This window comes from Pinus tabuliformis, chromosome 9 (assembly GCF_031772625.1).
Source record: "Pinus tabuliformis cultivar Carrire ecotype Pingquan chromosome 9, CPIR1, whole genome shotgun sequence".
Classification (NCBI taxonomy): Eukaryota; Viridiplantae; Streptophyta; class Pinopsida; order Pinales; family Pinaceae; genus Pinus; species Pinus tabuliformis.
This window is the reverse complement of record NC_142307.1, coordinates 1,391,632,508-1,391,704,596: the sequence shown is the minus strand read 5'-3', so window position 1 is coordinate 1,391,704,596 and position 72,089 is coordinate 1,391,632,508. Positions and strand designations below refer to the sequence as shown.

General features: G+C 39.2%; 2 pseudogenes; both read left to right on the top strand.

Annotated features, from left to right (window-relative positions):
• The first annotated feature begins 44,820 nt into the window (after positions 1–44,820).
• Positions 44,821–46,888, top strand: LOC149153716 (SUMO-activating enzyme subunit 1B-1 pseudogene; annotated as a pseudogene).
• A 3,077-nt stretch (positions 46,889–49,965) lies between these two features.
• LOC149153715 (SUMO-activating enzyme subunit 1B-1-like) lies at positions 49,966–53,008 on the top strand (annotated as a pseudogene).
• The last annotated feature ends 19,081 nt before the right edge of the window (positions 53,009–72,089 follow it).

Below are 72,089 nucleotides of genomic sequence, written 5' to 3'. Positions count from 1 at the left end.
AACAAGAGTTCAATAATTGCACTATACTAAGTGATATTATTGGTTGTTCGACCAAGACAAGCACCTTGTAAGTTAATCAACTCACCATTAAGGTCATAGAGTACCCATGTTGCGGAAGAGAGGTTCTATGTGCTACGGCAAGCACCATTAGAAAAAACCAATGTAATGACTTGATGACATCTGCAAACTGAGTGGAACACAGGGTAAGAAGAAAAAAATATGTCTACAAAACAAACAAACACACCAAAAATCAAAACACACACTAATGTACAAAATTTATCGTACGAATTTCACACATAATACTTTTTGAGATACAACCCATTATGGGGTTGTGACAATGCATTTCCCTCATAATCACATAGCTCATAGGCACCTTTCTGTAACACACGTTTGACAATGTAGGGCCCATGCCACATAGGTTTGAACTTTCCTGCCCCCAACTTATCATTGGCTTGATCATAAATAAGGACCAAGTCACTTTCAGCGAAAGTGTGAGGAGAAATGGTTTGGTCAAAATGAGCTTTGACTCATTTCTTTTGAGCTTCGATAATCATCACAGTGATGCGATGAGTTTCGTCGAGTCTCTCAAGATATAGTAGCAGCTCCTCTTCAGGTGAGGTATTCAGAAGAAGTTTGATAGCTATCTTAAGCGAAGGGATTTCGCATTTGATTGGAAGAGTTGACTCTAAACTATACACCAGTTGGAACAGAGTGAATCCAGTGGTTGTCTTAGCAGAGGTTCGGTAAACCCAAAGAGCTAAGAAAAGAATTAAATGTCAATATTTTTTGTGCTTCCCAACAGTACGCTGAAGCATAGTAATCAAAACCTTATTGACTGCTTCAACTTGGCCATTGGCATGTGGATAATATGGAGTTGAGCTATCATGTCGAAGGCCCAATTGAGCAGTTAACTCTACCATCATGTGCTAACGAAAATGTGATCCATGGTCAGTCACGATAGCTTGAGGGACACAAAAATATGCTATAACATGGTTAAAAAGGAACTGCATGGCAGTAATAGCATCAGCATTGTATGTAGGCATCACCTTGGCCCATTTCGTAAAATAGACAATGGTGACGATGATATAACCATGCCCCCTGACCGAGTGAAGGTTACATGTCATGAAATTAATGCCCCATTTGGAAAATGGGCCAATGGTAATTACTGGGCATATGGGTGCAGGTGCGGTGCGTTGTTTGTGGCTGAAAATATGGCATTCATGGCATTTTTGAACAGTTAGAATGCAATCTTTGAAGATCGAAGGCTAGAAATAACTGGCGTGAAGGATCTTCTAAGTAGTGGCTTATCCAGACATATGACCACCACAGGCACCGGAGCAGAAATCATTTAGGACCCACTCAAATTCTTCAAGGGTGAGACATCTACAAAGGATAGAGTCCACACCAACCCAATACAAGGTATCACCAAGGATCTGATAGGATTGGGACTGATGTCGAATGGCATTGGTCCAATTGGGACAACTCAGATCGAAAGGTCTAGGTTTAGAGATAAACAATAATGTCTCCATACCAGGGGTGGGAGAGTAAAAGTACCCATTAAAGCAAAGTATTTAAAGAGAATAGTGCCCACGCTCTCGTAAGGAATCTCAGTATTTCCCACATAAGGAACGTTACCGTTGGATGAACCAGAAGAAAAGAAAAATAGTTGATCGATCGTGACTATTTTTCCTTCATGAGGAAAACAAAGTACGCAAAACAAAGAAGACACTACACAAAACATGGCATGTTTCCAGCTTCACCCGAGAAGAAGGTTGTAGTTGAGATTGGCTTCTACAACTTCTACTTCTAATTCAATAGTCTTTCCTTCTAACGTAATCGGTAAGTTCGTTAGAACACCGTATGGTCATGAACCTCTGCCATCAAAGGCTTCCAAGGTGTTCGGAGATTGGTTAAGAGGAGGAAATCCAATGGCTTTCCAACATGAAACTGACATGATGTAGGTCGAGGCACCTTCATCAATAACCGTGCGATGAATCGTCTTTCCTTTGATAAGGACCTGGATCAAAAATGCAATCTGATGAGTAATACGAGGTACATGATTCTCTAGATCGAAAGTAATCAGACTCGAATCAGAAGGTTCGATAGCACTAATAGAAGACATCAGTGACTTCCATTGTGTTGGACAGGATTGAAGAACCTCCAAGGCAGACATCGCCAAAGGCACCTGAACTAAATCCTCAACAATATTGTAATGTTGGGTAGCTTTGGCATTCGGATTGAAAGATGGCTTCCGAAGAACACCTTTAGGTGGTAGTCGGATGACGGACTCACTGCTAGGGTGCTCAATATGGAGTGAACCAGAAGAGCATGGAGTAGAAGTAGAAGGAGCATCATGGGCTTCTTTCTCCGTGGTCTGTTTAGATGTAGCTTGATAGTCCTTGGTTTGAGTAGTGATCGAGATAGGTGACGAAAATTGTATCATGAACACTTGGGAACCTGTGGAAGAAGAAGACTGAGGCTGGCCTACCAGTTGGGTCTATTGTGATGGAAAAGGTTCTTTTAAGACAGTCAAAGTCCCTTTTAGCAAGCGACTAACTTCAGATCATCAGGGAAAATCTTTAGTGTAATGATCCTCCTCACAGATGAGGCAAGGATATTTCAGATTTCTTCGAGAATCGTCATCAACAGAAGATTTAGGAGAGCCCTGTTTTGGGGCATCGACTTTGGCCTTACCTTTTCCTTTTGTTTTACCTTTAGAGGATTTATCTGCTATGGTATACTGGATAGCATGAAGCTTAGAGGTTTTACTAGGATTGGATGAATTCTTAGAGGGATTATTGGAACCAGTGTCTGAGACCAATTTTTGCTTTGAAGAAGCTTTCGCATGAGTTTGAGACATGGAACCAATGATTCTGTCAATAGGTGGTGTATCCGAAGACTTCGATGCTGCCAGATCTGGTGATGGTCTCGGAGAATCAAGTAACATCTCATACAATGTGTCAGATTGTGAATAAAGTAGGTATAAACACTGAGCACGAGTGATAGATTTCTCTTCGGTAACACATCCACCCATGGCTATGTCCTTAGTAATTTTTCTGACAAATGATTTTGTGAACCGTTATGTCAACAACTTATCAGCAATCTCAAACTTGATGAGGATATGTTGACATCTCCATTCATGGATATGATCAGAGATGTGGGTCACAGTGTCTTGCTTTAGTGACGTAAGCAAATGGGTGCCAGTTTCATAGCGAACTGGCAGTTGGAAATGAGTGAGAAAAGCCATAGTGAGAGAGTTGAAGTCACCATAGGTACCTCGAGGCAATTCGATGTACCACTTGGCAAAAGCACCTGTGAGAGTCCTTTGGAAAAGTCGAAGACGGATAGAATCATCGACGTATGAATTGGAGGAGCACCAGAGGTGATATGTCATCACATGAGCTTGTGGATCCTCCTTTGCTTTTCCCTCAAATTTGGGGCAATCACTTGGAATCTTCAATGGAACTAGAGGCTAGTATGGCGAATGAAGAATGGGATCATTCGTGAGCTTGGAAACATCAGGCAGCTCCAACATAGCCAAGAAAGGCAATTGCATGTTAAATGGCATATAGGGCCTTTGAGGAGACCCAAACTGTGAATTCCATCCTTGATGGTAAGGATTTTTCCCCCATAGTGGCAGATTTTGTCCATATGGAATCTGATTTTGTCCCCATAAGGAGGATTTTTTCCTAGGTAGGTTTGATATTGCCCTCCCATAGGTCGTTGATGAGAATTGTACGTGGCATACGGGTTATAAGGATGTTGAACTTGTTGACCCTAGACGTAAGTATTTTGAACCTGCTGATGCAAGGGTTGACCTTGACCTTGCAAAGGCTGACCTTGTTGATACGCATATAAGGCTTACTGTTGCCATGGCTGACCTTCTTGCTGCAAAGGTTGGCCTTGCGAGGACAAAGGTTGGGAGGACAATTGAACAAACTGCATCTGCAGCTATAAAGTTTGTTGTGACTATTGCAAAGGTTTCCCTTGCAGTTGTAGTAGTTGTCCTTGTTGCTGCAATGATTTCCCTTGCTGCTGCAAAGATTGCCCTTGCTATTGTGAAGGTTACCCTTGCTACTACGAAGGTTTTCCTTGTTGCTGCAAGGGTATCTGGACAGTTCCTGTGGTAATACCCTGAAGATATTGATAGTTCCCGAATTGGATCTAGTCATATCCACCAGGCACAGTGGATTGGCCAGGCTAAACATAAGGCCCAGCTTGAGGAATGTAAGGCGGATTTACCATAGCTTATGAACCATATGGGACATAAGCCAGTTGGAATGGGACCCGAGCCATATATGGTTGCTGGTGTTGGATGTTACCTAACCCAGATGGACCAACAGGGTTAGGAATAGCACCGTAAAAGGGTTGATTAATTCCAATCATGTGAGTTTGTAATCCACTCACACTGGTTTCGCCAGACATCATAGGGATATTTGGATCTTGCCCCCAAGCGGTGGCACAGTGTATCCACTCACTGGAGGGATAGAAGAACTTACTAAGACCTGACCTGAGAATGTCGGTTGAACTAGAAGAGTCGGTCGAAATGACAAGACAGGTTGAGACAGAATGGTAGGTTGAACTGGAACTGAAGTGACTACATTTTGCACAATTGGTCGAGAGGTCGTGTTCTAAATGAAGGCACCTGATGTAGGCATACTGTCGGAAGACCAAATGGGGTTCTGATACAATGACGAGGCACTAGGAGTGCCCAAAACCAACTGAGCTAGAGAGGTATAACCATGCGGAAATATGGGCTCACTAAACTCAGGATAAGAGAGAGACAAGACTCTTCCCATAAAAGTGAAGACTTCTAGAGGGAACTCATATCCCTGCTCATCATCCTCGTGAGGAGTGTGGGTAGCGGAAACTTCTGAATGACCTGGGGAGGAGACTAAGATCTCACCTTCTGAATCCATAGATGGAAACAACTAGTGACGAGGAATCAGAGATGTACGAGGAGATAAATCCAAAGGAATACCAGGTCGATTGTATAGATTCTACAGACGCTACAAAGATATCACAACAGGATCGAACAATGGGTTCTGTGCATAAGAAACCAATCTTTCGAACTTTCTGGAGTCTACAGACTCTCAGGTGTTCAGATGGGATTATTAGAGGAATCTGGATTAGATTCTTGTGGTGACAAGGAATCTGATGGAGGCAGGCGAGAAGACAAAGGTTGGATACTCATAACAATTCCAAGTTCAACACCTTGATCCTCAAGCGACATAGGAAGTTTTGGATGAAATCCTTGGGAGGACCCTTTAGTATCATACAACGAATGGGAACTATGAGATGGAATCAATGGTTTTGCCATGATGGCTTCCGCTCAACAACAAAAAAGGAAAGGAAACAATTTGATTAAGGCTTTAACAGTCTTGAAATTAATAGGGAATTACTCAATTTGGTCTAAGAAGCAACTGCTTGGGATGACATGTTTATTGTGGGCAGTGATATTTTAGAAACAAAAACATTGCCTTTTCATCTTTTGAGAGTTGAGAAAAGGGCGAAAAGGTGACTCTAGTCACTTTCAATGGTTTTGCGAGTGTGAAAGGACAAGTTGCTCGATGATCTTTTCAAATTTAAAGAGTCAGAAAAGATCAAATTACTGCTCAGGTGAATCTAGGTAAAAGGATTACCAAGTAACCATGAACTGCAATATACACCTCATCTGTTAAATTGACCAAGGACTTGACGTATGTACAGGAAATCTCCCCGAATGCTGTGTTTGGTGTATCACATTTACAAGGCGGCAGACTCAGCTTCCTATGGATAAAGGATTGCTACATAGATGGGTCTCCCATTATATATGCGAGGGTACGGGGAGAACAAGTCCGTGCTAGCGTTGTCTAATGCCGAAGCTAATGACAACTGCTACGTTTTAAAGATGTCAGAACATGTCTCTAACCTAGACCACTAGATATGATCGTTAATGTTTCAAATGCTCCTTAGGTTAATTGATAGATTTTAAAGTTGATCTTGTAATTATGTCTCAATTTCAAGGCCTTAACGATGTTTTTTCTTCCTAAAATGAAAACTAGATGATGAAATGAAATCTTTCAATTCGATGAAGGCTAGCTATGTAGGGAAGAAAATCACTCAAATCATGCATCAAACCAAATTCAATATGCATCTATGACCGTCTTCAAATGCTAAATTCAAAAATATGAAATCTAATCTTTCATATGATAAGCAAATACAATGCCAAAACAAATCTTAAAGCAAAATCTCTAAGATATAATGATGATTTTTTTCTCTCTTTTTCAAAATGCAACAAACGTAATCTAGTGCAAAGGAAAAGAGAATGCAAGCAAACCAAGAAGTATGAAAGTGACTTTCACATCAATGATTTGAATGAAACACAAAATGTGTGGAAAACTAGGAAAAGAATTGCACTTTCACTTTTAGTTTGAAACATAAACAACTTCAAAGCAAACACTTTCTTTTGATCCTAATGAGACGACTAAATTGTAATCTATCGTTCGTCAAATGAAGCTTAAGAAAATTTCACTATATCCTCTAATGAAAATAACTTAAGTCACAAGAACCAAAAGTAATCTGCAAGCATGTTTGAACACACAAAGACTTTTAAACGCAGGCAATCAATCTCTGATCTCCGATCGGAAGACCGACGAGTGTACTAAGGTTGACCTAGAAGACCTAGAACCCTAAACGGCTAATCAAACTTCAAGAACACTCAAGCCAAGTCAAAAGGCAATTGCAAGAAGACAATGAGAGAGTCAATGAACAAACACACTAGTAAATCACAAGGAGAAGACAACTAAAATTGAAAATCAAAGAGAAAACCCTAAATTTCTAAGTTTTCTGCAATCATCGCACCTTTCAGCATTGAAGTAGCGATCATCGCTACTGTAACTAAAAACCCCTTGATATCATCACAACTGTCAGGTTCATATCTGCAATGGTCGAGGAAAAGGACAAAGAAATCTAAAATTTTCAAAAACATCTCAAGTTAACAATCTTCAGACATCTACTAGGTAATGACACTAACTGCAAGCAAGCAATGAAGTCTAAAAATCAATGGTTGACCAAACTCATCAAAAGACAAGGTGAAGGAAAGGAAGGAAAAGGTCATAGGCTCCCCAACGGAGTCACCATTTTGTTGACAAGGTTAATCCTCTTTGCAGACATAGATGATCCCTCTAGCCCAATGAGTGGATCTACCAACTTGAGAGGACAATCAACTAGACATCTTCCTAGATTATGATTGAAAAATAGAACAAGAGAGAAGGCTTGCCTTGTTGTGATGCTAATCTGATTTACTTTGTTGAAATCCTCAAACTACTTGAGTCAAGGTCTTGTTCATGCTTCTTTCAGCGCTTATGTACCTGTACAAACAACCAAGAGACAACAAAGCATGCCAAAACCAGTAGCAAATCCAATAATAATCTATTTAGCTAATCAAGGAATGCCAATACATACATGAACATATATATTGGGAAGATGAACTAGCAGTTGTATTATTATTTAAAGAAGAAAGGGGAAGGTTAAAACCAGTGGTAATCCAAGTCTAAGCCAAGGAACTCTCCAACACTCCTTCTCCAAGTCTAATGAATAACCTCTAAGCACAAGCTCAGCATAGGGGTGGAAATGGACATAGATCAACCATTTGGGAATGGTAGAGGGGAAATTTATAGGCTGGGAGAGGGAGTTAGACGTCCTCCAAAGGTAGTATTAGGCCCACATCTTAAAGAGGTAGCTCATAGGGATGGGACCAAGAGGTCAAATTAGCAGGATTTGACCTCATCTATGCAAAACCACCTCTAGCTCGCTTCTCTTGAAGCTTCTAGATCACGAAGCTTCTCATCCTCTTTGGGAAAATTTCCTTTTTTATACCATCATGAGTGTGAGAGAAAATAAAGTGATGCCATCGCTAGCTTAACAAGGTGCAACATGCGATCATCATGGTTTTGAGTTTCATAAGGGTGATGATTCTCATTTTAGGGTTTCATGACTTATTTCTTCAGGGAAAGCTTTAGATATTTTCCAAGAAAAGTTAAAGGAGGGATCTGAGTTGTATACATTGATGTGTATACTGTATAATGATCATGTTTCGGGCACTTCAGGGTATGTCACAGGGAAGTGCAGGAGGCGTGACAAAATATTGTGTAACAGTACGTGATGACATCCTTGTTAGCTTTGACGTGGTGTCCTTATTCACCAAGATACTATTATAAAATGGACACATGGTAAAGCAAAGCTTGACAAGTTTTTTATTCACCTAAATTCCATCTCTTCTGAAATAAAATTCACTATGGAGCTTGAAGAAAACATGAGCATTCCTTTTTAGACATCCTCATCATGAGAAAAGAGGACGGCTCCATAGGACACAAAGTCTTCAGGAAGTCAACCCACACAGAAAAATACCTCCACGCTGAATCCCACCATCATCCAGCCCAGAAACTTGGTGTTCTAAACACTCTTGCTATCAGGGCCCTTCGAATTTCTGACGCTGATCATCTGAATGAAGAAAAGAAGCATTTAGTCTCAACCTTTAAGGGTATAGGCTACAAAGAAAATGAGATTAAAATAGCAATTCAGAAAGCCGAGAAAAGGATGTTATCTCATGAACCTAAGGCCCGAGATCAACCTGAGGGTGGTAGTGTTTTTCTACCTTACATTCATGGAGTTACAGATAAGATTGCAAAAATCCTAAGAAGGAAAAACATAAGCACGCAATTCTCAACACCCGGAACTATTAGGCAAGGTATGAGATCTGTCAAAGATAATATTGATAGACATCAACTTAAAGGGGTCTATAAAATTGATTGCTCATGTGGGAAAAGCTACATTGGTGAAACAGGTCGCTCCCTGCGGACCAGACTCAAGGAACATGGAGCTGATATTAAGAATGAAAGGTCTCGTACTTCCGCCCTGGCAGAACACTCCTCAAAAACTAAGCACCATGTCTGCTTGGAAAGCGCCTCTATTATCGCTAGGGAAGAGCAACACCATAGGCGAAAGATCAGAGAAGCTCTTGAAATTATCAAACACCCGCATAATCTCAACAGAGACAATGGTATGGAGATTAGTGGAAGCTGGCTTCCCCTAATCAGAGAAATTAACTCCCTTTATTAATATTAGTATAATAATAATAATAATAATAATAATACTATTTAGTACACAATTAATCATTTACATTATTAATTTTGATAATGACCTTTATCATTAATTAATTAATTAATTTAGTAATTACCCATATTAATTACTTTAATTCTTAATATTAAAATATCTATTTAATATAATAATAATTATTATTAATATTTATACATTTAAATAGTTTAACTAAAATTAATCATTTACATTATTAATCATTACATTATTAATTTTGATAATGACCTTTATCATTAATTGATTAATTAATTTATTAATTACCCATATTAATTACTTTAATTCTTAATATTAAAATATCTATTTTAATATAATAATAGTTATTATTAATATTTATACATTTAAATAGTTTAACTAATTTTAATATTATCCCATAATTCTAATTAAAAATAAAACTTACATTGTACAAACTCATGTGTTATATATAAATTAAATAATAAATAATAAATATTATATTCATTATTCTAGGATTAATATTATCAATATTATATTCTAATTCAATATTCTAGGATTACTTTGATCAATTCTTATTATAATTTTTAATATTATTAATACTAATTATTATTATTAATTATTATATTAATAAATAATAATTATCAATAATATTCACAATTAACAATAAATTTCTTTACTAAACTAAATAGTAACTTATTCTTAAAATTTATTAATAAAAACCAACATATTTTATAATAAATATTAAGTATTAATTCAATATCCTAAAATTAATATTTTTAACATTAATTTTGATCAATATAATATCATTAATTCTAATTATTATTATTAATTATTATAATTATAATTATTATTATTATTATTAATTATTATATTAATAATAATAATTAATGATAATAATAATATTTACAATTAATATTAATAATAAATAATAATTATTATTAGTGATGAATCATTTATTATAAATATTAAATATTAATTCAATTTTCTAGGATTAATACTTTTTTAACATTAACTATGATCAAGATAATATCATTAATTCTAATTATTATTAATTATTATAATACTAATTATTTTTATTATTAATAAGTATATTAATAATAATTAATAATAGAATTAATATTAATAATAACTATCATATTAAATATTAAGTAACTAATTAATATTAATAAAAAAAATTAATTAATCTGAGACAGCCGACATCTCTTCAAAAATTATTTTTCAAATATTGACAGCCGACATTCTTCTTTTTTCTCTCCTCATTACTATTTAATCCCTCAAATAAGCTCTTCTTCTATCCAGCATTCAAGTTGTCCTGATGATGGATCCCTGTTGGGATTTGAAACGTTGGCAAAAAATGGTTCTTACTGTGGATTCTCCGGTAACTAAGTCAAAAGTACTATTACTTCTTAAGGGGGGAGGAATGATCCAGGTGGATATTGGTGACCACCCGCCTATTCCACTTAGACACCCACCATTATTTATTTCAGTTTTTGAGTTTCATTAATTGTAGCACAGTTTAATATTTTTGTCATTTTTTCAAGTCCTAAAATTCCGGAGCCATTTTGAGGCCCTAAATGACGTTTTTTGGGAAAATCAGGGCCAATGTTGATTATATATTGATGTTCACCACTCGAAATTTATATTCCTCGGATAGATATTTCTAACGAGGTATTTTGCGCGTAAAATGGAGATCGTATGCAAAAGTTACGACCCCGGGAAGTTGATGTACCAATTTACCCAAACAGGGCCCATAGTTTGGCGCTTCATCTCCTAGGGTTAGGTGTTTGTATGTTTAGGGTTTTCCATTGTTTTTCAATAATAAATAGGCCTTGGAGCCTCATTGTAACACAGTTCAGAGGCATGTAGCCACCAAATCTCTTCTCAGAGATAAGCTACCATCGCCTGAGATAGTTTATTTCCATTTTGTATGTAAGCATATTTCAATTCTTTGATATTAATGAAATGAAATTTATTTATGTTGCATCTTTGTGTATATGCAGTATTGGATGACAATGGATTGCTTGAATATGTTAAGGTGGATATTCCAAGACTACTGACAGTTGACATTCAGGACCTCGCGCAATGGAAGAGAGATGTATCCAAGGCGAGGAGAATATTATTGGAGGGTGTACAGGATCATATTCTCTCGAATATCCATGGAAAATAAACCTCATTTGTGATATGGACATGACTAATAGAATTGTTCGAGAATAGTAGTGACCACAGGAATCTGTTTCTCAATGATAAACTTCGAAGTATTAATATGTAGAAGAATGACATTATACCACAGTATCTGAGTAGGTCCACACAATGTCGTGATGAACTGGACAGTGTCGATGTTACTGTCCCTGAATATGACTTGGTAAGCCTAGCCCTTTTGGGCCTTCCCAAGAGATGGAATAGATATCAAGATTTGGTGAATGGGGGGGAGAAATTACCGAATTGGGAGATCTTATGGTTCGATTTAGTACAAGAGGAAATAAGGCAGAATACCAGATATGGGACTTAATCCAAGGGTGACGATGAAGAAAAATTTTCATTGGCTATAAATGGGAATAAATCCCAATACAAACCATAATCCAGTCAAGGAGGCAAGAAGAAATATTTTTCAAAAATTAAATGCTTTCATTGTCATGAATTTTGGCATTATGCCACAAAGTTTCCACATAATAAGGAAATCAAGAAGACGTCAGGAGGAGTAGAAGGTGAAGCTTTGGCTTCACAGTTCAAGCTTGACTTTACCCTCATTTTGCATGGCCAGCACAGTGATGGGGAGTGTGTGATATTTGGACTTAGGTGCATCGTTCCACGTGACGAGGAATAGAGGCTTTTTCAACGACCAAGAGGAGAAATATTTGTAGATGCACATTGAGATGGGGGACAACAGAAGGTATAGCATGACTAGGATTGGTGTAGTCACCTTTCAGAGGGAGTCGGGCTCCCCCCTCAGGCTCAAGGATTTCATGTTCGTCACAGGCCTAAAGAAAAATCTCGTCTCTATTGTAGTTTTGGAAAACCATGGTTATGATGTGATCTTCAACAAAGGAAAGTAACACATAGCCACAAGACAGGTGAAGCAGGTCGAGGTTCATGTGAAGAACCTATGCAAGCTAGAGGTGGAGGATTTTGTTACATTGAGCACAAAGGTAGAGAAGATGCAGAGTCATGATGTCGCTTAACTTTGGCATAGAATACATGGCTATTTTCATCATGGCGCTTTAAAGATCATGTAGCAGATAACTGTAGGCCTCCGCAAAGGAGCACTTGAGAATCAGGATGTATGCAAAGGACATAATTTGGGAAAGTACACAAAATCCACATTCCATGATTGGGACAACAAATCACATGCAGTCCTTGAAAGGATCCACTTTGATGTCTGTGGACCTTTCTCAATAGCCTCCACTATCAGGCACAAATATTTTTTCATTTTCATTGATAACTTCTCAAGGAAATGTTGGATCTTCTTTACACGGAAGAAAGATGAAATATTCTCCAAGTTCATAGAATTCGAGGCATTGTTTGAGAAATAAATTGACAAAAATGTGAGGGATCTCAAGAGAGATAATGGAGGTGAGTAGGTGTCAAATGAACTTAAAAAAAATTATGCAAAAAAAGGCATTCGACGAGAGTTGACAGCAGCCCACAACCCACGACAGAATGGGGTGGATGAGAGAAATAACCATAGAATTGTGGGAGCAGCGAAAGCGATGTGGCATGATCAAGGCATTCCTCTTCATTAGTGGGTCAAGGCATGCAACACATAAATTTATTTCTAGAATCGGAGTCCTCATCGGATTCTTGGCATGATTACACTGGAGGAGGCTTTCTCAGGAATATAGTCAGGTGTGTTTCACTTCAGGATTTTTGGAGCCTTTGTTTACTACCATGTCTCCAAATAGCTAAGGAAGAAGCTAAAGATGACAGCAGAATTGGGGAATTTGTGGGTTACAAAAACACTCCCCACAACTACCGCATGTATTTTCCATCCCTCATAATGAAAATTTTATGAAGGGATGTAAAATTTGACGAAGATAAAGCCATACGGTGCTCTCTTGAGAGGGATCTTCATATCCCACAAGAAGAAGAGATTTTAGCTCCAAAGGAGGAGCCTCATGAAGTGGTGGAGTAGCCACAAATTAAGGAGAAGAGAGTGGAGACATCCACTCATGAAGAACCATCCAAAGAAGGTAGAAAAGGACCAAGGAAGCTAAGATACTTGTGCAGGATGTGAGGGAGAATGTGGGTGCTCCTTCAAATCAGCGCAGGTAGAGAAGGTCACTAGATCAATACACTAGCTACATGGATCTAATGACTGAGCTTGTAGAGACTGAGTCATCCTCTATTGAGGAAGAAGTAGAGAAAACTGTCCGGTTTGATGCAGTGTTGGAGGAATATGAATCAATTGTAAAGAACATTGTTTGGGAAGTGGTCCCAAGGCTAGCAAACAAATCAGTTGTGGGTTCGATATGGATCTTCAAGGTAAATCATGTAGCAGATGGAAACATAGAAAAGTAAAAGGCCATATTTGTTGCCAAGGGGTACTCTCAAGTTGAAGGGATTAACTATGAGGAGTCCTTTGCTCTTGTAGCAAGGTACTCATCCATTAGATCAATTCTTACTAGGGTTGCAAAGATGGGGTGGAAGATCCACCAGATGGATTTCAAAATAGCATTCCTCAATGGATTAATTAAGGAGGAGGTGTATATCGAGCAACTAGAAGGCTTCGAGACGTTTGATCGGGAGTATCATGTGTGTAGACTCAAGCGATCATTGTACAATCTCCAGTAAGCACCCCGTGCTTGGTACACCATCATCGATAGTTATCTCACCATATTGGGATTCACCTAAAGTGAATCAGATTAAAACCTATATCATATCTTGGTGGAAAGTAAATTGTTGATTATAGTCTTATATGTTGATGATTTGATTTTAACTAGTGATGAGCATCTTATCAGATCTTGCAAGGAGGACCTTGCAAGAGAGTTTGAAATGAAGGACATGGGTCTCATGCACTACTTCCTCGGATTGGAAGTATGTAAAGGAAATGGAGAATTGTTTGTATCTCAAGGAAAGTATGCCAATGAGATACTTCAGAGGTTCTGCATGGACAATTGCAAACCCATGGAGACACCTCTAGTGACTAACTAGAGGAAAGAGGATGTCACTTCAGGTGAGGAAGTGGATGTTATTGTTTACCGTAAGCTGGTGGGTTCACTAATGTATCTTGTGAACACACAACTATACATGTGCTATGCAATCAAACAAATGAGCCAAGCTATGATTAGGCCAACCAAAGTATTTTGGAATGAAGTTAAGCATGTTTTACGGTACCTCAGAGGCACTACCCTGTTTTGACTAGCAAAAAGAGGGAGTGAATTTATTGTAGAAATTCCTTGTAGATTCAAATTGCTTATGTAATTTGCTAAAACAAAAGACTTGAATATACTCTACGCATCAGTGAAATTAATTAATCGATTGAGAAATCACGATGCATAAAAGAGAAGGAATTCAATCAACACATTACACAGTGATTTCCTTGGGAAAGCCACAGCTAAAAACCCCGGTTATCTATATATTGCATTAGTAAAAAAATATGAGAAGATTACAATGATTTTCTCAAGCTGGAGCAACCTCTGCATTATCTCTATCTATCTCATTTCTTCCTAGACAAACCTAGGCCAATACTTAACCAATTTTTTTCTTGCCTAAGGCTCTATTTCCTTGCATTGTTTCCTTGGGAATATTCCCCTATTAATTAGGGAAATTCCTCAATTGGAATTGTGCAATCCATCACAGGCCTTCCTCTAACCGCATGCACCACCTGTACGATTTGGACGATTATACAACTGATACTACACTGCCCTTGAACTCCAATATCAACTGGGTAACTCTCATATCACACATGCATGAGTTATTTATGGATGAGAAAGCAGTTAATTGGTTGAGCACACGAAGCAGCACCCCACTATTAGACCTCCTACTAGTTCCTCCATCTGTTGGAACTAGTTTAACTAACTTTAACTCAGTTAAAATGAATTACTTAATTACAACTCAAATTAAACTCAACCAGGGCTCCTATAAAGTAGGAGACACTCTACATGACTCAAGTTAGACCCTCAACTCTGATTAATTAAACCAAATAATTCAAATTAACTTAGTTAACTCGTGTTGGATACCTATACCAATAGGTTTCATATTTCATGATTGGCAAGAGAAAGGCCAAATATGCTCTGCTTTGGTATCCCAAAGATCCCATATTTCCTAGAAAGCAAGAGCTGGGTAAAGTGTTTCAAGTATTGAGGACCTTATTTCAATTTTGTGGATGATTCAACAGTCTAATCTGGATCATGCCATGTGTTCAATTTTGAGTTATAGAATAGAGAAAGAAGTCTGTCCAAACTGTTTAATCTTGGCAGACAAGTAGTTTAGGTAGAGAAGCAAAGGTTCCCAACAGCTTAATATGGGACCTTGGAAGAGATAAGGGTAGAAATAGATAGAGAAAAGAATAAAGAAAAAGCCAAAGAAAAGAAAAGGCAAGTAAGGGTTTGCAAGTCCAAGTGCACCCTCCAAGGAGAAACAAAAAATGCTAGGGAAATAGCTGGGTAGGTAGTTGGGGTCGCAGAAAGTGAGTCCTATCATTGCAAGAATGGTGATGATGGGCAGCAAAGTAAAAGACTACAGCAGGAGCATGACTAACTTCCCTCTTCCCCTTTATTCCATTACTAACACTCCCTTTCTTTCAGCTGAGATTTATGGAGAGAGATCATGGTTTTATGGTGGTTCTAGTTATTCAGAAGCCACATTTCTTGTCTAAGATCTTTTCATTTTGATCTACTCTCAAAACTAAATCACTTTCATATAAACTCAGTAAGATCCCCTTCATTTGCTCCCTTCATTCATATTAACACTAATTCTATTGTATAAATCCTCATATCGCCTATTCCCCTAATATTACTAACACCAAGGTGTATAAATCCCAAACTCTTATAAATACCCACCCCCTTTGGCATTATAGCCAATAAAGTTACAAGTCAGGGATCAAATGACATCAGGTCATGTTGATAAACCTATGCCAAATACCCCTCTTCCTCATAAGCCAGTTCCTCTATCTCTACCCCTTTTTTTTGCACATAAAACCTTTAAAAAGGGCCCTAAACCCCACCTTACCCGCTTCAAAGAGCCAAAAGAGCATAAAACCCACTTTCCGCCTGTTAGCCAAGGTTGGCGCGTATAATTGTTTTTATCGAAATACATTAGAAAAGCGCTCAAAAGCATGGTTTATTTGTCTCCGCCCTCATCCGTATATTCCACACATGTCACCTCCCCGACCACCATTAGATCAAGGGCCTACAGATCCGACGGCCCTGATCGCGTTGGACCCCTTCCGACGTCTGACCGATACCTGTACTAACCTCCCGTCACATCTGCCTCGCGCCCGCCGTCCGATCAAAGTCCGTAGATCTAACGATCATCGTGACGTCGGAGCCCATCCGATGACCGATAGATATCTCCCGACGTCCGTATTTGGAGGACGTCATCCCACTGCTACGTGCCCTCACCACCATACGTCGGAGGTACTACTGACCGATACCACCCCGTACAGGAGGCGGTGCGATATGAAACCACTGCTGGTTTCCGGATTTCCTCATCCCGACTACCCGCTTCAGCAACGCGTCACCGCCCCGTCACCCAGGTACGCTGCCCCGTCGACCTCCCTGTCCCTCCCATTGGTCCACCTGTCCTGCCATGTCACCGCCACCGTGTACCAACCAGACAGCGCCACGTCACCTGATGACGTCAGCATGACGTCATCCGACCTTGACCCCACCCTATGACGTCATGCTGACGTCAGCACATATTCGCGCCAAAAGCGTAAAAAGGTCTATTTCACCCAAAATTTCGTGTTTTTTGGTCATTTTGCGTGTTCGTCGTTATTCTGCTCTGCATGCAAACAACGTCCAAATTGTCTACCAACCTGCTAAACTGACCAGAAGGCCTCCAGCGCACCAGTTCAACCTGCGGTCACGACCTCTGCGCGTTGTCTTACCAGGTATTCCTCATCATTCATCCTCTGTGCGCCTGCAATTATCTATTTAACGCCTTAGAGAGCTTAATGAAAGCCGAAAATCAGAAATTCACCACTGAATTCCTCAGCAAAGCCTCAAAGTTCCAATTATCACTTCGAAAAACACCGGCCGAGCCTTTCCCAGTGGCATTTTGCTAAGAAACCAGGCCCTGTCTGCGCAATCGTGGCAGGCGCATTTGAAACCAATTTTTAACATTGAAAGGTGCCAAAACAGGGCTAAGCTTCGCTCTTAATTACAAAAACAGCATTTCAACTGCTGCACACCCGGCATTTACCTCCCACTTGCATTTCCATCCCTCTACAAAGAAACTTTGCTGTTGTTACTCTGCATAGTAACACAGCCCCTGAGTAAGAGTAAAATTTGCAAAGGAAAATCATGGACCCCCCTGTAGCTCCCATAGCCCTCAATGTGGCTCCCCTGAATGTCCCTAATAGAACATTTGACACCAGAGCATTGGCAGACCTGGACTACAAGATAACAGAGGAAACGAGGAGCAGAAGCAGGTTCCATCTGCAAATATTAAACGAGATAAAGATCAAACATGAGAGGGGGACAGACATCTTGGGAATTTGGGAGTCATTCCTCCCAATATTCAAACTTCCTCAGGTTAATCAATTCCCTGAGCTTGTGCACATAGTTGCTGAACACTATGATGCATCCCAGAGAGCAGTGCTAGATGCTGAAGGTTCAATCCTGTTCCTCATTACCCCTGAAGCCATCAGGGAGATGTTGCAATTCCAAACAGAGCATAAGTTGGTCCCTCTGTCACTAGCTGATTTAATAGCACAGGGAGCCAGAACCACAGAGGCCCAAATCACTAAGGTCAACCAGCTCTTCATCAAAGCTGACACTTTGCAGATTCCTCCCATCAACTGTGTTTACCTCAATCAATTGGGCCAAGACCTGGTTGACATGATCAGTCCCATCCTGGGATATGATTCAATAGAACATATTGATGAAACAGTTATACAAATGATGCTTATGTTCTCCCCAGGAAGGAAACCAATCCACTATGATTATGCAACATACATATCAGACAAAATGCATGAACAGTTGATGAATTTGCCAAGAGAAAGAGTGTTTAGGTACACCTCCTACCTATATCATCTGCTCATATACTTCCAGCATGATAAATTCTCCTTCCCAATGAAGAGAGTAGATGCACAGGGCAATCTGAGATCAGTAGTATATTGGACATCTGTTTTCCATGTATCATGCTACTCTCCATATACCTACTGTGAGTTTATTGATCTCTTCATCCATCCAGCCTTGACTCTACTGATTGGTTCACCTCCTCCTAGACTGACAGAGGACATGAAAAGGTGCCTACATTTGTCAAAAGTATACAGTATTGGGGACTGGTATCTTTACCAGCACCACACCGTTATCAGAATATATGGGTGTGAGTTACCCCCATTTAGACTACCCAAATTTGTGCCCATGAGGCTATTTGCCTTAGAATACTTCAGGCAGTTTGGCTATGTGGATATGTTCCATTTCTCAGGCAGAGGCAAGAAAGCACAGCTGAAAATCAAGAGCCAACTTGGCCATTTAGTCTACAATGAAAGGGATGAAGGGTGGAAGGAGGCAGATAGAATACTGATGGGATTTGGTTTGAAGTACAGTTTTACATGGAAACCCTATGACCCCAACAACTTCATCACAATGAGGAGACTCAAATATAAACTGTCTGCTTATGGTCATCATAGCCTCCCCAAAATTGAAAAATATGCCAATCAAAGCAAGTGGAAAAGGGGAACTCTAGAAGAAGATATAACTCAAAAAGAGCTTGATCAAAGAGCTCTGAACAATCAAAAGAAGATGGCTGACCTTGAGTTTTATGCACAGGTCCCCTCACTGCCAAGCACACAAATTGGAGCAGCAGCCTCCTCTTCAACTACTCCACAGCAAACTACAAAGGTTGCTGGAAAAGTCTCAGAAAAAGGAAAGGAAAAGCAAATGGAGGCAGAGCAAGAGCAACAGCAGGAACAGCAGCAGGAAGACATAGGACAGCAAGAGGAACAGCAGCAAGAAAAACAAGGGCAGGAGCCACCTGCCCAGCAAAAGGAAACAGTGGATACTCCTCAGACCACTGAACAAGTCATGCCTACAAGGCAAGACTCTACATTTGATGCCTCGGTCCTCCAAACCCCTCAAAAGGAGGACACATTTCTCTTGAGGAAAAGGGAAAGAGAAACTCCCTTGACATCCTCTATCAATCAAGGAGAGAAAAGGCAAAGACTCAACGATTTTCCAGAAGAGGATATAGCCATCCGAGAAACATCGGGCATGGGCCCACCAAGTCAAGAAATTTCAGCAAGTTCCTCCCAGCAGGAACTAGACAGGACAATGGGAGGGGAAGTCACCTCCTCCAGCCAGCAGAAAGAGGAAAGAGTGAGCATAAAGCAGCAGTTCATAGACATTAAGAGAAGGAGTGACCCAATCAAAGTCCAATTATACAATCACCTACTTAACATGGCTCCTTCCAATCAGCAGAGACTCATGTCTGCTTTTGATGTAGGTGAGGGCAAACTGACATTGAGTCATTTTATGCCTACGGCACTCAAGCCACAGTCTTCTGCTGATTATCTCAGGACCAATTTAGAGGTCCTTGCCAAAGATATACACCCCATGGACAAAATTGAGTTGCATAAACAAACAGGGGAAATGGTGTATGCTTCATTGGCCGATAAGACCTTGGACAACTACAAGTTAACAAGCAGTCTGAATGCTACGGCTTCCCAGCTGGAGCTAGAGAGAGCCTCTTCTCAGGCCAAAGACAACAGGATCAAAACCCTGGAAGAAATCATCATAGAGATTGGGCACAATCCCAATGATATTAAAGGGATACAAGAGATCTTAAAAATCAGAGATGCTGATATGGCTGCACTAAGGAAGAAGATTAAACTTCCAGCCACTATCCATCCACAGACCGATGAAGTGGCAAAACAAAGGTATGAACAGGATTCCACTACTCTGTTAATTTCTGTTTACAAAGAATTTCTGAAGGCACAAGAAAAATTGGGGCAATATGAGGCCACACAAGCACCTCTGAAAGGATCATCAACACAAGCACAAGAGGGGCAAACATCTCAGCCCCCTCCACAGGTCATTAATCTTGAGGAGACTGCTCCTACTACTGCACCTCCACCTCAGCATGTTGAACAACCAGCCACATCTACTTCAGCAGCACCCACCAGCACAGATCAGAGCTTAGACATGCAAAAGCTAAAAAGCGAAATACAAGCTTTAGAAGCACAAATGATGCAGCTGAATGAAACTAAGGAGCAGCTGGCCAAGGTGAATGAAAGGCATGACAAAACAAAAAGAGAAGTAGGAGAGAAGGCCCAAGAAATCAAAGCTCTTAAAGACAAAATCAAGGAGCTTGAGAAAGAGCTACAGCTAGATAAAATCATAGCCGAAATCAGAGCAATGATATGGTCCAATATTGGTAAGTCTATCAATAACCAGTGGCCATACATTGAGACAATCCATGAGCAACTGGAGCTCATTCCAAAAGCACAGAGGGAAATCAGAACATCAAGGGCCTTGTTGGGGAACATGCCTGAAATTGCAACCAAAATGATCAATGTGCTCAATCATAAGACCAGTTCTCAGTTGACCATCATGGGGATCGCAAACAGAACTGATACTATCCAAATGATCAAGAGGGTTCTTACTCTTAGAAATCTGATGCAAACCTTAGACAGAAGAACCCAGGATATGCAAACTGAGGTAAACAGGTTCTTTGAGAAGTTTCGGGTATTGGAAAGTAAAGGACTCCCTAGCTTGCTGAACAATGGAGGGAGATTATTCACCCATGAAGAATATGCCAAGAGAGTGAATGTTTTTGCCTCATCACAGGTAAATGAGAAAGCCAGCACCTCAGAAGATACAGGGCCTATCACAGGACAGATTTTCTATGGTAAGATAGAACATCTACTTTTTATAATGAATGAAATGAATCATCTATTTGATGTAGCCCCCAATTTTTTCAAGTATACAGAAGCTGAAGAGACAATGCAGGCCATCCTCAAGCATCAGCTCCCTACACAGGAATGGTGGACAGATGCCATCCAGAGAATTTTGTAAACATTAAGCCATGCATCAATTTCTGTTTTTCTATAAATTCTGATAGGAAGAACAGTCAGCAAAATCAGCAGGCATCATAAAGTCAAAGCTGAGCCAACTCAGCAGATGGAGCAGCCAACAAAGCAGGAAGGACAAACGCAGCTGGCAAAGCCATGAAATTCATTGCGCAGGCAAAAGTAAATGCGTACCTACAGGATCGGTACATAGTAATGTAACCGACTCAGTGACTCCTTAAAGTCAAAACAATCATCTGACAGACATAAAGGGCATTTACTCTGCATTTAATGTTGTAATAACTCCCTGCGTACTTTCTGAACACTACCGAAGATATTTTCTCTCTCTCAGATGACTCAATGCCTGAGATATTTTGTATACTTATTTCTATATAAACCCCTGCGCATGATAGAGCAAAGGTTGTTGTAATTTTCCTTTGAAGAGCTCTCGCTTGCTGTAAAAATTCTCAGAGAAATAATACAAAAGGAGAATGGAATTTCCAAAGCTTGGTGTACTTTGATGCGTTGTGATGAATGGTGAATGTTGCAGGATTCCAGAGTGTTTCATAAAACAATAAGTTTTCTCAAATCTCTGTATTACATGTTTTCGAGTCTTTTGTTCTCTTTTATCGTTCAGATGTTTTACACTTAATAGCAAAGTAAAAGAATAGTTCCAGGACTTAATCCATGATTACCCTGAACTCAAACTGAGCTATTATCCATGTTTTCCTCAGATACAGTAACAGAAGTGTAATTCTTAGTTGCTGCACTTTGAAACTATATCTTTCGCTGTGATAGACATTCCCAGGGATTCAAGTTTGCCCCTGTGACATCTGTCTTTTCTCATAACCAGTTTGGTGGAAACAGTCAACAACGAGTGAAAATTCTTGAATGCTTTCATTGTTTGTCTTACCTGTTTCCTGTTATTAATCAAAATTTGTTCTATGAAGCATCCAAATGGCCCTGTAAGTTTCACCGGTTCATCTCAAAGTTTCTAGACACCTACAGCCACAGACTCCATTGCCCAATGATACTGGACTCTCTGAATATCACATCACAAGAGATCTGAAGGAAATTCTTCAACCAAAACATAAACAAAACCTGTGCATAATAGCTAGCCTAAAACCCTATCATAAACAGTTACAAATCATAAAGAGAGAGCCCTCTCTGATCACCGTTTGGCTAGAAACAGTGATCCAAAGATTGGTTAGTGGTTACCCCGGCCGTATTCCCTTGGGAGTCATAGGGAACAACCTGGGTGTTAACATAATTGGCGACTCCACTGGGGACTTCTTAAAAGTTTTTAGATACTATCTATCTTCCAAAGCTACCATCAAGCCTGAAACTAGCCAAGAGGCCTTAGGATTGTTTCTGTAAACACAGGGACAGTTTTAGGGAAGAGCTAACTAGGGAATCTTCATCCTAGCTTTGAAACATATATAGTCATTCCAGAATCCTTACCTAGTCCTTGTACATATAAATCCTCCTGTATAAAGTTCTAAAACAATACGTAGAAGCTGGCTCCCAAAAGAAACCCAAGGCACACTAGGGCAAACCCTGACCCTGATCAACCCATCATTGTTGATAACCCAAATATCATTCCAAAGAACATAAGGAGACAGCAAAAGCGGGAGAAGCCTGCTGATTCAGATATAAGTTCAGACCAACCTATCCTTATTCCTACTCCTTGCAAAGTCCTTTTCCGTTCCACACCCAATTCCCCTAGTTCATCATCAACCCCTCAAAGCCCTCCTCTCCCATCTTCACCATCTGCACATATTCTTTCAACCAGTTTCCCGCTTGTTACCCCTGTTACACCTGTAATTCCAGCTGTCCCATTTGTTCTTATTAACCCTATAAACCCCATAAACATGGCTAACAGATATGCTCCTCTGCAGATACCAGCCAATGCACCGGCTCTACCTCAAGATTACCAAACCAAAATCTCATTTTTTGACTCCAATGGCCCTTTGACAGCCGTCCAGCATGCAAAGAAGATGCAAGACCACTTTGAGACCTTTGAGATAGATGAGGACAGTGTCAGGATGAGAATTTTTGTTCAAAGCTTAACTGGGGATGTCAGAACTTGGTTTAGATCCCTGAATGCAAATTCCATAGCAACCCCTGAGTTCCTGTACCAAGAGTTTACCAACAGATGGGAGAAGAAGAAAGATCCTCTACACATACTCGGTGAATATAACACTATCAAAAGAGGTCCCCAAGAAACAGTCTTGGAATATTGTGCTAGGTTTAACAATGTATATAATGCTATCCCCCAGAACTTAAGGCCCCCTCCTGATTTGGCCCTGTATAACTTCCCTGATGGTTTTGACTCTGATATGGCCTATCAGCTGAAAGAAAGAGATCCTCCAACCCTTGCAGAGGCTCAAAGAGTTGCAGTCACTGTAGAGGCCAACCTAATTGCCAAGAGAAACAGGGCAAAGCTGGAAAAGAAGGCTGGTTTGAGAGAAGAGCCCTCAGGCTTTGATCAAAAGTTGGATGCAATACTAAACAGCATGAAGAGATTGGGTGAAAGAGTGGAATCAGTTGAAAGAAAGTCATCATGGGAGGCACCACAAAACAATCCTCCTAGAAACCCAAATTTTAGGAGAACACAGAACCCAAACATAGGAAAAACAAGTGCAGACCAAGATATCAGACCCCCTTTTCAAGAAAATTATGCAGAAACTTCCTCAGCCAATCAGCTCAATGAAGATCCTGAAATCAACTTAATGGGTCTGGATGGTAAAAGCCATGTCTTCTTAACACAAGAAGACCATGAGGAGGATGAAAGCAAAACATTCCAAACAAAATCAGGAGAATCCTTTGACTTTAAACAAGGGTATGACACTGCTGTCTATGAAGTCCATAAACAATACAAACTAAGGAGTCGGACTGTAAATGTAAATCAGCCTGAAAAGATAAAGGAGAAACAGCAATCTAAAGAAACCTTAGTCACTGAACCTAATGACAAAACAGACTTGCCTACAAAAGAAGTAGTGGTTGAGGAAGTCACTGAATTACTGTCCCCACTACAACAGCCCACAGCAACCTCATCCTCCCACCCAAATCCGAACATTACCCCTCAAGACATGGCTATGAGGGGCAGGTTCCAAAATCAAGATGAAGTCCCACAAGAAGATTCAATGAACAAAGAAAGGACTGCTATCCGTGACTCTAAAATCCAAGTTGACAAACCCTTTGACCTAGGAGCAGAGATTGGCAAGTTAAAGATAGCAATTCCCCTTTCAGAGCTAGCCAAGCATGACATATATAAGCAACAGATCAAAAAATCCCTTCAGCTCACCAACAGCAAAGATGATGTAAATGTGCTAGATGACACTCCAGAATTACTGTTTGGCCCAGAGGTAGATGGAAAAACAGTAGTCACAGGGGTTTTACCTTTTTATGTCAGCCTGCATGTTCATGATAAAACACTGCATAATGCAATGTTTGACTCAGGTGCCTCTCACAACCTTATGCCAAAAGCTGTCATGGAAAGATTAAACTTGGATATAACAAGACCATACAAAGACCTGTTTTCTTTTGATTCTAGTCAAGTCAAATGTTTGGGCCTAATAAAAGATTTATGTGTGTCCCTGGTTCAATTTCCCAACAAAACCATACTAATGGATGTTGTAGTTGCTGATATCCCACCCAAATACGGGATGCTCTTATCACGATCATGGGGAGCCAAACTCCAAGGCTCCCTGCAATTAGATATGTCCTATGCAACCATTTCTGTATTTGGGCAACCAAAAAGACTTTATAGGGAAACACTCATGAAGTATATGGTCAGCAGTGAAGAAAAGCCTCAAAATTTTCCAATATATGCTGTCCATTCGGACATAGACTCCTTCATCCTCTTCAATGACAGCGCAAGCCTCTCAAACAATGATATTAAGACCGAAACACTCATACAAGAACAAAACATTGATCAAACAAGTAGCACCTGCCAAACTTCAATCAGCCCAATAATAGACATAAACCCTCCTCTAATTGTCAAAGATTGTCAAACAAATGATGAAATTATCCTAGGAGACAAATGGGAAAAGAAACCTCAACTCATGCTCACATTGCCATCCCATGAAAAGAATGTTAAATCTCCTATTCAGCAAGATAGTCTGTGGGTCCTAGAGTTTGATGGCTCAGTTAACAAGTTAGGGGCAGGAGCTGGAGTATGGATACATAACAAAGAGAAAGGCTATGCAGAAGGCAGGGCTTACAGATTAAAGTTTAGATGCACTAACAACATAGCAGAATATGAAGCTCTGCTGTTGGGCCTAAAGCTAGCAAAATCACTACAGGCCCCTAAACTCTCCATCATGGGAGACTCTGATCTAGTGATTCAACAAGTGAAAGGAAATTTTGTTACCAATGACAAAAGATTGAGGTCCTATAGGTCTGCTGTAATTGAAATACTAGAGACTTTCTCCAAGTTTGTTATCACAAAAATTCCAAGGGGCCACAATCTCCATGCACACAGCTTGGCAACATTTGCCAGCACCTTTAAATTCCCAGTAGAACCCAACAATTGTTTCACGGCAGAGGTCAAATATAGGCCTTCTATTCCAAACAATGTCAAAGAGTGGCAAGTATTTGAGAATGACATGCAAATAAACAATTTTTTAACCTTGCAACAAGAGTTCACAGGATTAAATATTGACCTTGAGACAGCAAGTCAATCACAAATGCTTGAGACAGCAAGTCAATCACAAATAGTTGAAGGAGCAAGTCCATCACAATTACAGTTTCAACAGTCTGCCCACCCAATGTCACCTAGAACAGCCAAACAATTACTCAGTCCAACCATTTTCAACAAAGAAAACATTCAGCAAATTCACCAAATTGACTGTGAAGAGGTGAGCAACGCTGAAGATGAAATCATACAACTCAAAGACAATCTCCTTCCAGCAGGCCTTACCCCACTAGAGGACATTTTTGACTCAAATGATGTCCCCAGGAAACCAAAGATGCAGCCATTAGATGCAACAATTGAAGAATGTAACATTGGTACCACTGACAAGCCTAAAATAATAAAGCTATCTGCTGCTTTGCCCCCTGATCAAAAACCCAAATATATTGATCTCTTTAAAGAGTTCCAAGATGTCTTTGCTTGGGGTTATGAGGACTTGAAGTCTTATGATACCTCTGTTATCCAGCATACCATTCCCCTCAAGCCTAATCAAAAACCATTCAAACAGAAATTGAGAAGAATCAATCCTGTGCTCCTTCCTTCCATTGAAAAAGAATTACAGAAAATGTTCAAAGCTGGTATCATAGCACCAATCAGGTTTTCTGAGTGGATTTCAAATTTGGTCCCTACAAGAAAGAAAACTGGTGAGATTAGACTTTGTGTAGACTTAAGGAATTTGAACCAAGTGTCACTCAAAGACAACTACCCCTTACCCAAAATGGATCATATTCTTCAAAGAGTAGTAGGAGCTTCAAGGATATCATTGTTGGATGGTTTCTCAGGTTTCAATCAAATCCTGGTACACCCTGATGATCAAGACAAAACTGCATTTACTACCCCATGGGGCACTTTCAAGTATGTGAAAATGCCCTTTGGATTGAAAAATGCAGGGGCAACATTTCAGAGAGCAATGGACATTGCTTTTGCAAAAGAGATTCATGACTTCTTGGTCATTTACTTAGATGATCTAACACCCTTTTCAAAATCTGACCAAGAACACTTGAAACATTTAAGACAAATCTTCATAACATGCAGGAAATATGGTATTTCCTTAAACCCCAAGAAGTCATTATTTGGCTTGGAAGAAGGGAAACTTCTAGGGCATATTATTTCAAAAAATGGCATAAGAATTGATCCAGATAGGATACAAGCTATCCTACAAATGCCTCACCCAAGGAATGTCAAGGAGCTGCAAGGATTTTTGGGAAAAATCAACTTTTTAAGAAGGTTTATCCCAAATTTAGCAGAGTTAATCAGATTACTAAACAATATGCTAAAGAAAGATTCAAAGGTCAAATGGACTGTTGAAGCAAAACAAGCCTTTGAAAGTATAAAGTTGGCCTTGACTCAAACCCCAGTGTTAACCAATCCGCAATTTGACAGAGACTTCATCATTTTCTCCTTTGCCTCCCAACATACTATTGCTGCTGTTTTATTACAGAAAGATGACCAAGGGAATGAGAAACCTATTGCCTTTTTCAGCAGAGCTCTTAGAGATGCTCCCCTAAAGTACCAAATAATGGAAAAACAAGCCTATGCCTTGATCAAAGCTATTAAAGACTTTAGGATTTACATTCTCTACTCCCATGTTGTGGCTTATGTACCAAGTCCTATTGTCAAAGACATTCTCACCCAAGAAAACTTAGAGGGTAGGAGAGGAAAATGGATTGCCAATATACTAGAATTTGACATTGAAATAAAGCCTACAAAGCTGATAAAAGGGCAAGGTTTGGCCAAATTAATGACAGAAGCAAATTTCCAAGCCTTAGATATCAACCAACTGGACAGTGAAACAGAGCTGGCGACTCCAAAGATCAATGTAGCCTTTGAACAATCTCCTTGGTACTCTGATATCTGTTATGTGTTACAAACCTGTGTGCTCCCCCAGGACTGTCCAGAACTAAGTGTAGGTTCCTAAAAATGAAAACATCTAGATTTTGTGTGATGGATGAAAATCTATTGTGGAAAAACCATGAAGGTATTTTGCTGCACTGTCTAATAGAGAATGAAACTAACAAAATCATGCAAGACTTCCATGCTGGAGACTGTGGTGGACATTTGTACTGGAAGTCCACTGTGGACAAGATATTGAGGGCTGGTTATTACTGGCCTACTATGTTCTCTGATGTGAAGAAATTCACAGCCTCATGCCACAAATGCCAACTGTTTGAAAGCAAAAGACAGCTGCTGCCACTTCCTTTGAAGCCCATTGCAACAGAGAGACCTTTTCAACAATGGGGCTTGGATTTCATTGGGGAAATTCATCCCTCATCTTCAGGGCAACACAGATGGATTCTAACAGCAACAGACTACTTCACCAAGTGGATTGAAGCTGCCCCATGCAGACAAGCAAATGATTCAGTAATCATTCAGTTTTTGGAAAACAATATACTGGCTAGATTTGGCTGCCCAGACAAGATAATAACAGACAATGCTGCTGCCTTCAGATCCAAAAAGATGGTAAACTTCTGCCATAAATTTCACATTACTTTGGGCCATTCTACAGCTTACTATCCTCAAGGAAATGGCCTTGCTGAATCATCAAACAAAAGTTTGATAAATATCATAAAGAAAGTGCTGGAAGAGAACAAAAAGAACTGGCATAAGAAACTAGTAAATGCCTTATGGGCAGACAGACTAACAACTAAAAGATCAATTGGGATCAGCCCATATGAGTTAGTCTATGGATTAGAGGCCAGATTTCCTTCATCACTGGGAGTGCCGGTTATGAAACTTCTACAAGAAAGCCAAGCAGAGCCAAATGACATGCAAAGAAGGATTAACCAGATAATTTGTTTACAGCAGACCAGAGAACAAGTTTTCAGCAGAGTGCAGATACTACAAGAGAAACTGAAAAAGGCCTTTGATAGAAGAACCAAAGCAGAAGATTTCAATGTAGGGGACAAAGTGCTAAAGTGGGATGCAAGAAGAGAAGAGAAAGGGAAACATGGAAAGTTTGACTCTTTATGGAAAGGACCATTTGCTGTCCAAGCAGTACAAGGTAACAACACTTATTTCCTCAAAAGTCTTACTGAAACTGACTTGGATGAAGGTCCTGTCAATGGCAGGATGCTGAAGCACTACTTTGATTATTCCCCATGAGTGGAACCTAAAGATTCTTTGTATATATGCAGTTGTACATATTGTTTTCTGTTTTAGATTGTAAAGAGCAGTTTTCCCAAGAGATTTACCAAGCAGTAAAAGGCAAATAGAATCAGAGGTCTTCCAAATGAGAAACACACTATTTTGACACAGCAGATTTCAAAGACAAAGATGGGCAGTCAAGGAACAAGGCAATCTGACCTGCTGTTCTTGGTCTTTCAAAAGAAAAACCATCCCCATGTGGAGCCACTGTTGGATACCTATACCAATAGGTTTCATATTTCATGATTGGCAAGAGAAAGGCCAAATATGCTCTGCTTTGGTATCCCAAAGATCCCATATTTCCTAGAAAGCAAGAGCTGGGTAAAGTGTTTCAAGTATTGAGGACCTTATTTCAATTTTGTGGATGATTCAACAGTCTAATCTGGATCATGCCATGTGTTCAATTTTGAGTTATAGAATAGAGAAAGAAGTCTGTCCAAACTGTTTAATCTTGGCAGACAAGTAGTTTAGGTAGAGAAGCAAAGGTTCCCAACAGCTTAATCTGGGACCTTGGAAGAGATAAGGGTAGAAATAGATAGAGAAAAGAATAAAGAAAAAGCCAAAGAAAAGAAAAGGCAAGTAAGGGTTTGCAAGTCCAAGTGCACCCTCCAAGGAGAAACAAAAAATGCTAGGGAAATAGCTGGGTAGGTAGTTGGGGTCGCAGAAAGTGAGTCCTATCATTGCAAGAATGGTGATGATGGGCAGCAAAGTAAAAGACTACAGCAGGAGCATGACTAACTTCCCTCTTCCCCTTTATTCCATTACTAACACTCCCTTTCTTTCAGCTGAGATTTATGGAGAGAGATCATGGTTTTATGGTGGTTCTAGTTATTCAGAAGCCACATTTCTTGTCTAAGATCTTTTCATTTTGATCTACTCTCAAAACTAAATCACTTTCATATAAACTCAGTAAGATCCCCTTCATTTGCTCCCTTCATTCATATTAACACTAATTCTATTGTATAAATCCTCATATCGCCTATTCCCCTAATATTACTAACACCAAGGTGTATAAATCCCAAACTCTTATAAATACCCACCCCCTTGGCATTATAGCCAATAAAGTTACAAGTCAGGGATCAAATGACATCAGGTCATGTTGATAAACCTATGCCAAATACCCCTCTTCCTCATAAGCCAGTTCCTCTATCTCTACCCCTTTTTTTGCACATAAAACCTTTAAAAAGGGCCCTAAACCCCACCTTACCCGCTTCAAAGAGCCAAAAGAGCATAAAACCCACTTTCCGCCTGTTAGCCAAGGTTGGCGCATATAATTGTTTTTATCGAAATACATTAGAAAAGCGCTCAAAAGCATGGTTTATTTGTCTCCGCCCTCATCCGTATATTCCACACATGTCACCTCCCCGACCACCATTAGATCAAGGGCCTACAGATCCGACGGCCCTGATCGCGTTGGACCCCTTCCGACGTCTGACCGATACCTGTACTAACCTCCCGTCACATCTGCCTCGCGTCCGCCGTCCGATCAAAGTCCGTAGATCTAACGATCATCGTGACGTCGGAGCCCATCCGATGACCGATAGATATCTCCCGACGTCCGTATTTGGAGGACGTCATCCCACTGCTACGTGCCCTCACCACCATACGTCGGAGGTACTACTGACCGATACCGCCCCGTACAGGAGGCGGTGCGATATGAAACCACTGCTGGTTTCCGGATTTCCTCATCCCGCCTACCCGCGTCAGCAACGCGTCACCGCCCCGTCACCCAGGTACGCTGCCCCGTCGACCTCCCTGTCCCTCCCATTGGTCCACCTGTCCTGCCATGTCACCGCCACCGTGTACCAACCAGACAGCGCCACGTCACCTGATGACGTCAGCATGACGTCATCCGACCTTGACCCCACCCTATGACGTCATGCTGACGTCAGCACATATTCGCGCCAAAAGCGTAAAAAGGTCTATTTCACCCAAAATTTCGTGTTTTTTGGTCATTTTGCGTGTTCGTCGTTATTCTGCTCTGCATGCAAACAACGTCCAAATTGTCTACCAACCTGCTAAACTGACCAGAAGGCCTCCAGCGCACCAGTTCAACCTGCGGTCACGACCTCTGCGCGTTGTCTTACCAGGTATTCCTCATCATTCATCCTCTGTGCGCCTGCAATTATCTATTTAACGCCTTAGAGAGCTTAATGAAAGCCGAAAATCAGAAATTCACCACTGAATTCCTCAGCAAAGCCTCAAAGTTCCAATTATCACTTCGAAAAACACCGGCCGAGCCTTTCCCAGTGGCATTTTGCTAAGAAACCAGGCCCTGTCTGCGCAATCGTGGCAGGCGCATTTGAAACCAATTTTTAACATTGAAAGGTGCCAAAACAGGGCTAAGCTTCGCTCTTAATTACAAAAACAGCATTTCAACTGCTGCACACCCGGCATTTACCTCCCACTTGCATTTCCATCCCTCTACAAAGAAACTTTGCTGTTGTTACTCTGCATAGTAACACAGCCCCTGAGTAAGAGTAAAATTTGCAAAGGAAAATCATGGACCCCCCTGTAGCTCCCATAGCCCTCAATGTGGCTCCCCTGAATGTCCCTAATAGAACATTTGACACCAGAGCATTGGCAGACCTGGACTACAAGATAACAGAGGAAACGAGGAGCAGAAGCAGGTTCCATCTGCAAATATTAAACGAGATAAAGATCAAACATGAGAGGGGGACAGACATCTTGGGAATTTGGGAGTCATTCCTCCCAATATTCAAACTTCCTCAGGTTAATCAATTCCCTGAGCTTGTGCACATAGTTGCTGAACACTATGATGCATCCCAGAGAGCAGTGCTAGATGCTGAAGGTTCAATCCTGTTCCTCATTACCCCTGAAGCCATCAGGGAGATGTTGCAATTCCAAACAGAGCATAAGTTGGTCCCTCTGTCACTAGCTGATTTAATAGCACAGGGAGCCAGAACCACAGAGGCCCAAATCACTAAGGTCAACCAGCTCTTCATCAAAGCTGACACTTTGCAGATTCCTCCCATCAACTGTGTTTACCTCAATCAATTGGGCCAAGACCTGGTTGACATGATCAGTCCCATCCTGGGATATGATTCAATAGAACATATTGATGAAACAGTTATACAAATGATGCTTATGTTCTCCCCAGGAAGGAAACCAATCCACTATGATTATGCAACATACATATCAGACAAAATGCATGAACAGTTGATGAATTTGCCAAGAGAAAGAGTGTTTAGGTACACCTCCTACCTATATCATCTGCTCATATACTTCCAGCATGATAAATTCTCCTTCCCAATGAAGAGAGTAGATGCACAGGGCAATCTGAGATCAGTAGTATATTGGACATCTGTTTTCCATGTATCATGCTACTCTCCATATACCTACTGTGAGTTTATTGATCTCTTCATCCATCCAGCCTTGACTCTACTGATTGGTTCACCTCCTCCTAGACTGACAGAGGACATGAAAAGGTGCCTACATTTGTCAAAAGTATACAGTATTGGGGACTGGTATCTTTACCGACACCACACCGTTATCAGAATATATGGGTGTGAGTTACCCCCATTTAGACTACCCAAATTTGTGCCCATGAGGCTATTTGCCTTAGAATACTTCAGGCAGTTTGGCTATGTGGATATGTTCCACTTCTCAGGCAGAGGCAAGAAAGCACAGCTGAAAATCAAGAGCCAACTTGGCCATTTAGTCTACAATGAAAGGGATGAAGGGTGGAAGGAGGCAGATAGAATACTGATGGGATTTGGTTTGAAGTACAGTTTTACATGGAAACCCTATGACCCCAACAACTTCATCACAATGAGGAGACTCAAATATAAACTGTCTGCTTATGGTCATCATAGCCTCCCCAAAATTGAAAAATATGCCAATCAAAGCAAGTGGAAAAGGGGAACTCTAGAAGAAGATATAACTCAAAAAGAGCTTGATCAAAGAGCTCTGAACAATCAAAAGAAGATGGCTGACCTTGAGTTTTATGCACAGGTCCCCTCACTGCCAAGCACACAAATTGGAGCAGCAGCCTCCTCTTCAACTACTCCACAGCAAACTACAAAGGTTGCTGGAAAAGTCTCAGAAAAAGGAAAGGAAAAGCAAATGGAGGCAGAGCAAGAGCAACAGCAGGAACAGCAGCAGGAAGACATAGGACAGCAAGAGGAACAGCAGCAAGAAAAACAAGGGCAGGAGCCACCTGCCCAGCAAAAGGAAACAGTGGATACTCCTCAGACCACTGAACAAGTCATGCCTACAAGGCAAGACTCTACATTTGATGCCTCGGTCCTCCAAACCCCTCAAAAGGAGGACACATTTCTCTTGAGGAAAAGGGAAAGAGAAACTCCCTTGAAATCCTCTATCAATCAAGGAGAGAAAAGGCAAAGACTCAACGATTTTCCAGAAGAGGATATAGCCATCCGAGAAACATCGGGCATGGGCCCACCAAGTCAAGAAATTTCAGCAAGTTCCTCCCAGCAGGAACTAGACAGGACAATGGGAGGGGAAGTCACCTCCTCCAGCCAGCAGAAAGAGGAAAGAGTGAGCATAAAGCAGCAGTTCATAGACATTAAGAGAAGGAGTGACCCAATCAAAGTCCAATTATACAATCACCTACTTAACATGGCTCCTTCCAATCAGCAGAGACTCATGTCTGCTTTTGATGTAGGTGAGGGCAAACTGACAATGAGTCATTTTATGCCTACGGCACTCAAGCCACAGTCTTCTGCTGATTATCTCAGGACCAATTTAGAGGTCCTTGCCAAAGATATACACCCCATGGACAAAATTGAGTTGCATAAACAAACAGGGGAAATGGTGTATGCTTCATTGGCCGATAAGACCTTGGACAACTACAAGTTAACAAGCAGTCTGAATGCTACGGCTTCCCAGCTGGAGCTAGAGAGAGCCTCTTCTCAGGCCAAAGACAACAGGATCAAAACCCTGGAAGAAATCATCATAGAGATTGGGCACAATCCCAATGATATTAAAGGGATACAAGAGATCTTAAAAATCAGAGATGCTGATATGGCTGCACTAAGGAAGAAGATTAAACTTCCAGCCACTATCCATCCACAGACCGATGAAGTGGCAAAACAAAGGTATGAACAGGATTCCACTGCTCTGTTAATTTCTGTTTACAAAGAATTTCTGAAGGCACAAGAAAAATTGGGGCAATATGAGGCCACACAAGCACCTCTGAAAGGATCATCAACACAAGCACAAGAGGGGCAAACATCTCAGCCCCCTCCACAGGTCATTAATCTTGAGGAGACTGCTCCTACTACTGCACCTCCACCTCAGCATGTTGAACAACCAGCCACATCTACTTCAGCAGCACCCACCAGCACAGATCAGAGCTTAGACATGCAAAAGCTAAAAAGCGAAATACAAGCTTTAGAAGCACAAATGATGCAGCTGAATGAAACTAAGGAGCAGCTGGCCAAGGTGAATGAAAGGCATGACAAAACAAAAAGAGAAGTAGGAGAGAAGGCCCAAGAAATCAAAGCTCTTAAAGACAAAATCAAGGAGCTTGAGAAAGAGCTACAGCTAGATAAAATCATAGCCGAAATCAGAGCAATGATATGGTCCAATATTGGTAAGTCTATCAATAACCAGTGGCCATACATTGAGACAATCCATGAGCAACTGGAGCTCATTCCAAAAGCACAGAGGGAAATCAGAACATCAAGGGCCTTGTTGGGGAACATGCCTGAAATTGCAACCAAAATGATCAATGTGCTCAATCATAAGACCAGTTCTCAGTTGACCATCATGGGGATCGCAAACAGAACTGATACTATCCAAATGATCAAGAGGGTTCTTACTCTTAGAAATCTGATGCAAACCTTAGACAGAAGAACCCAGGATATGCAAACTGAGGTAAACAGGTTCTTTGAGAAGTTTCGGGTATTGGAAAGTAAAGGACTCCCTAGCTTGCTGAACAATGGAGGGAGATTATTCACCCATGAAGAATATGCCAAGAGAGTGAATGTTTTTGCCTCATCACAGGTAAATGAGAAAGCCAGCACCTCAGAAGATACAGGGCCTATCACAGGACAGATTTTCTATGGTAAGATAGAAAATCTACTTTTTATAATGAATGAAATGAATCATCTATTTGATGTAGCTCCCAACTTTTTCAAGTATACAGAAGCTGAAGAGACAATGCAGGCCATCCTCAAGCATCAGCTCCCTACACAGGAATGGTGGACAGATGCCATCCAGAGAATTTTGTAAACATTAAGCCATGCATCAATTTCTGTTTTTCTATAAATTCTGATAGGAAGAACAGTCAGCAAAATCAGCAGGCATCATAAAGTCAAAGCTGAGCCAACTCAGCAGATGGAGCAGCCAACAAAGCAGGAAGGACAAACACAGCTGGCAAAGCCATGAAATTCATTGCGCAGGCAAAAGTAAATGCGTACCTACAGGATCGGTACATAGTAATGTAACCGACTCAGTGACTCCTTAAAGTCAAAACAATCATCTGACAGACATAAAGGGCATTTACTCTGCATTTAATGTTGTAATAACTCCCTGTGTACTTTTTGAACACTACCGAAGATATTTTCTCTCTCTCAGATGACTCAATGCCTGAGATATTTTGTATACTTATTTCTATATAAACCCCTGCGCATGATAGAGCAAAGGTTGTTGTAATTTTCCTTTGAAGAGCTCTCGCTTGCTGTAAAAATTCTCAGAGAAATAATACAAAAGGAGAATGGAATTTCCAGAGCTTGGTGTACTTTGATGCGTTGTGATGAATGGTGAATGTTGCAGGATTCCAGAGTGTTTCATAAAACAATAAGTTTTCTCAAATCTCTGTATTACATGTTTTCGAGTCTTTTGTTCTCTTTTATCGTTCAGATGTTTTACACTTAATAGCAAAGTAAAAGAATAGTTCCAGGACTTAATCCATGATTACCCTGAACTCAAACTGAGCTATTATCCATGTTTTCCTCAGATACAGTAACAGAAGTGTAATTCTTAGTTGCTGCACTTTGAAACTATATCTTTCGCTGTGATAGACATTCCCAGGGATTCAAGTTTGCCCCTGTGACATCTGTCTTTTCTCATAACCAGTTTGGTGGAAACAGTCAACAACGAGTGAAAATTCTTGAATGCTTTCATTGTTTGTCTTACCTGTTTCCTGTTATTAATCAGAATTTGTTCTATGAAGCATCCAAATGGCCCTGTAAGTTTCACCGGTTCATCTCAAAGTTTCTAGACACCTACAGCCACAGACTCCATTGCCCAATGATACTGGACTCTCTGAATATCACATCACAAGAGATCTGAAGGAAATTCTTCAACCAAAACATAAACAAAACCTGTGCATAATAGCTAGCCTAAAACCCTATCATAAATAGTTACAAATCATAAAGAGAGAGCCCTCTCTGATCACCGTTTGGCTAGAAACAGTGATCCAAAGATTGGTTAGTGGTTACCCCGGCCGTATTCCCTTGGGAGTCATAGGGAACAACCTGGGTGTTAACAACTCGTACAAGTTTTCTTGTGATGTGGAATTACAATTTTTCTCCTAATTTAATTCAAGGGAAAATTAAATAAGGATTTTCTTGTTGCATTTTCAACGCTCCCTCTCAGCAAGAAAGGGAAAGAAAGGTATCATTACCTTGCTCTTCAATGGACCCTGCCTAAAGTTCTGCACTCCTGGGACTATTGCTTCACATCACCCCACCTCACACTTGGAGGTATGGCTGCATGTGCTCCCTCTACCCCACTTAGCCTGAAATATCCCCCTACTGGGGTCTGTTCTTGAGTGGATTTTTCCACTCTGACTCCAGGTCTTTGCTTCTACATTTTTGGCTACTCCACAACTTGTTGAGGCTACTTCTGAGGCTTCATTTTGAGAGGTAAATTATGCTCCCTCTCAACCACCAAGTATCTAACCTTTTCCTTGCTCCTCAAGTATTTGCATGCATCTTCGACCTCAAGTGCATACAGGGTCTTGACTTGCACATCGATCTACTTCACCTATCCCGTGGCAATGTGTCTAAGGAAAACCTTTCCTTTACTAAATATCACAACGTAGCCACAGTCTTCCAATACAGCGATGGAAACAAGATTCTTCTTTAGTCCTGGAAAAAACATCACATCCTTGAGTCTGATAGGGGAGTCAGAATCCCTCTGAAAAGTAACTGTATTGATATCGGTCGTGTTATACCTCCCATTGTCTCCAAACCCAATGTTTTTCTTGAGGCCTTTCTCCTTCAAGTCACTGAAGAGATCTTTACTCCCCGTCATATGGAACGAGGCACCGTTATCAAGATACCACATGCTTCCCATTATTGTGCTTTCCATACATGCAATGAGAGTAAAATCAAGTTCGAATTGTGAAGCTAGAGCTTCACCTGTTGGTGCTACTATGGGATCATTCTTACTTTCTTTCTTTTGTGGACATTTCATTGCATAGTGCCCAAATTCATGATAGTGAAAGCACTTGATGTTGGAAAAGTCTTTATTCTCTCCCTCCTCGCCTTGAGACTTCTTTCCTTTAGATTTATTTCCTTTTTTGACTAATTCAAGGTCCTCTTCCACTTCTTTGGATGAGGTCCCATATCGGTTGTCCGCATTATTTCTTCCTGCACTAAATTAGACCATAATCACTCACAACTTGGTAGCTTATCTCTACCATTAACGAAATCTTGATAATTGTACCATCTCTTTGGAAGACTCAATAGAGCTAGAGCTACCAAATCTTCTTCTGGAATAGTAATACCGACCCCTCCAAGTTCATCACAACACTGTGTAAACTTGCTTTGGTATTGCACAATTGTGTCATTCTTTTGCATCTTGATGCTTCGAAGCTTGTCCTTTAGTGCCAGCTTCATGTGGTCATTGTTTTTCTCAAACAAATTTGTCATTTTTTTCCACATCGCAAATGGAATTTCCTTCCCATGGAGATTTGAGACAATATGATCTCAAATCCCTCCAATATGATCCTTCTCACTTTAGCTACATCCTTCTTCCATTGAGCAAGATCTTTGGCATCAAATGCTGGGGGTTTTACTGCATATGTCTTGATGTAATCTAGTAGCCCATGGTTATCTAATACTGCCTCCATGAGGATCTTCCATGCCACAAAATTTTTGGTTCCTTCCAGAGCATACTCAAGCTTGAGTCTGGTGGAAGTCATCTCTTCAGTCCTAGAGAAAGCCTACAACACTGATCTTGAAATTCTAACCTCCTGCACAAAATTCAAATTATTCTCTTCTCGTGTGATTTCAACTCTGATACCATGTAGAAATTCATTGTAGATTCAAATTTCTTATGTAATTTGCTAAAACAAAAGACTTGAATCTACTCTACTCATCAGCGGAAACAATTAATTGATCGAAAAATCACGAAGCATATAAGAGAAAGAATTCAATCAATACATTACACAATGATTTCCTATGGAAAGCCACAACTAAAAACCCATGCTATATGTATATTTCATTAGTCGGAAAATATGAGAAGATTACAATGCTTTTCTCAAGCTTGAGAAACCTCTACATTATCTCTATCTGTCTCACTGCTTCCTAGATAATCCTAGGCCAATTCTTAACCAATTCTCTTCTTTCCCAAGTCCTTATTTCCTTGCATTATTTCCTTGGTAATTAGCCCCTTTTAATTGGGGAAATTCCTCAATTGGAATTGCACAATCCATCATAGGCCTTCCTCTAACTACATGCACCACCTGTACAATTTGCATGATTATACAACTAATAGTACACTTCCCTTGAACTCCAATCTCAACTGGGTAACTCTCATATCACACATGCATGAGTTGTTTATGGTTGAATTATAAGTTACCTGGTTGAAAACATGAAGTAGCACCCCACTGTTAGACCTCCTACTAGTTCCTCCATCAATTGGAACTAGTTTAATTGACTTTAACTCGGTTAAACTGAATTAATTAGTTACAACTCAAAATAAACTCAACCAGGGATCTTATAAAGTAGGATACACTCTACATGACTCAAGTTAGATCCTCAAATCAAATTAATTGAACCAACTAGGTCAAATTAACTTAGTTAACTCGTACAAGTTGTCTTGTGATGTGGAATTACAATTTTTCTCCTAATTTAATTCAAGGGAAAATTAAATCATGATTTTCTTGTTGCATTTTCTACAGCTATGTGGTTTCACAAATGCAGATTGGGCTAGGAGTCCATCAGACCGAAACAGTACACCAGGTGTAATTTTCAGCATTGGGTCCACAGTTGTTTCTTGGTACAACAGTAAGCAAAGATATGTGGCACCCAACTCAACAGAAGAACAATACATGGTTGTCAGTCAAGCAGCATGTGAGGTGATCTAGATGAGAAAGATACTTGTTGGATTGTTTGGTCATATGATGGGTCCAACTGTCATATACTGTGATAATCAGAGTTGCATCAAGCTCTCTGAAAATATTTTTTTTCATGATCAATCGAAGCTATAGATTGATATCACCATTTACAGGATTGTTTGCAGAGGCGAATAATGTTGTTGTAGTACATTCCAACATAGGAACAAGATGATGACATTTTGATAAAGGCCTTTTCAAGATGGAAGTTCGAGTTCCACAGGTGTAGGATATGGGTGGTTGATAATCCCTTTCTTTTTTAGAGGGAGTGTTGAAAAATGCAGCAACAAATTCTATTTTTTATTTTGCCTTGATTAAATAGAAAAAATTCGAATTTCCACATCATGAGACAACTTGAATGATGTTAAATTGTGGCATGGCTTGTGTCACCTAGTTTTCTCAATAAATTTGAGTTGGGGGAGTTAGAGTTGAGTTCAACATGTTTGATTGCTAATTTGTAGTAATCAAGGCCAGTTATCTTAGGTTGTTTTCAATTAAACTGTTTCCAACCTTTGGAGGAACTAGTGGAAGGTCAGTTATGTTGAAAATTTCGTAACTAGGTTCGGTATTCATTAGTATGAAATGTATTCTTGTAAATATAAAATGAAAAAAAAATTATTATTATTGAAGCATGGATTTCATGCTCAAGTTCTTTTATTTTATAGGTCAAGCACCCATTGAGTGCTTCTAGGGTTTTTTCTAGGTATAAGAGTCATTGTCATATATGGAAGACCCTATGGGCACATTTTATATTGTAAAGAAAAAAATATTTTGTCTTGAAAGTGTCAAAATACCTCCAAGATTAGGTTGGCCTAATGAGATGTCAAGTCGGCCTACATGAAGAGAAATATCCACCCTTGAACAAGCCTATATATAAAAGGAACTCATCCTCCATTTGGATCATTCTCTCACTCATATCTCATGCGAAGAAGGGAGTAGCAGAATGTCGAAGAAGGAAGTGTGAAGAAGAGAAGGACAAGGAAAGTCAAAGTGTTTGGGTCTCTCTACATTCTTCTAGGAATGCAAAATTAGGATTTTTGCACTGGGGAAGTCTAAGGTTTGATTTCATAAGCAAGAAGAGCAAGAAGGCAAGTGAAGGTATCTTAGGGTTTCCTACCAGCCCTAGGATCCATATCAAGGCAAGCGAAGTCAAGGGAAGAGAAGTTAGAGACAGAGCGAAGTATCCTAGAGAGGAAGCAGCAATTGCAGCAGTTGTTGGGCAACATAATTTCAAATTTACTGGGAGGTCGAAGATATTGTAGTTGGAGGTCGATGAAGACTTGATCTTGGAGGGTATTTGTTTGAGTCTAGGTCATGGTATTCATCAATTGAAATATCTTAAAGATAAGAAGAGATTTTCGAGTTTTCCTCTCAAGAGGAGGGGTTTTGGCCATGGCTTGCAACTTATATACTGTGTCACTGTTCTTACTGTTCTGGTAGTTGTATGATGTATTTCACATTGGAATAGTAAAGATCAAAACTAATATGTAAAAATATAACAAAAACAGTTTTCAAGTTAAGAGAATTAACATATACATTTCCCTATTGAATTCTCAACATGGAATCAGAGCTAAGGTTCTCTAAGGGCATCATGAATATCTCCTCTACAATGAAGAAGGTCATCAAAAGGATTCCAAGCCATCTCAAGAAAGGTATCAAAGAAGCATGGAGTCTCATATTCTCTTCAAAGAAGGTATCACTCAAAGAAAAGGATGAAGTACTCTTCTCAGCTCTCTTTGGGACATTCCAAGATGAAGATATCTGGGTGATTGATAGTGGTGCATCAAGACACATGACTGGTCACTCCCACCAATTGAAGACCTTGTCAAAAGGAAAATATGCATATTTTGTGGAACTTGGAGACAAAAAAATATATCCAGTGAAAGGCATTGGATCATCATCTATAAAGCTTGAAGATGGAAGCAACATCCACCTCAACAACATTCTATTCATTTCAGGTTTGCACAAAAATCTACTTTCTATTTCAATCTTAGAAGATAAAGGAGATAAAGTAGCTTTCAATGATGGAAAAGTAGTTGTATGGGCTAAAGGCACAAGCATAAAACAAGCAAAAGTAATTGGCATTCAAGAAGGAAGGCTCTAAATATTAATATCTTCTGTAAATCATGCCCTAGTCCACACGGATATTAGTCCATGTGAACTTTGGCACTGAAGGTTCGGTCATTTAAATTTGAAGATTCTACCAACTCTAAATTTCATAGTAGATGGAATACCAAATCTAAAGGAGGATCATGAAGGTGTCTCCAAAGGATGTGCATTATGCAATAATACCAAGAGACCATTTGGAAGCAGTGCTTCACCGTCAAAATAAATCTTGGATCTTATTCACTCGGATGCATGTGACCCTATGTCTCCCAAATCACTTGGAGGTCATATTTATTATGTCACATTCATGGATCATCATTAAATAAATACCTGGGTTTACATAATGAAAACCAAGGATGAAGTATTTACTAAATTTCAAGCATTCAAAGCAGAAGTGGAGAACCTTACAGAAATAAGAATCAAGATACTAAGATCTGATAATGGAGGAGAATATACATCCAAAGAGATTATAAAATTTTGCAAGGAATCTGGGATTAAGAGGAGCTGATAATTCCATATAATCCCGAACAAAACGGAGTTGCATAAAGAAATAACTAATCCATTGAATAAAGTGTAAAGGAAATGTTACACAATCAAGATCTATCGAAGTTTCTGTGGGGTGAGGCAACAAAGGCAACAATCTACATACAAAATCGATATCCTCACAGAACTCTAGACAACAAGACTCTGAAAGAAATGTTTAATGGGAAGAAGCCATATGTGGATCATCTTTGAATCTATGGGTGTCATGTATATACATATACCTAAAGAAAAAAGAAATAAGTTGGATCCTTCTAGTGTGAAAGGTACATTTTTTGGATATAGTAACTCATATAAAGCCTATAAAATCGACAAGAAAGATGAACATCACATTGAAGTTAGTCATGATGTCATATTTGATGAAAGCATAACATTCAAGAAATTAAAATACTTTCTATAGATTTTGATGATGAAGAACTTCCTATATTTGAGGAAGAAGAAGGATCTCACCGTGAGGAAGAAGGACCTAGTGAACCTGTTCAACCTGTGGTCATTAGAGAAACAAGGAAAAGACCTAACTACTTGAATTCTACACTAATTGATGCAAAAGCTCACAGGGCAGCTCAAGGGTCATTTAGAAAAAATTTAAAGACCCAACAGATATTTTCAGTATGTTGCATACATGACGAAGTTAATAGAAGCAGAACCATCAACATTTTATGAGGCTATAAAACATTGAGAATCAAAATATGCCATGAAGGAGGAATATCAATCTATAATGAAGAATGGAGTATGGGAGATTGTACCTGTTAGTTCCAGTCTTCGCAGCCTATCACCAGGGATCAACATGAGCTCTTACTATGTTTGGTTTTGTTAGATGTTTTACACATGATCTTCAGGGAAAAACATGTCATTAGTGTGTCCATCGGAAGCAGCTCGAAAAGAGATTTCCAACGGTATATCACACTCCCAAAACCGGCTCCCGGATCAAAAGATACGACCGAATGAATGGTTGACTCAAAGGCCTCCCGTGCAGTAGTTTAGGTATTGAATGATCCAGAGGAAGCTAGGAGATGTTAGTGGCTGGACTGTCATAGAGAAGGAGAGAACATAGCATTTGAATCTCTGTTACCGTGCTGCTAATTCTCATCTCAACATATGGCGAGATTGTTTCTCTACTTTGATTGAAAGAGATATCCTGTGCGGAGGGAACTGTACATTGTTGATAGGGATATTGCTGGTGAAAAGTTTATAGTTGCTGGTCGCATGTTCCTTGAGAGGAATTACTTGAAGATTTATATATGTTCATTCAGTTTTTGCTGTCATCCTTACTTACATCTCTTCCAAGCTTTTCAACTCAAAGAATACTTGACATGTCAAATAAATGAAAAGATCCTCCTTTGCCAGAGGGTCCGATGGATCTTTTCATTGGGGTCCTTTCTTCAAGTAATCACTTTCCAAATCGCATGGCTGTGAGGAAGACATGAATATTTTTGAGCCAACGTTTGTGAGCCAAGCTATCTTCATTCGTCTTAACATTCGTCCTAACATTATCTTCATGGTCATTCCCTGAGTTTATATTATTTGTCAAATAGATTGTTTTATAGGAGGGTCATGATCCCTGAATGTACCAGCAAGGGTGGCAAAGATTGTTCCAAATTTTTGTTATATGTTATATCAAACGGAAAACTCTCTTCAGTGAAATCAACTGCTTCTTTAGAGTCAAGCAGGGCCAGCAACGAAATTATCTCGAGGACTTGCAATTTTCAAAAATAGGCAGAAACTTTAGTTGGAAAATTAACCACACTTCTTGATTTTGAAAATATCAAGAGTAAAATGGGAATCAAGATGACTAGTGAGGACAGCGATGAGCGATCTCCATCATTTGATAATTATTCAGGCACATCCTCACTGCCAAACACGTCTATAAAGTCACAGCTTGAAAATGATCTAGAAAAGTTGGAGTTTGAACTGAAACGGCTTCGTGAGATGTACAGCCAAGCATGTGAAGAAACAGTCAGCACACAAAATGCCAGAGAGATTGCACATTTAGAGAATGGAAGAGCTAAAGAAAGTGGAAGCAACCAAGGAAAGAGAGGAATTTGTAGGCGTAATAGATGTAAAAGAGAAAGCAAGGCATGACGTAGACATGAAGGAGCTCCAAAATTTCTGTTCCCAAGATGCAATAACCAGACAAGGTTAGATACCCCCAATCAGGATACAAAACTTTCCCTGGCTTCAAAGGAATATGGCGCATTGACTTCTGTCGATCCAAGTTTTAGCTTTGGAAGAAACACATTCTCCAGTGGTCCATGTGGAACCTATTTCTTAAGTAAATTATTTGATTGTGGGTTGAAGCCTAGGTTTATTTCATTTCAAGAGATTCAAAAACACACCCACAATCGAAATCTTGTTAGACACTTTAGTTCAAAAAGCAATGGCCGAAATAGCAATGAGGAGAAACATGTTCCTGTAAACAATGGCGGGAAACTAGATAAAAATAAGAGAGAGGTTACTGCTGATTCTGTTGGCAAAACACAAATTGAGAAATATGAATTGACTAGTCATGGATCAAATGATCATGCTCGTTTGGGGGAAAAAAAATCAGCAGGAATGGCTTCAGAATGAGAGACTTTTTTTCAAACCAAGAAACGAGAGTCACCCTTTCTATCCAAGAAGTCAAGGTTTCAGAAGGAAATTTTGCGCAGATTGGTGCCCTAGCAAAATATCAATGTGTCATGGGAAATGTTTCCCTATTTCTTGGAGGGACATATTAAAGATACTTTAAAGGAATGTGCAATGGCCCATTTGAAACGTCACAAATTTGTTGCTCATTATGGTTCACGTTTGAGTTCTTCAAGCTGCATGATCCTATTACAGAGCATACCAGGAACAGAGCTATATCGAGAGAGATTATTGAAGGCCCTTGCACATCATTTACAAGTTCCATTGTTAATTCTTGCGCCCCATGATTTTGGTGAAGAAGGTGCATCGGAAGTTGAGACTGATGATGAAAATGAAACTGGTGAAATCAGGGAAGAATGTTCATCAGAGTCAGAAGTAGATGATGAGAATTATGCAAGCAATGAAGAAGACTGGGCAAGCAGTGAATCGAAAGAAGATGGTAGCAATGTAGATGACAAGGATCCAAAATCTATTGCCACAGCTCTGAGGAAACTTGCTCCTTATGGATTGGAAGGTTTTGAAAAGAGAGTTTCAAGTGAGGATTGTGAAGATGAAAAATGTTCTTCAAAACAAAATGACAATACAGAGTCATCGCAGCAATCAAAATGTGCTTTTAAGAAAGGTGATCGAATAAAATATGTTGGAGTGCATGAACATGGCACAGAGAAGAATAGGGTAATTTTGGGGAAGATACCTATGCGGCTTGGTCCAAACAATGCTTACACTTACATCAATGGAAGGTCTTTGAGTAGAAGTCAACATCAAGATGTGTCAGCACCCCAATGAGCTTCTGCTACAATATTTGTTTAAGACAGAGTGTAAAATCATGCTTGGAATTGTCAATGAAAGGATAAATTTCCAAGTCTCTCCTGGACAACCATGTGGTCCATATTCGAGTGAAGGAGAAGTCATAACATTAACAGGAAATAGTCAAGAGGCTGTTGAACAGATAAATTAAAAAAAGAAAAGATTAGTTGGGGGATACTAGAAGACTCTTTGGAAGAGAGACTTGAGAAGGAAATTTTAGTTGCAAAGGCTGATAAAACTAAAGCCGAAGCCAAAGAAGGAGATGGAATCCAAGGGTGAGAGCTGAAGGCCCAGCTCAGTTTCCCTGCATCCATAACACACAAAAAATCGAGTCAAGATAACCGAAGGAGGTAGCACTGCGCATAGCTCTGTGGCGCTGCGCTTCTAGAAGTGTGGCACTACACTTAGAGCCAAGTGCTGCGCGTAGGGCCATTCTAAAAAAACAAAGTTCTGTAGGTGCCCGTCATTTAGCAGAAGGCCCTTACCTGACCAAAAATACAGCCAGATTCCTTAGGACATGAGGAAATCGATGTTGCTACATTTGCTGATTGGGGTTCAAATACGATAACCGGTTGTTGCCTTCAATAGGAATGGAGAGGTATTGAATGACCAGGAAATTGTTGTCTATGATCGTCAAATCCATGTCTGGGGTGTTGATGCACAAAGTAGATTAAGCAAATCTCGTGTTTTGGTTATTGGAATGACTAGAATGGTTGCAGAGCTATGCAAGAAAATAGTCTTGACAGGTATTGGTAATTTGACGTTGATGGATGATAGTCCAGTTACAGCAAAAACTTCATCAGCAAATTTTTTCTTTTGATTCTTGCTGAGGTATCCAATCACAAGGGAAAATCGATTGTTGAAGTCTGTCGGGAATCATGAAGAGATTTCATTTCTATGGTCCATGTCTCTGTTTAAAAAAGGCAGTGTGAAAGATCTATCTGCTGATTTTCTCGACAGTTTTGATGTTGTTGTTCTTGGGCACACCTCAGTTATTGTGAAAAAATCAAGTTAATGAGACATACCGCAAAAGGCCACAAATAATTGCATTTTATTTAGTAGATTGTAGAGGTAGTTGTGGAGAAATATTTGTTGAATTGTAAAACCACATATACACTTAGGAAAACAGGAAGACGTTGTTGCTTCTCAAATTTGCTTTCCAAGCTTAGAGGAGTCTGTGTTAGTTCGTTGGAGCAGTCTTCCTAGAAAGACAACTAAGTTCTATTGTGCTCTAAAAATTATTGAAGAGTTTTAGCAAGCTAAGGGTCGACAACCAGGTCATGTCTCATCTGCAGATTTGGAATCTGTACTGAGCCTCCAGAAGAAAACATCAAGGCAATGCCATGTAAAGATTTGTGTCATCATTATATGCTAAGAGCATGGTAATGGTATTGAAAAGGCATGCGGTTGCATTCAAGCAGTGTAGACCTCTATAGTAGATAAGCTTAGCAATAGGTGGTCACCAATACAAATGGTAGTCAGAGAGCATCCAAGAAGGGAGAAGAAAAGTAGGTTGATCTAACAACTCCAAAATTCATGCAGGCAGGTGCAAGGTGGCAGTCAAAGGGCAGATTTTGTGGAATTCCACCCTTAAAGGAAGCAGATCTTGACCAAAATTCACTAATTTTGGTTTTCAAAACAACTCTATTTGCCATAGTTCATGAGAGCTTTATTGAAAATTGTTTAGTTTTAATATCATTTTATGATAGGATTTTATTATTAATTGTATTTTTTATTTTATTTTTTATTTCCTATGTTGAGGAAATTTAAAATGATTTTGTAATATTATAAATAGGATTAGTTTTAAGATGTAGAGGTTTGATTTTGGCAGCAGAGAGGTTGCTTGGTACTGTGTAAAATTTCCTGAATATCATTTTAATAAAACAGTTTTCTGCCCTTTGGACTTGGGATTCATCACGGTGCTTAAATGTCCAGTATGTTTTTCTCATAAATTCATTTACACATTTTGTTTTTCTACCTTGTTACAGCATTATCTAAGTGATATTTTAGGAATCCATCCCCTATGATGCTCCTTTCATGATGATTTTGTTGTTAGATGTAGTGGTTGTTTTTGTAGAATTCATCCTTGGTTAGATGCTCTGTTGAGAAACCCTGTGTTTCTCGTTCGTCTAAAGCTTCTCCTAGAGATCCATCCCTATTTGATGCCTGCAGGGAAGCGGGCTTTCTCCCCTCTATTCTTCTCTCATTTGCAATCTTCTATCTGGCTGAACATGGTACTTAATTTGCCCCAAGTTTTCCGGCAGAAACTGGCATTGACTCCATAGCCCAATCATCCTTTCTCTTGTTGTTTCGACCCAAAACCTTTCAAACAAATCCCCGCACTCCATAGCTAGCCTAAAATTTCATTTATTGCAGCCACGTTTTGTTGGCAAAGAGAGATCCCTCTCTAGTTTGGCAGGGCTAGATGCCAGATCAAAAGCTTGGTCTATGGTTACCTTGCAATTTCCTTTTCTCAGCCTTGAGGTTGATTCTGAGTGCTAACATATTGGCACCGTTGCCGGGGACGAGGTGACAAATCTTCTCTAGGAAAGATCGTTCAAGTTGTAGATCTGGTTGTTGATGGTGGAAAATAGTCAGACACATATGAAGGCTGAAATCATCTACCTGACGACTCCATTGTTCAAGATCCGAAGCTTCAAAGTTCAGAGCGACTTCACTGCCAACGAATCTAGAATCCAGATTTCAGAACATTGATGGTAATCACCAATGACACGGTATGTGGCAAATCTTGTGTTGTGAAGCTTTCAAAGAAGTTAGAGACCAGTTAGTAGATATTGAAATAGATGAAGTATTTCTCATTACTGTGCTTCAATGTTTGAGATCTCCGAAGTTTCCTCCTAAAGCTAAAACTGGTTTCTTTGAGTTAGTTGTTGAAAAATTTGAGAAGGCGATTCAGTATTTAAATGATCAGATCCAATCATATGAATTCCGAGATCCCAAAAAGTTCTTGGAAACTCTTCCTCCTTCAAAACAAGAAACAATAGGGCTGCTCGTGGATGTTTGCATTGACAGTTTGCAGTTCGAGGTTTGCGTTGAGGAGTTAGGGCAGAAAACATAGCCTGGTTTCTTTGATCCTATTGTCGCATATATGGAGTATTTTTTCAGTTTGAATGATAAGTCAGATTGTCTTTCGCACAGCCAAATTCAGTTTGTGCATGGATGGCTATCAGCATTTATATTTGTGTCCTAGTTCAAGCACTTCCTAGCAGCATCATTGTCACGGTTGCTTAATTGGTTGGTCCGGCATTACAGCATTACTTGATTTATTGATTTTGCTGCAAAGTAGGGTAGGTTTGTGTATAAATAAGCTGCTCGAGGTAGAATTTCAGTTTTCGGTATTTGTTTATGTACAGGTTGTCTTGACACCTCCAAGGAGTTTCCATCCCCAATAAGGCCGATGTTAGTTCCAGTCTTCGCAGCTTGTCACCAGGGATCAACATGAGCTCTTACTATGTTTGGTTTTGTTAGATGTTTTTCACATGATCTTTAGGGAAAAACATGTCATTAGTGTGTCCATCGTAAGCATCTTGGAAAGAGCTTTCCAATGGTATATCACAATCCCAAAAGCGCCTCCTGGATCAAAAGATACAGCTAAATGAATGGTTGACTCAAAGGCCTCCTGTGTAGCAGTTCAGGTATTGAATGATCTAGGGGAAGCTAGGAGATGTCAGTGGCTGGACTGTCATAGAGAAGGAGAGAACATAGCATTTGAAGGTCTGTTACTGTGCTGCTAATTCTCATCTCAACATATGGTGAGCTTGTTTCTCTGCTTTGGTTGAAAGAGATATCCTGTGCAAAGGGCACTGTACATTGTTGACAGGGATATTGCTGGTGAAAAGTTTACAGCTGCTGGTCTCATGCTCCTAGAGAGGAATTACTTGAAGATTTATATATGTTCATTTAGTTTTTGCTGTCATCCTTACTTACATCTCTTCCAAGCTTTTCAACTCAAAGAATACTTAACATTTCAAATAAATGAAAAGCTCCTCCTTTGCCAGAGGGTCCGATAGATATTTTCATTGGGGTCCTTTCTGCAAGTAATCACTTTGCAGAGCGCATGGCTGTGAGGAAGACATGGATATTTTTGAGCCAATTTTTGTGAGCCAAGCTATCTTCATTCGTCTTAACATTTGTCCTAACGTTATCTTCATGATCGTTCCCTGAGTTTATAATATTTGTCAAATAGATTGTTTTATAGGAGGGTCATGGTCCCTGAATGTACCAGCAAGGGTGGCAAAGATTGTTCCAAGTTTTTGTACTGTATATGTTATATCAAAAGGAAAACTCTCTTCAGTGAAATCAGCTGCTTCTTTAGAGTCAAGCAGGGCCAGCAACGAAATTATCTCGAGGACTTGCAATTTTCAAAAAGAGGCAGAACCTCTAGTTGGGAAATCAACCACGCTTCTTGATTTTGAAAATATCAAGAGTAAAATGGGAATCAGGATGACTAGTGAGGACAATGATGAGCGATCTCCATCATTTGATAATTATTCAATCACATCCTCACTGCCAAACACGTCTATAAAGTCACAGCTTGAAAACAAGCTAGAAAAGTTGGAGTTTGAACTGAAACGGCTTCGTGAGATGTACAGCCAAGCATGTGAAGAAACAGTCAGTCCATAAAACGCCATAGAAATTGCACATTCAGAGAATGGAATAGCTAAAGAAAGTGGAAGCAACAAAGGAAAGAGAGGAATTTGTAGGCGTAATAGATGCAAAAGAGAAAGCAAGGCATGATGTAGACATGAAGGAGCTCCAAAATTTCTATTCCCAAGATGCAATAGTCAGACAGGGTTAAATACCCCCAATTGGGATACAGAACTTTCCCTGGCTTCAAAGGAAGATGGCGCATTGACTTCTGTCTGTCCAAGTTTTAGATTTGGAAGAAATACATTCTCTAGTGGTCCGTGTGGAACCTATTTCTTAAGTAAATTATTTGATTGTGGGTTGAAGCCTAGGTTTATTTCATTTCAAGAGATTCAAATACACACCCACAATCGACATCTTGTTAGACACTTTAGTTCAAAAGGGAATGGACAAAATAGAAACAAGGAGAAGCATGTTCCTGTAAACAATGGCGGGGAACCAGATAAAAATAAGGGAGAGGTTACTGCTAATTCTGTTGGCAAAACGCAAATTGAGAAATATGAATTGACTAGTCCTGGATCAAATGATCATGCTCGTTTGGGGGAACAAGATCAGTAGGAATGGCTTCAGAACGAGAGAATTTTTTTCAAACCAAGAAACGAGAGTCACCCTTTCTATCCATGAAGTCAAGGTTTCGGAAGGAAATTTTGTGCAGATTGGTGCCCTGGCAGAATATCAATGTGTCATGGGAAATGTTTCCCTATTTCTTGGAGGGACATATTAAAGATACTTTAAAGGAATGTGCAATGGACCATTTAAAACATCACAAATTTGCTGCTCATTATGGTTCACGTTTGAGTTCTTCAAGCTGCATGATCCTATTACAGAGAATACCAGGAACAGAGCTATATCGAGAGAGATTAGTGAAGGCCCTTGCACATAATTTACAAGTGCCATTGTTAATTCTTAACAGTAGTGCCCTTGTGCCCCATGATTTTGGTGAAGAAGGTGCATCAGAAGGTGAGACTAATGATGAAAATGAAACTGGTGAAATTGGGGAAGAATGTTCATCAGAGTCATAGGTAGATGATGAGAATGATGCAAGCAATGAAGAAGACTGGGCAAGCAGTGAAGCGAAAGAAGATGGTAGCTATGTAAATGACAAGTATCCAAAATCTGTTGCCACGGCTCTGAGGAAACTTGCCCCTTATGGATTGGAAGGTGTTGAAAAGAGAGTTTCAAGTGAGGGTTGTGAAGATGAAAAATGTTCTTCAAAACAAAATGACAATACAGAGTCATCGCAGCAATCAAAATGTGCTTTTAAGAAAGATGATCAAATAAAATATGTTGGAGTGCATGAACATGGCATAGAGAAGAATAGGGTAATTTTAGGGAAGATACCTACGCAGCTTGGTCCAACCAATGCTTACACTTACATCAATGGAAGGTCTTTGAGTAGAATTCAACATCAAGATGTGTCAGTACCCCAATGAGCTTCTGCTACAATATTTGTTTAAGACAGAGTGTAAAATCATGCTTGGAATCATCAATGAAAGGATAAATTTCCAAATCTCTCCTGGACAACCATGTGGTCCATATTCGAGTGAAGGAGAAGTCATAACATTAACAGGAAATAGTCAAGAGGCTGTTGAATAGATAAATTAAAAAAAGAAAAGATTCGTTAGGGGATACTGGAAGACTCTTTGGAAGAGAGACTTGAGAAGGAAATTTTAGCTACAAAGGCTCATAAAATTGAAGTCAAAGCCAAAGAAGGAGATGGAATCCAAGGATGAGAGCCGAAGGCCCAGCTCAGTTTCCCTGCATCCATAACATGCAAAAAATCGAGTCAAGCTAACCAAAGGAGGTAGCGCTGCACGTAGCTCTGTGGCACTGTGCTTCTGGAAGTGTGGCGCTGCGCTTAGAGCCAAGCGCTACGTGTAGGGCCATTCTAAGAAAACAAAGTTCTATAGGTGCCCATCATTGAGCAGAAGGCCCTTACCTGACCTAAAAGACAGCTAGATTCCTTGGGACACGAGGAAATCGACGTTGCTACATTTGCTGATGGGGGTTAAAATACGATAACCGGTTGTTGCCTTCAACAAGAATGGAGGGGTATTGAATGACCAGGAAACTGCTATCTATGATCTTCAAATCCGTGTCTAGGGTGTTGATGCACAAAGTAGATTAAGCAAATATCGTTTTTTGGTTATTGGAATGACTAGAATGGTTGCAGAGCTATGCAAGAAAATAGTTTTGGCAGGTATTGGTAATTTGACATTGATCGATGATAGTCCAGTTACAGCAAAAACTTCATCAGTAATTTTTTTTTTTATTCTTGCTGAGGTATCCAATCACAAGGGAAAATCGATTGCTGAAGTCTGCTGGGAATCATTAAGATATTTCAATTCTATGGTCCATGTCTTTGTTGAAAAAAGGCAGTGTGAAAGATCTATCTGCTAATTTTCTTGACAATTTTGATGTTGTTGTTCTTGGGCGCACCTCAGTTATTGTAAATAAAGCAGGTTAATGAGACGTGCTGCAAAAGGCCACAAATAATTGCATTTTATTCAGTAGATTGTAGAGGTAGTTGTGGAGAAATATTTGTTGAATTGTAAAACCACATATACACTCAGGAAAACAGGAAGACGTTGTTGCTTCTCAAATTTTCTTTCCAAGCTTAGAGGAGTCTGTGTTAGTTCACTAGAGCAGTCTTCCTAGAAATACAACTAAGCTCTATTGTGCTCTAAAAATTATTGAAGAGTTTGAGCAAGCTGACGATTGACAACCAAGTCATGTCTCATCTACAGATTTGGAATCTATGCTAAGCCTCCAGAAGAAAACATCAAGGCAATGTCATGTAAATATTTGTGTCATCATTATATGCTAAGAGCATGGTAATGGTATTGAAAAGGCATGCAGTTGCATTCAAGTAGTGTAGACCTCTATAGTAGATAAGCTTAGCGGTAGGTGGTACCAGTACAAATGGTAGTCAGAGAGCATCCAAGAAGGGAGAAGAAAAGTAGGTCAATCTAACAACTCCAAAATTTGTGCAGGCAGGTGCAAGGTGGCAGTCAAAGGGCGGATTTTGTGGGATTCCACCCTTAAAGGAAGCAGATCTTGACCAAATTCACTAATTTTGGTTTTCAAAACAACTCTATTTTCCATAGTTCACGAGAGCTTTATTAAATATTGTTTAGTTTTAATATCGTTTTATGATAGGATTTTATTATTAATTGTATTTTTTATTTTATTTTTTATTTCCTATGTTGAGGAAATTTAAAATGATTTTGTAATATTATAAATAGGATTAGTTTTAAGATGTAGAGGTTTGATTTTGGTAGCAGAGAGGCTTCTTGGTACTGTGTAAAATTTCCTGAATATCATTTTAATAAAGTAGTTTTCTGCCCTTTGGACTTGGGATTCATCACGATGCTTAAATGTCCAATATGTTTTTCTCATAAATTCATTTACACATTTTGTTTTTCTACCTTGTTACAGCATTATCTAAGTGATATGTTAGGAATCCATCCCCTATGATGCTCCTTTCATGATGATTTTGCTATTAGATGTAGTGGTTGTCTTTGCAGAATTCATCCTTGGTTAGATGCTCTGTTGAGCAACCCTGTGTTTCTCATTCGTCTAAAGCTGCTCTTGGAGATCCATCCCTGTTTGATGCCTGCAAGGTAGCGGGCTTTCTCCCCTCTATTCTTCTCTCATTTGCAATCTTATATCTGGCTAAACATGGTACTTAATTTCCCCAAGTTTTCCGACAAAAACTGGCATTGACTCCATAGCCCAATCATCCTTTCTCTTGTTGTTTCGACCCAAAACCTTTCAAACAAATCCCCGTACTCCATAGCTAGCCTAAAATTTCATTTATTGCAACCACGTTTTGTTGGCAAAGAGAGAGCCCTCTTTGGTCTGGCAAGGCTAGATGCCAGATCAAAAGCTTGGTCTGTAGTTACCTCAGAATTTCCTTTTCTCAGCCTTGAGGTTAATTCTGAGTGCTAACAGTACCTAGGCCCGAAGAAAAGTTTGCGGTTACTTCCAAATGGATCTATAAGATCAAGAATGCAGCCAATGGAAGTATAGATAAATATAAATCAAGAGTTTTGGTCAGAGTTTTCTCTCGACTCGAAGGCATCGACTATGAAGATATAATTTCTCCAACAATAAGATATATTACAATTTGATCATTAGTCTCTCTGGTGGCATCAATGGGATGGAACATCCACCAACTGGATGTAAAGAATTCATTTATGAATGGCACAATAGATGAAGAATTGTATATAGAACAACCATTGGGATTTAAGCAAAGGATAGGAATCCATATGTTTGTAGATTGAAGAAGGCACTATATGGCCTTAGGAAATCACCAAGGGTGTGGTATGATAAGATGGATGCATACCTAGAGATATTAGGCTTCACAAAAAGCTTTGCTGACTCAAACCTCTACATCAAGGTTGTGAACAATGAACCTGTAATCATTCTTTTGTATGTAGATGATCTTCTCTTGACATGTGTAGAAGGTAGAATTGAAGAATGTAAGAAGAAATTGGCAACATAATTTGACATGAAGGACCTTGGGCTAATGTATTACTATTTGGGACTGGAAGTTTGGAAAGAACTTAATGAAGTCTATTTAGTTCAAGGAAAGTATGTGATCGAGATATTGAAGAAGTTCGACATGATGGACTGTAAATAAATGACCACTCCAATGATCACTAACTTGAAGAAACTAAGAAGTTCTGAATCAAGCCCTATGGATCCCTCCAGATACAGACAACTCATTGGCTCACTAATGTACTTAGTGAATACTAGACTAGACATATGTTTTGTAGTAAATGTACTCAGTTAGTTCTAAGTGGAGCCGAAGCATGACCATTGGATAGTAGAAAAACATATTCTATGATATCTACAAGGAACCTTCAACTACTACTTGAAGTATAATAGAAGGAATGATGTTCAACTAACTGGTTATACAGATTCCGACTGGGGAGGCAGTGAACAGGATTGGAGAAGAACTACAATATGATGTTTCAGCTTAGGATCCTCTATGGTCTCATGGATAAGCACAAAACAAGACAATGTTGTGTTAAGTAGTGTTGAAGTTGAGTATGTTGCAACATGTGAAGTTAGCATGTAAGCAGTTTGGTTAAGGAAGTTGTTATCTGACTTATTTGAAGGACTGATGAACCCTACAATGATACATTGTGATAACACCAATTGTATTCATTTTTCTGAGGACCCAATGTTTCATCGGAAGAAAAATAATAGCAACAACAAGTATCACTATATACGAGAGCTAGTAAAAAATGGTGTGGTGAAGCTACGATATATCTCCATTGATGAGAAGGTAGCTGACATATTGGCGAAATAACTTCCAAACAAGAAGCTTTTATACTTAAGGAACAAGATTGGTTTGGTGGATTTGTCCTCCCTAATTGATAGGGAGAGATAGACACAACATTATTGTCTTCACTTGGGAAGAAATAATGGAGGATTGGTAACCATCTAGCATTCGATACTCTTTGAGAATGTGGTAAGACATTCAAGAAAAGAGTACTCATGGACCGATATTCTTGAGGATTAGCTACCCAAGCTAAGAATATTCCAATGGAAGGTCATACTTTTTGAACACCCAAGTGGGGTATGTACCTTGGAGAGACAATGATGATGGTGTCTATACCAGTGTTGTTAAAATCGCGATAAAATCGCGATTTTATCGGAAAATCGCGATTTTTTCATCTTGCCGATCAAATCGCGATTTTATACGAAAAAATCGCCTACTTTTTTTGCCGATTTTTACTGAAAAAATCGCGCTTTTTTCAAAAAATCGCGATTTTTTCGAAAAAAGCGCGATTTTTAACGAAAAAATCGTGGGGGATCAGGACAGCATAGTTTTATAACTTTTTTTGGGTTTTTTCATGCAATGTTTTTTGAAAGAAACAAATAATTTTTGAGTGGGGTAGCTTAATGATCAAGTCTAGGCCCTAGTATGGATATGCTATTCATGGTAATGTTAAATTCTTAAAGTAAAAGTGACATTCTCCTTAATCTTCATTTTCATCCTTTTACTTAAATTTTTAACATTACCATGAAATGACTCAGGATGTTTGAGAGTGGTTCCAGCCTCATTGGATTTCATATGGAGAAAGTAGAATTTTAGATTTCATTTAAAATCCAGCAGACTTATCAGTTTTTCAGGATTTCAGGATTGGGAGATTGTAATGTTTCCAGGTGACACCACCTGCCGGGCTACCCCTGCCACCAGTAGAGGACGTGGTCTACCTCCTATAGCTCCTACTTCTAGTTCTTCAACGTCTAGATCACATCAGACTCCACTGCCATTTCCACCTGCACGGGCACCAGCATCTACATCTAGAGGGAAAGGGAAAGCTGTGGCATTTTCTCGCAAGAGGGGCAGAGGAAATCAATAAGATTAGACTTTCATTTTATTGTATATGACATTATGACATGATGAGATACATTATCATATTTTTTGTTGATATTTTGAGGCTGAGTTGGGACTTACTATTCAGGACATGATTCAATGTTATGTGTGATTTTAGCGCTAGAAATGATATTAAACATCTTATATATTAGTTTTTTTATCATATTTATGTGTCAATGTATTTATTTTATATTGTAGATGGTTTAGATATTAAAAAAATTGAAAAAAAATGAAAAAAAATGAATATTTTTGTGCCAAACGATTTTTTCCCGCTTTTTCCGATTTTTCCCGATTTTAACGATTTTTTCAACTTTTTCCCGGCGCCGATTAAATCCCGATCGCGATGTGTGCAACACTGGTCTATACATCATTGTTCTCACCGTCATTGTGCTTTGATCTTATGGAGAGATAGAGTTGTTAGTCAAGTCCTTGCTATATGATAATGTTGTTCATTATGATGTTAGATGGATGGGCTACCAATCTAACTCTTATTATGAGATCTCTTCAGATTGAGAATGACCATGTACCTATAATGAATGCCTCCCTAATTAAGAGGCAGTGTTGAAAAATGTGTAACTAGGTTCGGTCTTCATTAGTATGAAATGTATTCTTGTAAATATAAAATGAAAAAAAAAATATTATTATTGAAGCGTGGGTTTCATACTAAAGTTATTTTATTTTATAGGTCAAGCACCCATTGAGTGCTTTTAGGGTTTTTCCTAGGTATAAGAGTCATTCTCATATATGGAAGACCCTATGGGCACATTCTATATTGTAAAGAAAAAATTATTTTGTCTTGAAAGTGTCAAAATACCTCCAAGATCAGGTTGGCCTAATGAGTTGTCAAGTCAGCCTACATGAAGAGCAATGTCCACCCTTGAAGAAGCCTATACATAAGAGGAACTCATCCTCCATTTGGATCATTCTCTCACTAATATCTCATGCAAGGAAGGGAGCAGCAGAAGGTCGAAGAAGGAAGTGTGAAGAAGAGAAGGACTAGGAAAGTTGAAGTGTTTGGGTCTCTCCACATTCTTCTGGGAATGCGAAGTTAGGGTTTCTTCACTAAGGAAGTCTAAGGTTCGATTTTGGAAGAAAGAAGAGAAATAAGGAAAGTGAAGGTCTCTTAGGGTTTCCTACTAGCCCTAGGATCCATATCAAGGCAAGTGAAGTCAAGGGAAGAGCAGTTAGAGGGAGATCAAAGTATCCAAGAGAGGAAGCAGCAGTTGTAGCAATTGTTGGGCAGTAGAACTTCGAATTTACTAGGATGTTGAAGATATTGCAACTAGAGGCCGAGGAAGACTTGATCTTGGAGGGTATTTGTCTGAGTCTAGGTCATGGTATTCTTCAATTGAAATATCAGAAAGATAAGAAGAGATTTTCGGCTTTTCCCTTCAAGAGGAGGGGTTTTGGCCCTGGCTTGTAGCCTATATACTGTGTCATTGTTCTTACTGTTTTAGTAGTTATTTGATGTATTTCACATTTGAATAAGAAAGATCAAAGCTAATAAATAAAAAGGTAACACAAATAGCTATCAAGTTAAGAGAATTAACATATACATTTCCTTATTGAATTCTCAACAAGTTAAGCAATGGGACTTCAGTCAAACTCAGTGATCATCTAGTTAACTGGTTAATCAACCCAAAATAGATAGTGCATGCAGAGAATTTGAGTTACCTAGTTAAGTTGGAGATTCCAAGGCAGTGTAACATAAGTAGTAGACTATTCTTGAGTGTACAGGTGTTGAATGTAGTCAGATGATCAACCTAAGGAATTGCACAATTCAATTAAAGAAATTTCCTAAATAATAGGTGATAATTCCTCAAGGAACAACACAAAGAAATAGGAGCTCAAGCCATGGAAAAATTTGGCTAAGTCTGGGTCAAAGGCCTTTAGTGAGCAGAGAGATAGGGTATGCACTTGCAGGGCATGCTCAGTTGAACAAAGAAATTGTAATACATCTCTATTAATGATCTGGACTTATGTAGGAATGCAACAAAATACAGAAATACACATATAAAGAGAGATGCGGTAGAAATAAAATTTCATTTCATTAATATCAAATAATTGAAATATGCTTACTTATGGAACAGGAAATAAACTAGCTCGGGTGATGGTAGCTTATCTATGAGAAGAAATGTGGCCGCTACATGCCTCTAAACTGTGTTACAATGAGACGTGAAGGCCTATTTATTATTGAGAAACAATAGAAAACCCTAAACTTCTGAAAACCTAACCCTAGGAGATGAAGTGCCAAAACTATGGGCCCCGTTTGGGTAAATTGGTACATCGACTTCCCGGGGTTGTAACTTTGGCATACAATCTTTGTTTGATGTTCACAATACCTCGTTAGAAATATTTATCCGAGGAATAAAATTTCGAATAAAAACATTAATTAAAGACTCACGTTTTCCCGTTTTCCAGATAAATGTTGTTTAGGGCCTCAAAACAACTCTAGAAGTTCAAGACCCGAAAAACTGCCAGTAATAGTAAATTGTGCTACAATTAAGGAAACTGAAAAAGTGGAAGAAACAGTGGTGACGGTCCAAATGGAATAGGCGGGTGGCCACCACTATCCACCTGGATCAATTAATTTGATTAATGGAAGCATGCATTGGGACCTTTAGAAGATTGTTTTCCCTAGATAAAATTACTTGTTGCATGTGTGTTATTTCTTCTTGCATGTCTGAGATTTGTGTTCTGAATTGTGAATTAATGTTCGCAGAGCAGTTTAGTAGGTTTGTGTCTTGTGATATCGATTAAAAATTTATGAGCAATTGCAAATCTACAACCTAATTAGTACAAAGAGAGGGGGAGAGAAAAAGAAAAAAAATAAGTTGGATAGAGATTGTTGTGAAAAGAGAACTAAAAATTATTACAAAATTTTTATAATTTATTATAATTTAATTGTTATCTAATAATAAAAATACTTAATATTAACTTTTATCAATTAATTTAAGTTGATCTCACTTAAATGACTCATTAGTGATCCATAATAATAAAGAGTTAACATCTTCCAAATATCTTTAACTCATCATAATTAAATACCTTCCTTACATTTAACAAGACAAATACTAATTTTACTCTAAAATGAAAAGAAAATTTAATTTAATATTTAATAATTTTAAGTTAAATAATATCTATTTAAAAATTAATATCTAATTAGAAATTAATTCTTATGGGAAAGAAAAAAATTCAAAGTTATGAGTTTAAAAATTCTCTAGAGTAATTAAGATAAATTAAAACTAATATCCCCCTAAAAGGGGTAATCACTTTAAAATTGATTATTTACTTGAAATTCTCAACGTTTTTTGTTTTTTTCGGAGACATGGGATATGTTGGTTAAACAAAACCTAATGTATATCTTGTGTTAAATGAATAACTTTTAAATTTTAATAATTTTTTTTAACTATTTTATAATTATGTTAATAGGTATGTTTATGAAATATGGTGGTCAGAATTTTAGTTTAATTATTAATAATTATTGTGTGAATAATAGAGATTTAATTTTCATAAAATACTCTAAAATATTTTTAGTTATGTTAATACGTATGTTTATTTGGAAATAAGACTTTGAGAATTTTAATTTAATTATTACTAATTACTATGTGGATGATAAGGATTTAACTTCAATGGAATATTCTAACATGTTTTTAATAGTATACACAAATCAAATGTTGAGATTTATCGCCAAAGTAGTTATGCATTTTTTGCTCTTTTAATTAAATTAATTAATTAAAATTTTCCATATGAACAAGTTCCATATGAAAAGAGTTATGACTTTTAGGCATGTAGTATTGATAAGCCATCATATTGGCCCATGGTATCGTAACAAAGTGTATTCACAAATTAAGAATCTCCATGTTAAAAAAATATTTGACTTATATATGAGCTATTTTTATAATTAATAATAAGAATAATAATTAAAAATAAAGTTATAATCAGTTACTTTTATGATTTTTAAATTTTAACAACTTAAATGTATTTTTTATTTTTTAACCAAAATGACAATATATTTGTATTATAATTTTCATCGAGAAAGCAACATTTTCGCCCGGGAGTATAATGTTTTGCTTTCATTGTTTCCCTTAGGATGATCTAAGTGGATATTGGTGGCCACCCGCCTATTCCACTTGGACTCCCATTGTTGTTTCTTTTTAGTTTCCTTAATTGTAGCACAGCTTACTATTTTTGGCAGTTTTAAGGGTCCTAAACTTTTAGAATCGTTTTGAGGGACTAAAAGACATTTTTAGGGAAAACAAAGAGACCGGAAAATTCTCAAACTAGTTTGTGATTTTTTTTCGGCCTCCTCATCGAGATCTTCGAAATGAGATATTATGATAGCCAAATGGAGATCATATGCCAAAGTTGTGACCCTAGGAAATTGATGTACCAATTTACCCAAACGGGGCCCATAGTTTTGACGCTTCATCTCCTAGGGTTAGGTTTTTGGATGTTTAGGGTTTTCCATTATTTCTCAATAATAAATAGGTCTTTGAGCCTCATTATAACACAGTTCAGAGGCATGTAGCCGCCACATCTCTTCTTAGAGATAAGCTACCATCACCCGAACTAGTTTATTTCCATTTATGTATGTAAGCATATTTCATTTCTTTGATATTAATGAAATGAAGTTTTGTGTATGTTGCATCTCTGTGTTTATGTGTATATTTGTATTTTTTTGCGTTCCTACATAATTCTGGACCAGTGGTATTAGAGTGGTGTTCTCTTTCTCTGTTTTTCTTTGCATGTCTCCAACGAGGTCAAGTATAAGGAGTTAGGGCTCGAACAGGTTGAACCTTTGCAAGACCATCCTCGCAAACCCTGATGGTCTCCCATGGTGGAAGAAAAGAAAGACGAGGGGGAAGGAGATCCTTTCAAAATATTACTCAAGGAAGCCCTCGAGCAACAAAGGAACGCGATGATGGATAATTTTTCCTAGATCCTTCGGCGGCTACCCACAAGCGGCACATCTTCATCCAGCAACCACTCTGGAGGCGCCACTCCTTTTAAGGTACAAGTTAACTTTGAAATTCCCATATTTGAAGTTCAGATAGATGCAGACACCATAGATATATGGTTAAATTTGTTGGAAGGATATTTTTTAGTTCATGACTTTTCCAATCGAAAAAATATTACTTTTTCACTCCTCAAAGTTGCCCCACATGTCAAGCACTAGTGGGAAACCTATTATGAACAAAAGGATGAGAGGGAATCCTCACTATTTTCAGCCGCACCCACTTGGAATTCTTTCCTAGACGCCATCAAGGAACAATATTACCCTGTCGGGAGCCATGAAGATAAATGCATAAAGTGGACAATGATGTGGCAAGGAAGGGACCAATATGTGTCGGAGTTCACAAATGTTTTCCATACCCTTCCCACAAAGATAGGTATCAAGGATTTTGAGCAGAATTTAGTACTCAATTATTGCAGCTAACTACAAAATTACATCCATGATGAGATGGAGTTCCTAGACATCTCCTCGCTTGGCACCACCTATCGATACGTTGTCAAGATCAAGCAGAAATTTAGACATAAGAAGTGAGACTTTGGATCTACAAATCTAAAGCAAGGGAAATGCACCCCCAAACCGGAGAACAAAGGATAAATCTAAGGTAGTGCGACCCAAGACAACCCTCTGAAGATGCAAGCAAAGAACAACACCACGAAGAAAAATAAGGACACAGGGAAATGGTGTGAGTTCCATAAGAGCCCCACTCGCTACACAAGTGAGTGTCGATCCAAGCAGTCACTAGTGGCCAAGTTGAAGGCTTCTGAATCAGATGCATGTTCTGACTCTGAGTCAAAAACCAACAAGGGGAATGACAAAGGGAAGAATATTATCGATGCAAATTCTAATGCCACTATTTCCACCACCAAGATCTAGAAGGATGATCCTGAAGATCTAGAGGAGGGGGGGGTGAATCTTCCACTCACAGATGTGGGTGAAGGGTTCTCTGCTATAGTTCATTATCAACAGTATGAGCCAAAATAACCTCATTTCAGCAGAGGTTGTGGAGCGGTTGGGCTTGCCAACCACACCATACCTGCTGTTGTACACCATCAGGTGGCTTCACCAGGGGCGAAATCTCCACGTCAACCAACAGTGTCACCTTCCCTATAACATCAAGCCCTTCATAAATGAGGTACTATGTGATTTTTATCCTCTTGAATTTTTTGATGTATTATTAGGGCAACCATACTTGTGGAAGCGGCATGTTTTGTATGAGTCAAGGCCTCACATTGTTATTATTATTTGGGAAATAAGTTGTGCAGGATATTGGAGGTAACACCACCTACCGCCATTTCTTTTATCACTGTGAAGCAATGTAGTAAGATCATTTCCCGGACCGGGAAAATTGTTTTCCTTATGATTCACCCTTAGGCAAAGAAGAATATTGTGGCCACAACCTCTAGACAGGTCTCCTCCGCACGACAACAATAAAACAGTTGTGAAGGAGTACAGGGACATCTTCAACTCACCCGCAGGGGTACCTCTACACTGTCAGGTCAAGCACTCCATTGATTTGACCTCGGGTGTTCCATTACCCAATGGACTGGTCTATCGACACTCTGTTCTGGAGAACGATGAAATGAAGAGGCAGATTCAAGAGTTGTTACAGAAAGGGCACATCATGCCAAGTTCATCGTCTTGTGGGAGTTCAATCGTGTTGGTACAGAAGAAGGAGGGGACCAGGAGACTCTGTATTAACTATCGGGAACTGAACAAGGTCACTATCCAAAATAAGTATCCAATCCCATGGATTGATGATATTTTGGAACATCTCAAGGGGGGAAAATATTTCAAAAAGATTGACTTGAAGTCTAATTATCACTAGGTATTGATCGAAACCTGCGATGTGTGGAAGACTGCCTTTAAATCTAAGGAGGGCCTTTTAGAATGGTTGGTCATGCCTTTGGGGTTGACGAATGACCCCACAACCTTCATGAGGTTGATGGATGACATCTTGTGACCCTTCACTAGATCATCCATGGTGGTGTATTTGGATCACATTCTAATCTTCAGCCAGAGTTTGGAAGAGCACCTCCACCATATTCAACAGGTCCTCCAAACCTTGCGACAACACAAGTTGTGTGCCAATTTGGGCAAATGCACTTTTGGTATGACCCAAGTTCAATATATGGGATACACAATTGATGAGTGGTGTGTGCATGTGGACGCAACCAAGATACAATTCATTCAAGATTGGCCAGCCTCATCCACTCTAACAGAGCTCTGCAGCTTTTTGGGTCTTGCCAACTTCCACTGCAGGTTCGTGTTGGGGTTCTCTCATATCACTTGGCCTTTGAGTCAAGTCACCAAGGGAGGAGTGAAAGCAAAGTTATTTTGGTCTGAATCCCAACATAAGTCATTTTTCGAGTTGAAGAATCGCCTCTTCTCTACACCAATGCTCACATTACAAAACCTGCATCAACCATTGGAGATCAAGACAGATGCCTCCGACTATGCTATTGGTGTAGTTCTTACTCAATAGGGGAATCTCGTGGAATATCATAGTGAGATGCTTTCAGAAACAATCTGAAAGTATCCCACCTATGAAAAAGAGATGCATTTCATTGTGCAGGCCTACCAATAATAGAAGCATTACATTTTGGGAAAGGAAATGATAATCCACAGAGACCACCAACCCTGCAATTCATACATACACAGGGGAATTTTCATAACAATCGCCATCAGAAATGGTCCACATAGTTGCAATAGTTCCATTTCAGAATTAAGTACAAGAAGGGAAGCACCAACAGTGTTGCAGACTACCTCAGTGGATCGTCGATCATGGTGCTGACCACTTTGCTCAACTCTTGTGGGCACGATTCTGCGGGGTGGCCACATTTTTACAAGATCAATCCAGAATTTGACAACACATACCAGACGCTCCTGGAAGGTAATAAAGTTCCAAATTTTCACCTACAGGATGCATTGTTATGCCACCTAGGACACCTTTGTTTTCCTTCATGTGAGTGTTCCAAGATGATTTGGGAGGCGCACTACAGTCGGGTCACTGGACATTTCAGGGTAGATAAAATAGTGGTAGTGTTGCAGAAGTATTTTTATTGGCCAAACCTTCGACAAGATGTTGGGAAGTACATCAAATCCTGTAATTCCTACACCATTTCCAAACCAACCATCAAGAAGCAAGGCCTATACACTCCTATTTCTACTCCTAGTCGACCTTGGGAATCCATCTCCATGGATTACATGTCGGGCCTTCTTTCTCATAAGCATGGCAACGAATATGTTTCCGTGGTCATTGAAAAATTCTCTAAGATGGCCATTCTAGCGGCTTGTAAGAAGAGTATCACAACAAAATCCATTGCTGAGCTCTTCTTTGAATCAATGTGGGTATACTTTGGGACCCAACATTCCATTATCTTAGATCGGGACAGCAGGTTCCTAAGTACATTTTGGTCAAGTATCTGGTCAATGTTGGATACCAAGCTCACTAAGTCCACAGCTTTCAACCCCTAAACTAATGGCCAAACAGAGGTCATCAACATTATGATAATACACATTATGTGTATGTACAACTGAAAGCATCCACACACATGGGATGATATCCTTCCCTATGTCCAACACAGCCACAACAAAGCTCTCCATACCTCAATTGGCCACAACACCTTTCAGGTGGGGTTGGTATTCCAAACACTATGTCCCATTGATGTGGCAATACCATATGCAGCTACTCAGGCAGATTTTGCTCATGTCCAATCCGAAGCTGACAGGGTTAACAACTTCATTGAGCGCATTCATCACATCTTCTAGCAGGTCCATGACATATTGGAAAAATCAAATGCTAAGTATAAGTAGGGTCATGATCAACATCAGGTGCCACACAAGTTCCAGGTGGGCGAAAAAGTTTGGTTACATTTACAGAAGGAGCGCCTTGTTAGGCCCCACTACAAGCTTTGCCTTCAACCATACTTTCCACCATTACTAGACACATCAGACATTGTAGAACAACTCACACCAACAGAGTTAAACCCAGACTGCATGGAACATACCACAACTGATCAAATGATGGACACGTAGATCAAGAGAAATTTCCAATAGAATATCCAATTGTATCGAGTTGTCAAAGTTTTCCAACTCCTGCACCAAGGCAAGTAGTTCACTAGGGACCAAGTTGAGAAGAAATTTCCCCATCTCATGGAGGCACTCAATGCAATGGGGACCATTGCTTCCTAAGTGGGGAGGACTAATGTAGGTGGATATTGGTGGCCACCCACCTATTCCTTCCACTTGGACCCCCACTATTGCTTCTTTTCAATTTCCTTAATTGTAGCACAACTTAATATTTTTGGCAGTTTTGTAGGTCCTAAAGTTCCAAAGTTGTTTTGAGGGACTAAAAGATGGTTTTAGGGAAAACAGAGAGACTGGGAAAACCCTTAATTAGTCTACCAATTTTCTTTGGCCTCCTCTTCGAGATCTTCGAAATTAGGTATTAAGATAGCCAAATGGAAATTGTATGCCAAAGTTACGACCCCAAGAATTTGATGTACCAATTTACCCAAACGAGGCCCATAGTTTTAGTGCTTCATCTCCTAGGGTTATATTGTTGGATGTTTAGGGTTTTCCATTGTTTCTCAATAATAAATAGGCCTTTGAGCCTCATTATAACACAGTTCAGAGGCATGTGGCCACCACATCCCTTCTTAGAGATAAGCTACCATCACCCAAGTTGTATGTAAGAATATTTCAGTTCTTTGATATTAATGAAATGAAGTTTTGTATCTAACGCATCTCTGTGTTTATGTATATATTTGTACTTTTTTCATTCCTGCATAAGTCTGGATCATGGAAGTACAATGCTTTGCTTTCATTTTTACTATCATATTGTATTAAAGTATCCAAACTATCACGATTTCTACAAACTTCATACATAACTTGGAAAAAGGGTGCTTTGTAGGTGTAAACATTGCAAAACATCCCCCCAAAAAATAAAATTAACATTCCATTGTTCATTTATTTAGAAATAAAATGAGGAATTTCCCATATCTGAGAGGTACATTTAGATAAAAAGACATAGCTAGCAAAGGAGCAATGGAATTGGTTGACGTGAGCTGGTAGTCATCCAAAATATTTATTTGTGTCTTAAGCTCCTCGATTATCAACTTCAATTCCTCATTTTGTTGACGAAATGCATCCATTTCATCATCCTATTTGGCAATTTAAACCTCCACTTTTGGTTGTTTTTCCATGTGTTCTAATTGTTGCCATCATCTCATTGTTCTTCAAATTCCAAGATATAAAATCAATTTTAATGGAATCTATTATTTTAGTTAATTGGTGCACCAATTGGATTTCATTTTCATTCATAGCTTCAAAGTTCCATTGTGTGTACCCCTGAACCTTTCCTTCTTTACCTCTAGTTGTTGGACTTGTCATTGGCAATGAATTTTCACAAGAAATGTTTCCACAAATTAGAGGTCGCAACATGCTTACACTCATCCAAGTTTTGATCGTGTGACCCTCAATAGGGGGTTTCCTTGATGACACAAAATTGAATGATCTAGGTAAGTTAAAGTGTAGAAGCAGGAGAGAACCCCTCATATTATTTGTACCAAACATCCCTCCTATGCGCAATTCAAACCTAAGGGTTGCTTGAGTGAGATCCTCCATAACTAGGACTTGAATGTTGACTAGATGCAAGGTGGCACATTGAATCGTACTTAGAGTCTTGTCTCCCCCAAACACGTCGTAGTAGCTTTGTGTGGAATTCTTTTTATTTTTTAAATTTTCATGTAGGGTTGCCCCCATATCGTTGTGACATCGAGGTAGAGTTTTCCATCCATGCTTGGATTATTGTTGGTAGATTTCTTGATTATCCCCATAATTTCCTTCGAAATGTGTAATTCTCCTGCTTAATTTATTGTATGTCAGTACGGTGTGTAGTAGTGGAGTCCTCTACACATTAATCCCACGCCGGAAGTACGCACAAATTCTACCCTTATTCATAATTTCCTTTCGTTTGGCTTAATGAAAATCCCTTAGATCGAGGCCTCCTTTGGGATATTCTCTATACAATGGATTACTCTCATGCATGAAATTGTGTCTGATGTAGTTTGTGATGTTCTAGGTTTTGGCTTGGGTTTTATGTTAGGCGTTGCAATTCGCATAATTAATTCCTCATGTGGAGGCCCCATATCCCAGGCCCCCTCATATGATTTTTTTTTTTTTTCCCTATGATGAGTGACCATAGGAAATACTCTATTTTTAATATGTTTCATGACTAAAACTTAGGGAATTTGGGAGAATTTGGGTTGCTCATTGACAAGTAGATCACCCAACTCTAAGTTCCACCCTTCATTGGTACACTTTTTTGCCTTCTTGTTGAATTCTTGAAACGCATCAAAGAATGACACTGAGTCCATACCTTTCACTGTCTCCTTGGTTCTTTTCATGAGATGTACCAATGCCTTATCTTTTGGAATTGGTCCATTACTAAATTTTGTATAAGAAGGAGAGAATTTCCTAGCATAGTAAGGGAAGAGACCTTATATTATTTTATTACATGGATCCCTTGAAATAGAGCACGAGCTTTAGCTAGATTGTTTTCCATACAACCAAGGCTCCATGAATACTCAACTACTTTGGTTTACTCAGTGCCATAAAACACCCTTCCCTCTCATGCCACCCCTACATAAGATGTATTATGAAATAAGTACCTTGATGTTTATTATAAATTGATGTCGAGGGAAATTTACGAGTCATTTAATTTATATGGTTGTGCTAATATAATATTAACTTATATATTTATTTTAACATAGGAAAGTCACAATAGTTTTATCATTAAATAATTTGGGCATGAAGTTTGATATCACTGAGGAGGACACATAACACCACAACTTTTTTCATTTTCAAATTAAATTAATTTATTTTTAGTCATCAAAATATGTCAATGAAATTCTAAAAAGATCCATCTTAACCACATATCTACCAAGTGCCAAGAGCGATCAAATCTCTTGATATATAAACCTCTTTTTAGAATGAATAACTTGAAAAAAGGATTACATATCAAGAGATTTAACCTCTTTTAGTGTTGCTTGATAAATTTGTGGTTAAGATGTATCTCTCTCTCTCTCTCTCTCTCTCTCTCTCTCTCTATATATATATATATATATATATATATATAGACACACACACACACACACACCATGTGTAAGTTTTTCATTATTTTTTATTATTATTACTTTATATTAAAATTGAATGAATTATACATTTCCCTCTTATCAAGAAGTAACGAAATTATTTTTATTTTAATTACTTATTCCCTTTCATCACTTCTCGCAGAAGATGATGAATCCAAAGAGAAGAAGAGCTACAAGAGGAAATGCAAACTAAAGAGCCTCCTAGAAGAAATGGGCATCTTCTTCCTCTTGGTGCTCCCACCGGAGTTTGGTGCAATATATTTGGGAGAAACATTTTTCATCTATGTTAGTGTTGGAAATCACTCTAACTACGAAGTCAAATGCATGGTAATTAAGCAAGAAACACTTCAAAGTCACCAAAAAAAGACATAAAATCATGGCACTCTATTGTTTTGTTTGCAATGGGAAGAATAATGATTTTATTTGAGAAACAAATATGAAGGAATTAAAATCCAAGTAAAGACCTCAGAAAGAGTTGAACATGGATAATCTTTCAAGCTCAAAGAAGTGCCCCTCATTGAGGAAAAGCAACACTTTAGAGTTGGTGCCAATGTTAGAGTCAGTATTTTCATCCCTCCGTCAGAGATCAAATCCTCTTGTTGCATTTCATATTAGGTGTCCCACCTAGTCATTTGCATTACATTAGGCGCATGGATCATTTGACAGTAGTGGCATTCCTACAGTTTCCCTCATGTTATCTACCTGCTGGCTCATGTTTGTTCATTAAAAAGGCATATACAGTCTTCTTTTTATCTTAAGATTGCAAAGGTTGTCTTTAGGGTTTCAATTTCAATTAGGTCTAGGGTTTCATTAGGGTTTTGTCAAAAAATGTTTCAAAATGTCCAATAACAACCAGCAGGCCATGAGGAAGTTCCAGCATCAATAAAATTCATCATCAAGTGTTAGAAAATGTGTCAGAGTATTTAGCTTTTATTGTTCAAAAATCATGAAATTTTGTTTTCTTCATTGCATATCACTCCATCTGCAACCCTGGTTTCTTTCCTTAGCCCCAGTAGTTCTAGCACCTACAAAACAAGCAAAGCTCAGGTCATTTAGTTCATCACAAAGCTCAAATGAAGTGAAAAAGTCCAAAAACAGAGTTTGAAAATAAAGTCATTTGCAAAACATTATGAAAGTGGGTTTGGCAAAATTAAAATTGAAAAGCTCCATGTATAAATCATTTCTCCAAATGTTTAAAGCTCATTTGCACTCCAAGGCAAAGAGAAAACAAAGCAAAGTGGTTGTGGTGAGCAAGTGAGAATTTTGGGTGAAAATCGCTCCAAGTTGACCAGCGCGGCGCACTGGGCAGGAGGCGCGGCGCATTGGGCCGCATTTCGCAGTGAAAAACGACACAGGTGCGGCGCATACACTGGGCGCGGTGCATTGGGTTGGATGCGCGGCGCACACATCCAGAGGGCCCGAAAACTGCTAGAACTTCCTCCAATCGCCCAAGACACACGAATTTGTCTTGATACAAGTAGGTAGAACCTATAATACTGTTTTCTATCCAAGTTTGATGCTTGTTTTGTGGTGTTTGTTTCATGGTGCTTGTTTAAAGAAATCAAACCCTACTTCTTCAAAATTTCCAAAGCAACAGTGCTAGGGTTTTTATTAAATGTTTTGCTACCAAGTCTATCATTCCTCCATCATTCCCTTATCCCATTTGTCCATTGATTTCCTTATTCCCTAAGTTCTCCTACCCCCTAAATTCACTAATCCCCTATCCCAAGTTCCCTTTCCCAAAATCCCAAATGCACCAAACCCTAGTCTCATACTTAAAGTCCCAAACTACACTCTAAATCCCCGTTCCCTTAACTAACCCTACCCCAATAGTCCCTAATTCCCTATTTCCCTAAATTCCCCTCCATAGTCCCTCATTTCACTGTTTTCCCTTGGTGGCAGAGGTCAAACACATCACCAAAAACAGTTCAAGACAGTTTAACATATCAGCACCTACTTCTCCAAGGCAGTTTATCCACCAGCAGCCATGGCATCTGATCCTTCATATGATTATGAAGAGGAGACCCAAAGTGACTAACCCACAGAGGGACATGCACCCAGGAGGCCTCATAGAGGTGGCAAACATATCAGAGAAGAACCAACCACTCTTGCTGAATTACAGGCCTGCCCCCTTGCCATCTCTTGTTTCCAACATTAGTCATGTTATGAATTTTGTGAGAAGGTTTCTAGCATTCAGTTTCATCATGACTTGGCTCGTTTTTTTGTGCTGCATTTACGTGGTGATCAAGCCACTTTAGCTAGTGTCACTTTCACATTAACACAAGAATCCATTTCACTAGCAACCGGTATTCCCAACATTGGAGAGCCATGGAACAAGAGGCAGAAGATTGACGGGCAGCATTATGAACCGTACATTAAGCCCGGCTTCTTGAGATAGCTCAAGAGAGTGTTTCCTTTTCGGTACCTCAAAGATGAATATGCTCCTTTAATGTAATTGATCATGAAGTATTTCAGTTGTGAGGGCCGGTTCTCCCGCTTATACGCTTATCAAATCAGGCTGCTGATGCATTTTACCTGAGTACGGATGATGAACATTCCTTACTTCATGTGCCGAAACATAGAGAAGTTGACCACCCTTGTGCAGCACAAGACTCCTCAGCAACAGTTTAACAGTATTTACCATTTTGCTCTCATCAAAATTGTGGTCATTCATCAGCTTGGATTACAGGGCATCACTTGGGAGGACTTCATCTCTCGTGAGTTTTTTAGAGCTTCACAGGGACCTTCAGAGGCTTTATATGAGACAGGTGGACCTTCTTATCAGCATGAGGACCATGAGACAACTAGTGTGCTGGTGTTCATCACCTATCAGAAGGGCACTGGACGGTTGTTTGCAGCAGCAAAGCGAGTGTTATCTCCACCCGGGGTGGAAGAGGCCTCGCTTCCATCATCAGCACAGCAGGTTCAGGACCGAGGCAAGAGGCCACTGTAGGAGGAAGGACCATCAAGTAAGCAGGAGACTGATTTCATTCTCATTGAGGGTGATGATACTGATATGGGCCCGCAAAGCACAAATCTTAGAGAAATCATTAAGGAGCAGCAGGTGGAAATTGATGCCTTGTCTACCAACTTGGATAGAGCCCAATGGAATATACATTACCTGGAGTAGAGGAATAAGTAGCTTGAGGACCAACAGGTGATTATGGAGTTGCAAAACATTCAGGAGAATCGCCAAGTTGCCCAAAGGAGGAGGGTGGATTTCACTTCATTGGAGCAAGAGATCAATGTCGATAGGGAGTCATGGCTTGAAAGAGTCAATATCCACTTGGAGAGGAAGCTGGAGAAGGCCATCAATGAAAAGAATATGCTTAGAAACTTTTCATAT